Source organism: Python bivittatus, unplaced genomic scaffold (assembly GCF_059951505.1).
Source record: "Python bivittatus isolate LINGU-HERP-01145 unplaced genomic scaffold, Pbiv_v1 ctg000670_np1212, whole genome shotgun sequence".
Lineage (NCBI taxonomy): Eukaryota > Metazoa > Chordata > Lepidosauria > Squamata > Pythonidae > Python > Python bivittatus.
In genome coordinates this window covers 12,206,091-12,276,876 of record NW_028277094.1, presented here as the reverse complement: position 1 = coordinate 12,276,876, position 70,786 = coordinate 12,206,091, and the positions used below count along the sequence as shown (strand labels likewise).

The 70,786-nt window shown below is 48.3% G+C and overlaps 1 protein-coding gene across 1 annotated transcript; it reads left to right on the top strand.

Annotated features, from left to right (window-relative positions):
* The first annotated feature begins 42,991 nt into the window (after nt 1–42,991).
* On the top strand, nt 42,992–69,521 carry HTR2C (5-hydroxytryptamine receptor 2C). Its single transcript, XM_007434862.3, has 4 exons — nt 42,992–43,203; nt 55,551–56,202; nt 66,268–66,468; nt 68,385–69,521. The coding sequence occupies exons 2-4, from the start codon at nt 55,821–55,823 to the stop codon at nt 69,200–69,202; spliced, it is 1,401 nt and encodes a 466-aa protein (XP_007434924.1). The 5' UTR covers nt 42,992–43,203; nt 55,551–55,820; the 3' UTR covers nt 69,203–69,521.
* The last annotated feature ends 1,265 nt before the right edge of the window (nt 69,522–70,786 follow it).

Sequence of the window (70,786 nt, the reverse complement as noted above, 5' to 3'; positions counted from 1 at the left end):
AAGGGGAGGATTTCCACCCAACTGTGACCTTTCCAGATTAAGCAGTGGTGGAAAGAAAAACAGAAACACTTTCTGTTTTATACCAGGGATAGAAGGTCACGCTAAGCATCCCGACAGCCTGCCTACCAAAGAAGCAGATCAGCTTTGCTGATTGTGACTCTGAACAAGGAATGGCCTTATTAGAAGAGGAGAGCAGATTACATGCCCCGTGGGTCTCTGGTTCAGAGGGGAGATGTCCTTTGGGTTTCAAACTCTGTGGCTCATTAAAGTGTCTGGCAAGGAAATGTTGGGTCAAGTGGCTGTTCACGGTGATGATGCTCTCCAGCGGCCTCCCTAGCTGCAGCTGGCCCCGTGGGTCAGAGATGTGAGCGCCCTGCAAGCCTTTTTTCCCTTCCCTGCCTGTGGTGCTCATTCATTCACAACGGGGCTACCATCCGTATATCCTTGAAGTGGGAGGGGGAGTTGTCTTGTTAATTTGGTTTTTAACCTCCTTTCTCTCTACGCTCATCCTTTCTCATCATTCAACTTCTCCTGGCAGGTTGAACTGAACTCAGTTAGCAAACCCACACAAATCCAGGAACTTCTCCTGAGGATTTTTAATGATAGAAAAGCTAAGAAGCCATTGTGAAAGAATTCCAGCAACTGTTGTGTGTCCACCATGAGTGCCGTTTATAGTGGAATGGAGGTTGAATGTCTTGTGTCTTTTTCTCCCACCCGAGTCATGCCGTGTGCCTCCCTTCTCTTTGGGTCAGGAGTCCAGTTGTCATCCTGTTTAGGCATGAGGCGTGGTTCTAATGGATGTTTTCAAAGTTACAGCAGGGTCTAAGTACTGAGTAACCTACAATAGTTTTGGGCTGTAGCCAGATGCAGCTCATTGATAAACCACCCCATGCCAGTTTGGATGACCACGTTAAGCCAAGCTAAGCAAAGCCAGTGGGATCTAGCCTGCCCAATGACTTGTGCATGACTGGCTTAGGAGCTTTATAGTTCAGCACTCCGTTCTTTCTGGGCTTCCAGCTTCCAAACCTCTCCCGGTCTCGCACTTGGGGCCCAGCCGTGCCATAGCCTTGACCCGCTGAAGCAAGCGCAGCGTCAGCTCTCCTCTGCTAAAACACTGGCTCTGGGGTTCTGCTGCACATGGCTCAGATCTTGGCACCCCCTGGAAGAAGAAAGAGTCTTTTCTTCTAGACAAAGTGCTCAAGGAGGGAGGCAGAAAGATTGCTGCAGAAATTCATAACGTTTCTGGTGCGTTTTGGAAAAAAAGAAACCTCCGCTTATTTGTCAGAAGAAATATACTATTTCAAACAGCATCGATGAGTTGGGATTGTTCCACCTCGTAAGTCCCCCCCCCCCTTTTTTTTCCCAGCACATTCCAGGTTTGAAATTCTCAGCTCTGCTGGCAGCCTGTCTTAGACAAATTGTCTGGATAACTGGCTTACTGCATTCAGCCTCAAATGAATGGCTGACTTATGGCAAAGCTTTTTCCAAACCTCCATGGCATCTGTATCTTCCACTGAGTATGCTTCAGCAAACCGAGTGAGTTGCAGTGCCCGATTCCTCTTTTCAGAACGGAGAACATACAGCTGCTTTGCTGAACCATGGATCTGCACAAGATTGGGCTTGATTGCTGTGCCAGGTGCCCTCCTGAAAAAGAAAATGCTTCATAAAGGTTGGAAGTCCTCCGGAAGCTTAGGTGTGGGTTGGCTTTGCTTTTCTGCACACAGAACCACCAGTGTGGAGAGCATCTGCTCAGCGTATGATTAACAGCAGGACCGCATCCGAAGTGGCTAGGTCCTGTTTGTTCTGGTGAGCTCGATTTAGAAGGCAGTCTAAAGGTCCCAAGTAGAGCCATCTAGAAAATATCCTCTGCATTGCTTTCTGCCAGAGAAAAACCAGAGAACTTGGTTCTGACATCTTTCCAAGCAGGAGAGAATTTCTGTGAAACACTCCTGGGCAGATTAAGGTGGAAGGGGTGCGTGGACATGTCTGCCATACCTTGGACCACCCTCCCTCCGTGCTCCCCAGCTTCGCCGGCTTTCAAGGGGAGAGCTTGGGGGGGAGCACCTCCTTTATCAGACCAGAAGACTGGCCTGGGCTCGTAGATCAGCTTTGTCCAGAGCTCTGCCATCTGTAGTCCTGTAGATCACACTTCCCAGGCAGAACTGCTGTGCAACTTGGGGGTTCCCTTGGACTCACGGTTCTTGCTGGAAGAGCAGGTGGTAGCTGTGGCTAAGAGGGCTTTTGCACAAATCCATCATGGCCCCAAGTGCGCCCCTTTTTGGACCAGCAGAGCCTGTTCACAGTCACTCATGCCTTATTCACCTCTTGACTGGATTACTGTAATGCACTCTACGTGGGGCTGCTCTTGAAGACCACGCGGACACTACAGCTAGTCGAGAACTGGCTGCGTGAGCAGTTATGGGTGCAGCTCAGAGTGCCCGTGTAGCAACCAGTCTGGCTGTCACTTGTAAAGCCATATATGCTTGGAGTCGGGTTATTTAAGGGGGCACTTTTCTCCAATCATCTCTGCTCATCCTATAAGATCAGGACCCACTGAGTACACAGTGCCACCCTGTGGGATGCTGGAGCTCTGCCTTCTCTGTTGCCACCCCTGCCCATGGAGTGCCATCCCTTGGAGGCTGGTCTGTCCCTAACCACACCCTTTGGGAAAGCTCTAAAAACCCAGCTTTTCCAATGGCCAAAGGCCGGGTGATTTGTGATCCTGAGCAGCGGAGGATGCGTGATTGGTATTTATGTCCATTCTGCCCTCCCCCGACATGCTGGACTTGCCTATGTGGTTTTATATTGATTTGTTATGCTGGTTTTGTTCTCTGTGCCACCTAGAATCTTTGGATTCAGTGACCTGTAAACAAACAAATAAATCTCTTCAGGGTGAGAAAAAAGGGAAAGGCGCGTAACAGTAAACAGCAACTCTTACGTCAGTCCCCTCTTTGACATCTAGCATTAAACGAAGCTCAAAAATGTCAAGAGAAACTCCAAAGTTCTTAGGCCCAACACGGAGGCCTGTTTTGCAGGAAGAAAACTTTTGGGAAGCTTCAAAAGAGCTGCTGGCCCAGGAATCATGCCCAGGGCCCTGATCTGTGTAGGGCAGGAAAAAGAATTCAGCGGATCCTGCTGGCTTTTGACTTTTCCCTTCTGAATCTCTGCCTCCTGTCCTGCTCCTGATGCAGAGCAGCCCTCGCTGAAAATGTAGTGACCAGGGGAATGCAGGGAGTGGCAATGCCATGCTCCCAGAGGGCAGCAGGCTGGGGAAGGCTGAGAACATGGCTCCCACATCCTCCTCTGGCATCTACCTGCCAGATTCCCCTGGCCGTTTTGGGGGTGCACATCAGCTTCTGCATTCCCGGTACTCCCATTCATTGGATGCCTCACTTTTATAGGGGCCACATTGGATTGGCTTCTACAGCACCGGGCACCCCGCTGTGGGATGTATTCAGTTTGGCGCCAAGCCCACTCCGCTAAAAGGGACTAATGTCCTGGAATGGAGTGATCTCCACTTCCAGGGCTGCAATGCGAGTGATCAATCTCTGCCTGAGCTATTCCTCAGTAGCTTCCACCCTGCTCAGTATTCCAGCCATGTGCCGTGACATCAACAGTAAAATGAATCTTGGCGTGGCCCGCTGAATGCTGGGATATCCAGATCTTACAGATACAGATCTATTTTTTAAGGGGGACTCTGTATAATCAACCTGATCAATAGCTCTGTTCCACCCATCCATCCTTCTCCTTTCCACCCTAAATGTGAGGAAGCCTGCCCCAAGCCAAGGTCTATCCAGATGAGTTTATGGCTGGCAAAAGACACCTTGGAAAATCTGAATAAATCAGAAAAGGCCTCTTTGCTAAATGACCCCTCCCCAAACTCAAATTCTAGGACGTGGGCAAAATGTGTCTTTGATCCCACCTTCTTAACTTAAAAGGAAGCTGCCTTATACTAGCAGGTCACTACTGAGTCAAGATGTTGTGTTAACTGTTTGCTAGATGTCAGTCTGTAGTGTAAACCTAGCCATGGTAATTTGCAATCCAGGGATGGTAGCTTAGCATGATGGGTGAACCCAGCCAGTAGAAGATGACCCCTAAACCATCTGTCATTTGCATGCAAACTTTGCCCCTGAGTTATGGGCCTTCCTTTCTTGAACCTTGGACCTCATTGATTGGTAACTGGTTGAATGGACGATTTAAGACTAGAGGCACTTAAGCCCAAAGAGGGGATAGAGGTATAGAATGTGAGGACCTCTATTTTATCTTGTCCCTCTCTAGAACTCAGAGGAGCAACCTGTGTGAAGAACACCAGAAATACAGAGTGTCTGAATAGGAAGGGTGTGAATAGAAATGAATGCTTCTGTGTTCATTGAAGTCTCCCCCAAGCCTTCCAGGTGGGAGGGAGCCTAAACCTGGAAGATGGGTCGGTACAAACTACTTATGCACACCGCCAAGTCAGGGCGGTGGGAATGGGACCTCAACACAGAGAAGGAAGCAGATGCTGGGTCGGGTTTGACCCCTGCCCCCCAGCAGATAGGTTGCTTGGCCAGTATCTTGCATTTCGTCAGGGTGAAGACCTTTTTTTGAAATCTCAGTGTGTTTACGAGTTGCCCTCCTGCCAAAAATGGATGCAACGCTGAATTCAATGGTGCTCCCTTTCAAATGCGCACCGCAGGACTGCAGTTGGCTGACCCCTGCTGAGCCCTGCTACTCTTTGATGGGTATGGGTGTGTCCTGGCTTGTCCCAATGGGCTCCTGAGTGTCCCCTTTCCAATTTTTCCAGTAGTGTCCAGCCTTGCAAATGAGCGTAAGGTAAAGCTGACCACACGTTGATTGGGGTCTGACCTGGTTTGTACTTAGATGGGAGATGATCAGGAAATACCAGGATGGTCGGCCACATGGAGAAGTCAAAAGAAGATCTGGGAAGAAGACAAGGGCAAACCACTTCTATATTATGGCCACAAATATCACAGGGTTGTGTCTGTGAAATCTCCAGGAATTAGGCTTGGCTTGAAGGATATTTGACCTGATGTTAAATACTGAATAAGCTCTATTGTTTTCACCTTCCTTCCTTCCTTCCTTCCTTCCTTCCTTCCTTCCTTCCTTCCTTCCTTCCTTCCTTCCTTCCTTCCTTCCTTCCTTCCTTCCTTCCTTCCTTCCTTCCTCTTTCTCTCTCTCTCTCTCTCTCTTTCTCTTCTATATTTTTTCGTGTTTATCTTTTAACTTTGGAAAATGTCTTTAATAAAAATTATATATAAAAATATTGAATAAGCATAGCCATTACGAGTGAGTTCTAGATCTTTTTATAGAAGTTGGCACTGGGGGCATTAAAATCATGCTATTTATTGCGCCCTCCAACTTCTGCACATGCCTTTTATATCTTTCTATTTTGCAGCTGGGACTGAGTGGTTAGCCCATGGAACTGGGGATCAAATTCACTCGGAGGACATTTAGCAAATCCTGATTAGCATTTCAAGGGTTTCTCTCAGGTTTGATCTGCTTCGCTGGAGTTTTAGTCAACAGTCCTTTGCTTAAAACTGAGACAAGATGGGCTCAGAAGGGCCATTTGGATTGATAGGAAGACCCGTTGGCAGGGTGGTAAATTAAATATGTTCACTCAGTCCCCAGCTGGCTGTATGTTCACGCTTGGCTTCAGAGTTCCTACTGACAGAATTTGGTTTTAAACACTGCGTTCTGGGACTAATTGGTGGAATATTTAAAGTTATTTTGGGAGCAAATCTGAGGGCTTTTGGTGGTACTTTTTTGTACAGTCTTCTGAAAGGAAGAGATTGACTGTAGCTTTAAAAAGAGGCAGCAGCAGTAAATCCAACCCAGATTCAAGGCGGCATTTCCCTACATAACTTACGTTACATTACATTTTTATTTTAATCTTATCTTTCCCCTGGCCGTGGCCATTAAGTCAGTTAACAGTGCAACAAAATAAAGCAGGAGATGCTTAAAATGACGAACGCTCTGATATGAAAATCATAATGGAAACCGTTCAGAAGACTATTTAAAGAGGTGAAATCCTACATCTTTTCCTAAAATCTGGGGCAGTGAGGAATAAATGCAGCTCCCAAAGGTGTTCGCTTCAAAGCTAGATTTTTAAAAAATATATTATTCTCATAGGATGTAGTGCTAAACTACTAAATTCTTTTTGCTGTTGTGGGGATTGGCCAAAATAAGGGAAAGGGGCAGGAAAGGTGGATTTGTACGCTATCGTGAACCTTCATTTCAGTGGCAGAATATAGGCGTATGTATACAAGACTGAGCTCTTGCTTCCAGATTGGCTGCTTGATGGCTCCAATCAGTGATCGATCAATCAATGGGGAAAGGAAAGATGAGATCAATGAATCCAAGCTGGTCCATTCTAGAGCAACTGGCCTGGCATTCATAGCACCTTTTCCTGAGGGTGGTCTGAAAGGAAATGGGGTAGCTTTCTTTCATCTGAACGCTGTTGTTCTACCATGCATGGTGCCGATGGATAGCTCAAAGATGTTCAGGGGTGTATTAACTGCAAAACTTTATCAGAGAGGCCAGCGGACTCCCCAGTCCTTGAGAAGCTGTGACTTGGTAGCTTAAAATGCTCTGGTATGAAAATCATAATGGAAGCTGTTCAGAAGACTATTTAAAGAGGTGAAATCCTACATCTTTTCCTAAAATCTGGGGCAGTGAGGACCTGTTGTCAAGAATGGTCTAGTCATTACCTAGAACTTAGATGATAAGACCACTTTCATCTCTTCTTCGGCTTCCTGTGCTGTACCTCTGATTGTCTGTCTGATCTTTCTCATTGTACTGCTTAATTGCTGCTAATTAGGAACTGCCCGCATTTGCAGGGCTATCAAATGCTCTTTCATAATTTGGTGCTAATGAGAGGCCGGTGGGTGTTTGGCAACAACGATTCTACTTCTGCTGCATGGGACGATGGCGTAGAGAATTCTTGACTCCTTCCTACAAAATGGCTCACGCGTGCAGATCCTGGCCCAGTCAAGCCCCATTTTGTGGGTCTTTAACAGGAATCAGTAGAACAACAATGTAGGAGGAGAGCTGTGTTCATCGACGGTAGCAAACAACCAGGAGAAGTCTGGTAGCACCTTTTCCGACGAACACACTTGATAACTTGCATGAAAGCTGATGCCTTTGAATGAAATGTTTGTCAGAAAAGGGGCTACCAGGCTCCTTCTAAGTAGAAGAACAAGAGAATCGCTCTTGCGCTGGTGGAAGGGAACAAATCTGCTTTCCAAGATCTGCTTTCAGCTCATGGCAGCCTATGTTCCTCATGTTCAGTTTGACTCTGCAGTCATAAAATAAGCATTGAGAGAACTTTGTGTTTTCTAATTTGAAAAAAGTGAGCAAGGTTCTCCCAGCCCTTGGGATTCTGGAGGTAAATATGAAATCATGCAGGTGGGCTCATTTTCATGCATTGTCTCAATCCCCTAAAGCAGTGTTTCTCAACCTCGGCAACTTTAAGATGCGTGGACTTCAATGCCCAGAATTCCCCAGCCAGCAAGCTGGCTGGGGAATTCTGGGCATTGAAGTCCACGCATCTTAAAGTTGCCGAGGTTGAGAAACACTGCTCTACAGAATGTAGAGATCTTGATGATTCCTCATCAAAATTAGAGGAATACACTGAAACTATACAATATGTTTTACACTGTACTGCCTTGTGTGGAAATTTGGCCAGAATCTTCTAGTCAGTCTGGAGCATCATATTGTTTCTCAAAAGGTTAATCGTATTTTAATTCATGATGTTTCTCCTCTTCCTCCTCCTCCTCCTCCTCCTCTGAAAAGCTTTGCATGCAAAATGCTAGCACCTCAGGAATGACCTTGTCACCTCGTTTTCTATATTTGGGGAATATTCTTGTTTGATTATTACTTTCTTGAACTGATCTTTGGACCTTCTCTGGATTTTTCTCGTGCGTACTCTATGGGATGACCCAGGGGGAGCACTGTTCGGGGGGCTTCTGGGCCACTGGGCTGACTCTCAGCCTCTTTGCCTTGTCTGTTGGCCACAGACGTGATGCTGGAGCGCCCTGTCCTCTCCCAGACTGTCCAGCTAAGAATGAAAACTAGAGAGACGGGGTAGAAACCAGCCCCATTTTCACACGCCCTCTTTCTTCCTGGTTGTTAATCAATGTGCTGGTGAAGGAAGCCTAAAAGCTGGCAACTCTTTTATGAATATTCCTCTACTTAACTAAAGTTTTGCCTCAGTGCCTTTTGGGTGTTTCCCCCTTGTGGCCAATATTTCTTTGGGCCAATGTATCTCCTTCTGGACCATACCTGGTCCCCGTTTTTGCCTATGGGGCAGTGCCTTCTTTATAAGTAGGTGGGGATGGTAGACAGGTGGTTTTAGCACCTTCCTTTGCTTCTCGAGGAGTAAGGAATGCCCAAATTTTGTACGGTTGAAAGTTGGGTCAGGGAGTGATCCTGAGTGAGGGCATGGGTTCCTTTTGCAAGCACAACGGTATCACCTGTATCGTGCCATCACTTGCCGTCCTGCGGATCTCTACGTTTTGGGGTGTTTCTAAGCCAGCTTTTGTTTGCACGTGGGAGATTATGGGGCCCGTTAGTTTCTTAATGTGCTTTCTGCCATCCAGCTCTGTCTTTCTCTGCTGGAGAAGAAATGCAAATTCAGCTTGTGGGGAAGGGGAAGGGGAAGGGGAAGGGGGCCGGTTCACAGCTGGGGTGGGATCCGGCTAATGGGCTCTGAGGAGAGAGCTGAGCTGTCATGCCAAGATCAGATCTGACGGAGCCCTTGTGATCCTTGCCACTGATAGCTGGCTGTTGTGTGCATATCTGCATAGACAATTCCCAGCCGCCGAGGCTTGACTGTAGAAAAACTCTCTTCTTCCAACAAGTGCAGGCATTTCCATTTATGCTGCGGACACCAAAATATTGTTTGCAAGAATTTCAGAACCCTAAGACACTGCATTCTCCGCGGTTTATCATGTTGTGAGAAACTGCAAACTATGTTTTGTAAAAATCCTTTTCCAATATTAGGGTGCCTAGATTTTAACAGGGTTGAAGACCCTGCAGTTCGTTTTGTATCTTATGGCAGAAATATAGAAAAGTTTTTGGCAAGTTTTCCGAAACAAATACAGCAACAGCAGCATGTCATGTGACCCAACCCTGACTTAGCCAGCTCCCCTCCAGGTAGTCTCTGTGCTCCAAATCACGATGCACATAATTTCTATTTAATGTGCTTAGATTTACAGTTAGATGTTTTGTTGTGAATCCGGCCAGAACCCTTAGTTACTATTGTTCGTAATCTTCTTAAGGCCGAGAAAGAGAGTCTCCTCTTGAAAAACCAGCCGAATGAATGTTAGGCTTGTCCTGAGACACAGACACCAATTGTCCTCTGGCAGGTGGGGGGGGGGGGGCGTTGGGGGCAATGGAGGGTGCCTTTGGAAGGAGCATTTTCATCCCCTGAATGACTGGAGCAGTGAGAATCCAACTCTTCTCTTTTTGAGCCGAGCTGCATTCTCTCGCCTGATTTGGGAGGAATATCAATTAGAGCTGGGAGTGAGCCACTAACTCGAGGCCTGAATTAAGAAGGAGAAAGTTGTGGGACCCCTTGCGTCCAAGGTGCCGGTGACATTTGCACGCATGGCTTCCTTGAGAGAGCAGACGGCCGTTGTGATTTTCTTCCTGTCGTATTTTTAGTTAAACGTGCAATGCACGTGCACAAGTGGGGCAGAAAACCAGTGGGAGGATGGCCCTGTCCAGCCACTCTGTGCCTGGAGGGAATCTGCTGCCTGAGCAAATTGTTAATGGCAGCAAAAGCTTGTGCTCAAAAGCTCTGATTTAAATTTGTCTCCCCTGGCGAGGGTATCTTTCCGATGGCTCCGGGTGGTTGGCAAGATGCCAGCAGATGGTGCCAATCACTTTGCAGAGCACCGTGGCTGCATCTTGCCCGGACCGGGACACAGATAGGCTGTTGTCCCCTGCGGGCCCCTCGCTGCCCGGAGTCCTGCCCTGGGCAATGGCACCCTCCCACAGCTGGCAGCGTTGGAGAGACTTCCTGGCTGCCCCAAAGACCGTTTTCATTTGCGGTTTCGAAGCCGGAGGGAGTGGAAAGGCCCGAGCAGAGGGGGCATTCAAAGCCTTTCCACATGGGCGGGATTGTGCCAGAGAATGTCATAAAGCCAGAGTTAGGGTATCCGCATGGCAGATCTGCTCCCGGGAAAAAAAGAAAGACTCTGCTTAAGAGGCTTTGGCATGAGCTCAGATCAGAAAGGGGTCTCCTTCCTCCCAACAGCCACCCCGGTATCAACATTTTCATTCCGGCCCCCCATCCCCATTCTTAGTTCCTGCCAGTTCAGACCCAGCCTTTTATTTACTGATTTAGCCCCAAATGTGGATCGCCTGGCCCTTCTTTGACCTGAAGTGCATTTGAAGATCCTCTGGGGGTCTTTTGCAAAGAAGGAGAGGCTGTCCATCAAGATGGCCCCCTCCCCACAGCCCATCGCTGCTCCAGTGCTGCCCCATTTACGTTCTCTGAGAGGTGATGATGAAGGAGGCCTCGTGGGTCTACCCCCTTACTGGTCCACCAAGTGCCTAAATGCGCACCTTGAAGGTGAAGACAATTTAAAGCCCAGCAGGTTCTATTTTGCACAGCTGCTAAGTTATTATAGGACAATTCTGGGTTTTCCTGTTGTGACTCTAACCCAAAAAAAGAAACACCAGCTTGATAGTTTAAATTGGTGGCAGACAGAGTTGAGTAATCAGATGCTGCAGGCGGAGTGGAACTTCCTGCCTTAATGGGGGGGGGGGAGCACTCAGGCAGCAAAGCTTGTGATGGAAGTAGGAGAGATCCCCTTGGAAGCGGGGCCGTTTGCGTGCTTTGAGCGTGGGAGGGTTGGGGGCCCCTGAATGTTCTCGTTGGGGGTTCTCCTAGCACCTGTGTTGTGCGAGCGGAGAAGTCGACTGCCCCTTTGGTGGGCCATGAGGGTCCTGCTCCTCTGGTGAAGGCAGCAGGCTTGGGTGCTGGCCTCCTCTGGGCCGCTCAGCCCTCTCCTGGCCCAAATTCACACTGGGACAGGCAGCCTCAGGGCCCCGGAAGACGTTGACGAGCAGCGCCTAGCGGCCTCCCCTTCTCGGCATGCTTCTGATCTCCCGCTGCCTTTGCTTCTGGGCAGGGTGCCAGGCCTTGCCACTCTCTGAGAAGTCACGGCTGAGGGGTGGAAAGTCTGGAAATGGCCTTCGTATCCAAGGCTGATTCGGAGCAAGCGATGCCTTGATGGGAAATGGAATTAGGAAGCAGGGCAGGGCAGGTGGGAAATGTCTTGCTGGAAGAGCAGTGCAAAACATGGTGCCTTTCAGGGTTGAGGCAGAAGGAGGTGTCTGCGTGCTCTCAAGAGCCCTGCTGGGTTGGTTCACGTGCATCCACCTTCTCTCCAGTTTGAGGGCTTAATAGCCACATGCTGGGCCGGGAGCTTGTAAAAGTTCCAGCCTTTCAGTCCTTGCACACCCCAGTCCTTTTCCCATTAGTGCTCCATCGTGCACTTCAGCCCCCATGATCCCCCATGATCCTCCAGGCTGATGCATGGAGTTGTGGGAGCTGAGATCCAAAACTCCTGGAAGGCAGGAGGTTGGCTACCTCGCCCTAAGCTCTCTTCATTTCAGCTCCCTCATTTAGAAGCCAACAAACTCCAAGCATTTTGGGATGAAATTGCACTTGTTTGTAGATCTATGGGAAGCCACTGCAAGACCTGCTAGCAGTGCTCAACTTCTCTTCTGTCCAGATCTGCTGGAGTCGTTGTTTGTCTGTTCCCATCGATGCCCTCTAAGCTATTGCCTCCTCTTTATACTCAGAAGTGCCCACCACTTGCAACCCATGGTGTGTTCCTCAGCTTGCTTCGTCTCGTTCAGCAGAAAGAAGGTTCCTGGGGCTCGGAAGACGAAAGCCGGTGTGAGGCTAATGAGAAGAGACAGGGTGCAGTCCTCCCCCGTCCAGGACTGTGTGCCATGGCAGCGGCTTGCTCAGTGAAGAGCTTGCTATCGCACGCCCTGGATGCCAGCTTGGTGTATCAGCTCCTTCCCTCATGTCTGTTTGCCTTCGCTTAGTGCGGGGTCCCAGACCTCTCACCACCACCTCCCTTGCAGAGGACGTGTCACAGTTCATCTTGTCCGGCGTGGAAGGCCGTGGCTGTTCCTGCCTTGGAAGGCAACCACGTGGAGACCCCACTTCTTTGCAGGACTTGGTGGCTGACAAGATGAGATGTATCAAGGAGCCTTTAAATCTTTCATGCATTCAGACAGGGGAAGGGAGAGAACTTGGCTGGTGAGATAAAAATGTTTTCAGTGGGGAGGGCTGAGGGGGAAAGGAGAGATCCTGCCCAAGATGTGACTCACTTTGGCACACTGAGGTTTTGCACAGAGGGTCAGGTGATCCAGGGGGATCACCTGGTGATCCAGGGGGCTGGTTTTGCCACCTGCCCGCATTTCTACTTTGAAGTTAGAGGGTGGAGCTGGAAACCCGGCCTGGGAGAAGAAGCAGAGACCATCATTCAGTGAACTCATCCTCAGCTGGAAATGACCTGAGTGAGCCAGAGGTTTTTGAAAGTCTAGAGGGGCACCTCCGGACCTCCAACAGAGCCTCCCTCTCCTGGGCTGTTACCTGGAAATGGTGAAGGAGCTTGAGCACGCCAGTGACCCTGAGCTCTACCATTAAGAGCATCCACTCCCCAAAATCGCCCATGATGGGCAGATCACGGAGGAGGGGCAGGCTAAATGTGAGCCACTGGAGAAGGAAATGGCACCGTGACCAGAAAAGCAAATGGGCATTCACAAACAGGATAATATTAAAGTGATACTGGAAGATGACTCCCCAGGTGGAAAGTATCCCGGAGCTCCTGGGGAAGATCAGAGGGCAAGTACAAGTAGCATTGGAGGTGCTTATGATGCGGCTGGGTGAAATCCAAAAGGATGCCTAGCTGTGGATGTGCCCAGAGGCAAAAGCACAGTTTGATCCTGCCATTGATAAGTGGAAAGTCAGAACCACGAACCAAGGCAAACTTGATCTTGTCAGAGCAGGATGACGAACTGAACATTGACATTCTGGGAACCAGTGAACTAAAATGGGCTGGAATTAGTTGCCTCCTGTCAGAGGAGAATCAAAAATTGTGCTGTGGACAAGAACATCGTAGAGAAAACCAAGTACCACGCACTATTGGCCACAGGATGTCAAAGTCAAGGCTTGGACCCCCCCCCGTGACAGAATGACCTCAGCCTCAGTCCAAGGCAAGCCAGTTAGTATGATGGTGACGCAAGTCCAGCTCCCAACCCCAGCTGAAGAGGAAGCCAAAGCTGAGCAGCTCTATGGCAGACAGCAGCCCTGTTGACACAACACCGTAAATAAACAAACATGGACATAAATAAGCAAATATCATACTAATCACAGAAGGCTAGAGTTTAACGTTGGAAATAAATAGCATTTGGAATAATGAGAAAATGTGATGCGCAAAAGGAAGCAGGAGACAGACTAACAGAGTTCTGGCAAGAAAATAAATAGCAAAGCCCTTCTTCTGACAGCCTAAAGAAATTCTGCACATAGATTTCATTGGATGGATGACACCAAAATAAAATTGACTTTATTTAGCAGACAGAGATGGAGAAACTCTATTTAGTCATCAAAAGCAAGAACTTGGTACTCACTATGGCTCAGATCAGAAGCTCCTGTCCAAACCTGGAACGCGTAAGAGTTTAGACCTTGTTGGTTAGGATGTGCTTTTCAGCACCACTGAGTTGTCGAGGGTTTGGCGTAGAAGACCAGTGTCTGCTGGTCATTTCTCCTCCATCCTACAAGACTCATAACCAGCTAGATGGATGCAAGTTATTTTATTCTAAAAGTGTCCATATTTTTTGATGCTGAATGAGGATATCCTCAGCATGGGTTGTTCTAAGAATAACCCACTCGGGGTCTAAAACCCAGTGTCCAACCCATGGACTGGACAGCAAGGGCTAAATGTTTTTCTTGCACCTTTCCCAGGTCTTAAAAACGATAACCTTGCAACCCCAGCCTTAGGCTCAGGCCTTATTAACATCCCATTTTTCAGCTGCTTTATTTTTGTGTCTCGGTAACCAAGGAGATGGAGCATTCTTGGTTATTTTATAGTAAGCAATAAGGAGAGCTTTTAACTGTTCCTTACACTGGTAGAGTTCCTGGGCCTGCATTTGCTGAAAGAGAGTGTTAGTCTTTTTTTCCCTGGCAGTTTTATCAGAAGGGCATAATGCAAGTTGGTTAGGAAAAGACTTTCTGTTTTTGAAGGAATGCACAGTCTTGCTATTTTTAAAAAACTATTGTCTGTTAACTACCATTCTTAGTGTTTCCAAAACTTTGAAAGGTTAAGTCTGGAGGTGAAAAGAAAGCATTGATTTCTCAGACACTGGAGGGCTTCTCTGAGTTGCTCCTGCACGCTCACAATTCTTGTGTCAATTTGCAGTTCTCATACCTGGCACCCACATCAGCTGCCAAATTGCAAAGCTGGAGCAGCGTGTGGCAGTCCCGCTAACATTGCAAATCGCTCGCAGCAAGGGTTCCACCTGCCTGAATTTCAGTTGGCCTTTTCAGTGCTTTGCTATTCTTTCCACACGGCCTGTTTGCTTCCCACTTGCACGCCCAACAGCCTTGACGTCCTTCTGATTTCTGGCTGTTGGTGATTCACAGGGCTGGGAGGGGAGCAAGCTGCCTTCTGCGAGACATCGAACCTCTGTAGGTGCCAGAGAGGGAAGGATTTCAAGGATCCCACTGCTGGAGAGAAGGCTTCTGGCTTGAGCAAAGTGGGCAGACACATCTCAGTCCAGCCCACCCCAACCTAATCATGTTTTCATTTCATGCTCTGGATATTGTGATGGAAGATCATGCTTGGTGGTTCTCATCTGGTTTATCAAACCAGCAGTGCATGTTTTCTAAATATTTTTGTAGCTGCAGTTACTGAAACTACCTTCCTTCTTATCGCACCTGTGCTTTTGAGTTAGGCCAAGTTCTACCGAGTCACACAGGTTTGAAGCTGCGTTATATTATAAGACTCATCAGCAGGGAAAGAAATCTGGGGCACAATTGGCAGGTTCCAGTTTCAGCCCTAGAACTTGGTTTGGATCATAAAGGACCTGCCCCTAGTTAACTCGTATTCTGCTTCTTTGGAGCTCACCCAGGTTACCCTTTCAAGGCCAAATCAACATTTCTGCAGTGTTGAATGTTTATCCCAACTTACAGTCGTGCTGGGATAAAGTGTTGGACCTCATGACCTCCTTGCGCTCTGTCTGCCTATCTGTGTGATGGGTTAGGATATTTGTAGATACCGACCTTGCCCAATTGCACTCTACACGTCAAAAACAGTTCCTCTCAATTACTTTCATCGTTGTGTTTTACCGCCTTTAAAAATTATGCGTATTCTGAAGTTATAAAATGTCCTGACATTCTAGAGATTTTTCTCTCTGTGTGAGAGATGACATTATCAGCTTTAGTCAAAGGATACCATGCTGGTAGTTTCATTTCACAGTTGAATTTCTTTAATTATCTTTGAAGGTGGATGTTTTTCCAGTTCAGTTTTGACCATCAAGCAGCTGAAACTGCTTGGATGCAAAGAGCAAGACATTTTCTGTGACTGAAATCTTTTTTTTTAAAAGGGGCACTATTTTTGTCTGCAGAAATGATGATAAAAAAGGCACTCAGGAAAAGGGTAATGGAAGACCATCCATTTGGGGAGAATTCCTATTCTATTGCTCAAAATAATAGCTAAATATACAGTTGTAAATGTGTTATTTTGAAATGCAATTCCGGAGCATATAGATGGAACAGCAATAGAACATAACGTGCATTTAACTTCTCCACTGAGTAGTTAACAGGAAGTAAATATGATTCAAGTGGACGTTTAGATAAATATAGTTTTGCTTTCACCACAACTATTCTGTGGCTTGTTTTAACCTGAAACAGAATAATTTGGAGTGGATTAAGAATACTTTTCCATTTAATTAAATAGTTTTGTAGCTTGCTTCCAACTCTGTGATGGGCCAGGAAAAAGAGAGGTGAGAATCACGAAGCAAAAGCTGGCCCTAGAGCAGTGTCTTTCCACCTTGGCCACTTAGAGATGGGTGGACTTCCACTCCCAGAATTCCCCTGTCTGGAGAATTCTGGGAGTCCACCCATCTTCAAGTGGCCGAGTTGGAAAAACACTGCTCTAGGGCCACTGGGAGCGCACTTTCCAGCTGTGCTACCTGTCAGGTGTGTCAGTCCCTTTCCGACAGCAGCCACGGGCAGTTGGCTTGAAGAGAAGGAAATAGGGCTACATCTCTCAGCAATGATATGGCTCAGCTTCTCGTTTTGCAATCTTACAATTGATTCATCTCATTTTATTCAAATATTATCGTATTGTCAGATTGTGGTTTGGGAGTCTGAGGTACTGTGCAGAGCCATTTGATTGTGTTAAATAGAACAAATCAACAAAGGTTCACACCTGTGATAAATTTAAGAAACAAGTTTGTATGAAAATTCATTTGCAATTTTTTTTGCCCTTTTTCAGAATGTGCCGACTTGCACACACATTTTTGTCTAGTGTGACTTTTTTGCCAAAATTATCTCCTGATAAAATGCATTTAATACTTTCTTTTAATAAATATATGTATTCCAACAGAAGAGAATATAGGCACCTCAGGGCTGAACTGCGGAGTCCTCGGTGCTCTCTGAGCTTGTTTGTTTGACTGTAGACGTTTCATTACCCAACTAGGTGACATCATCGGCGTGAGGGGGTGTGGGGTTTGCTTCCTGCTTGCTTCCTGTAGCCTGCCTTGCCCTGCCTAACTGGGAGACTCTGACCATCCTAGACCAGTGTTTCTCAACCTTGGCAACTTTAAGATGTGTGGACTTCAACTCCCAGAATTCCCCAGCCAGCAGTCTTTACATCTTAAAGTTGCCAAGGTTGAGAAACACTGTCCTAGACCAACCCAAATCCAAAAAATGCCAGGAGATTCCTGGAAGCTGGGCACTTAGACGTATCAGCCATCAATAGACATATAGAGGTAAACCACATTTATGCACCATTCAGGAGAGACAATAAAAAGCTAAGAAGGAACCAAAAAGACCGGAACACATCCTCTCCAGCAGCCAACACCCCAATAAGCAGGGATTAACACCAATCCCAGATAAACGCCAGGCAAACAATCCGGCTGAAAACAATACCCTAATCAAGGAAAACCACAGCCCCACCCACACTGGCAGGACAGTGTTTATATAAACAGGGAGCGAACCCACACTCACCAGCACTGATGATGTTCCCTAGTAGGTAATGAGACGTCTGCAAGCAAACCACCCAGCTCAGAGCGCACCAACGATTCCACAAATATATGTATTTTTGTATGTACTTTTCCTGTGCACATTTTGGCCCATTTCAGAGAAAACTGCATTTCAGTTTATGAAAGTGCAAAATTAAATAGCTGGCATTCAGACGGTAACGAAATAGATTTCTTTCCCATTCTTAGGAGTGACATATTTTTCCCAGTATATTATCTCTTCTAAACTTTTTGTTTCTTCTACCTGATTTCCCTTTGTGCATTTTTGTGATGCCGATACAAGTCTCTCTTGATATAAGACGCTCCGTCCCACCAGTCTCTAATCAACCTGGGGTCCACTGACGAGCCGTTCAGACAACTGGCATCGTGGTCAAGCAGCCGCAACATGTTTCCCGAGCGGGCCTCTGCAGCTGCCCGTTATGTTCGACCTGCCTGGAGGGCTGGGCTGTAGGAGCTCACAGGGCGGTTTGGGAGCCAGAAAACTTCTCCGGCTCCCGCTCTGTCTCGGCCTTGCCGCTAGCTTGCCCGTGATGTGCCCTTATATTTGTGCCATCGGAGCAGAATGGAAGGGGCCAAACTACTGAAAGCTGTCGCAGGCCGCCGAATGAGGGCATGCTGGTCTGACAGAGGGATCTGCATGCCACACGGAATGCCAGTCCACCTGGACAACAGTGGCATGGCCATAAAGGAATAGCTGCCTATTCCTAGAAGACGGTTACCCATGAAAGGCTGGGTTTGATCCCTCAAAGCCAGGGCACACCCTTTCCCAACACAAACTCAACAAATACTCATCTTGCAGCAGAAAAATACTTTCCCAAAGCAAAATTAGTCAGGGCTGTCTTTCCTTCTCTAGTTGAGCATTCTCCTATTTTGTTAAGTGATCGGGTTTGACAATGTTCCTCTGGCTTTTGCTTTTTAATTTATATCTTCTTTGTGCCACCTGGAGCTTCTCCAAATGCTATGGTTGAGCATTCATTGTTTTGTTTTCTCCCCATTTTTCTTCCAGCCTTAGGAATGCAATTTCAGAAATTCATATGAGAGCGATAAGGCTTTGCATGCAGAACTTCCCCATTTTCTGGTACACAAAGTTCCAACCGGCTAATTTGTCAAATTTCAAGATTTACAACCTAATTTCAAAGAAGTTTCAAACTTAAGAAATAATTACAAAGCTGGGAAGCAATTTCCACCCTGATTTCTTAAAGTTTTATCTCTGCCAAAGTAGGCTTGCAAGTTCTGGTGTATTCAGAATGTTCCATTTGCTTTCCACATTTCATTCAAGGGGTGTTCTCCTTGGCTCAGGATAAGATCACCTAAATGCTGAATGTATATTATGCACAAAATGTCAGTTTCTAGGCAGTATAAAGGCCTAGAACGGCTGCCCCAGGAGACCCTCAGCATTAGAGACTTTGCCTTGGTACCCCTTGGCTTAATGCAGATGAGCAGACAGCTTCCCCAAAGGACAAACTATACACGGCTTGGATGGGCAACCTGCCAGCCTCCTTTGCATTCTTGTAACAAGGGCAGTTTGTAGAAATGATCGCATCTGATTGTTACTCTGGTGTAATTGTCCAAGCTGCAGTGGTGTCAGAGTCTGCACACTCAGTTCCCAAACTCAGTAAATCCTCCGGAGTCTATTTGTTTCCAGCAAAGATTTCTTTACTGAGAAGCAGCATACAGCACTCCATAGATTGCTGAGACTGGTCCCCCCGGCCTAAAGCTCTCCTTTTAACCCCCCTCTATTCTACTTTTCCTGCTTGAATTCTTCGCGCCTCTTCCCGGGTCTCTCGGCCACTCAACCTCGCTGGCGCCTCCAACCAAGATAACGGTTGCACCTGGCCCTTGTTGTTTTATTATCCTCCCTCCTTCTGACTTTTATGACAGGAGCCAGCAAGCGGGTATACAAATCATGGTTCCTGTCTTAACTAACATTTTAACCTACTAACTATTAATCACTATTCTACATTTTAAACAAGCTTTCTACTAGGCTTTGAATGATAGCTTGCACAGGTCCTGACAAGTGGTCTTCACTTCCAGTTTCTTCAAGGCACCACATGATTATCGTTATACATAAATCTTTACATTTTATCCCATTTTTGATCAAATATAAGATATTTAGCCTCAAGAGCAACAGCGGGGTTAATCTATCAGAACTCCTCTTGTCCTTTAGCTACACAGATCGACATTTGACATGATCGGAGTTTAGTGGTCCTTTTAGAACCACAGATCTGGAAGTCCACCTCCCAGAGTTGTGTATCTTCTGTAACACTGCCTTTCACCTCCCTTCTTAAGGCCTCCGTTGCCTGTAGATCTTTGCTGGGCAACGAGCTATCAGCGATCTTATATCATAGCTAGAAAGTCCTGTTGTATCCAAGATTTTGAGGATTGGACCCTCGGCCCCTTGCTTGCTGACTTGGGGTGGGAGCCTCTTGTCACTTTTAATTCCAGTGAGTTTCTTCCATTTCCAGTATTAAGTTCGTTGGCTCATTTCCACATTCACTGATTTTAAAAAGTACGTCCACATGACCATGTTGGCTGGGAATTCTGGATTAGCGCAATGTATCTGAAGGGAATCAGGTTTGGGGAAGTCTGTTATAAGGCACGTTGCTGCTTATTGGCCAGATTTAAAAGGACTTCTGTGATGGTTCCATCTGATGTCAACTTCAGGGATGATGGAGTGGGTCTCCGAAAGACCACCACTGGCAAAATCTTCCCACGTGGCTCTGTTTCAACCACTTTCTTGGATTTGTGCATTCCTTTAATGTGGCTGGGTTTCAGCCAGAGAAGCTATGCGATTGCCTGAAGGAACACCGAGGGCAAAGGTTATCCTTCTAAAGAAAGCCTTAAAAGAAGTTCTCCAGAGGACAAAACATAAAACACTGAGCGGAGTGTCAAGCGTTTCAGGCCAGAAGAATAACTTGCAAATCTTTCTTAAATAGGCTTTCTAGCCTCTTGGCTTTTAGGTCTCTCTCTTTTCGCATTAATTATAAAAAGCCGACATTTCCCCAGCTCTTGTGTTCACTGATTAGCAAGTGCTGGGCAGAAAATTTCTTGGCAGACAAGAAACATCACAGAGTAGCAGGAACAGACCAAGGGCAAGAGGAAGAGCTGAAGAAGCATAACTCAGGAATTGCACTTGCAGGCAGTTTTGATGCTGGCCCCACAGAAGGAGCAGATTGCTGAGATTTTTATATAAATGCACAATAGTGGGTGGCTCATGTTCCCTGAGCTTTCACTCCAGTATGGTCATCTGCTAGCTTCCTCAACTTGATGCCCCGTTCTGGACTGGCCTACAAGTCTGCAACTCCCAGCTAATAGGGCCGCTGGACCGGCAATTTGGGGGGCTGAGAACACATCTGCAGGGCACAGTTTGGGAAATACTGCTGCACCATGACTGGTGGCCACCTCCAAGGTCTCAGATTGATGCTTGAAGTCAAAAACTGAACACAGGTTCCTCTGTGTGCAAACTGATCCATTGGCTTTCCCAAATTATGATCTGTACAGCCTTCTTCAGACTGGAATTTTGGTCCATCTGGCACAGTTTTTTCCACCCTAACCAATGTCTTCAGTCTCAAGCCATCCCTTCCCCACAGTCAGCTAATATAATCCTTTAAGAAAACATTCTGGCCCACTTCTGTCCTGATGCGGTCAACCAGGGTCTCTCTTAGGAGTGAGTCCAGTTTTGTAGCTGCATGGATGAAAGCAAAGATCCTAAGAACCCCAGCAAACGTCTTTTGGAGATTGGGATGGGCTGTCTCAGAGCATGGGGACTAATCTAGCTTGGTTTTCCTGGGCATATATTGCCATCATTACTTACCCTGGAACTCCACCATGGGGTGAAGAAAATGGATATCACGGACAAGGGCTAGCAAGGGGATGGAAGATGCTTTGAGGTTGGAAGGTGCAAATGCAACTGCTTTAGTGCCTGTGCGCTTGAAAGAGCGAGAGAGGGAGACAAGAGTCTCCTCACTCAAAGAAGGAGTTGGGTCCCTTCTTGCCAGCTGGGCGGCACCTGGGAATTTGCAGCTTTGCTTGCCAAACAGCCGGGACTGCAACCTCCAAGACTAGGAGAGCTCATTAGTGCAACCTGTTGTCATCCCTCAGGTTAATTAACAGACGTGCCAAAGCCCAGCTTCTTAGCCCAGATCTTATCATGGCACAGTGAGAATGTGATCGGAGAGGTGATGCTACCACCATTCTTTTTCCTCGTTTCAAATTGGCACAATGTACCAGTGGGAAAAACATACCAAAAGGAATCTTTACTGAAATCATAACACTTGCTTCCAAGGGGATAAGTCGTCATTTTTGGTTTTCGGGCGTTCCTGATGGGCCTCCTAGAGCAATACCTCAGAGGCCTTGAGAAAGACTGCAAGTGCTGTTTGCAATAGCCGCTCCTGCTCCAATTCTCCTCTGGTCAGGGCTCTTTCTAGAACATTTTTTAAAACCTTCCTCTTCCCCCTGCCCATCCCCCTGTGACCAGAGGATCCCTCTTGAGTGGAGGTGCTGGGATTGAAGCTCTGGGACCTTCCCTCCATGGGCAAGTGAGCACTTGACCTCCGTGAGAAGCAACTTTGTGCCAGGGTTCCATTTGTGCCAACAAGTCCAGTGATTTCTCCAATGGGCAGCAGGACTCTTCCGGGATTTTGGGCAGAGAGAGGGAGGGAGAGAGGCTTTTTCCTGCCTGCCTACCTGAGATCCATTTCTTCAGAGAGACTCTACAACTGGACTTGAATCCTTCTCCATGCACATGCTGTTCCTTCTGAGATATTTCTCTTTGGCCACTTTTGGTGGTAAGGCAAGCTTAAAGCTCCATGTTTTTAAGTGCTGAAGAGGCCCCAAGAATCTATTCGGCAAGGATCAGGTTGCTCTCCGAGGTGGGCCAACAGGCTCTTCAGACCCATCCTGTTTATGTTCAATATATTGTGCAAAGAATATGTTGTTGGGTTAATCCAGTGGCCAGATTTTGCATGAACCTGATCTTAAATCTTGCAGGGGGCAAGTCTCCTAATCGGTAAACTTCTCCATTCTTGGAGTTTTCCTGATGGCTGAAAGCTCCCACCTCCTTTGCAGCAAGGGTTGTGTTGACATTTCCTACCAGAAGATGAGAGGGACAGGAGCCTCATAATTCACTCTGATTCTCCCTTCACTCTGTTGATTTCCATTAGCCACTTTTATATTTACTGCCTCACATTATCACTGTAGCTGCTTCCTTAATCTTAATAGTGTACACCATAATTTTCTTTAGGGCTGTTTTTGAAATTGGTAGCTCTCCAGAAGTGTCTTCAAAGGTCTCATATTTCTTCCATTCCCTTGTGCTTGGGGAATTCGCAGGGCACCTCCACTGGGCTTGGGGCAAAAGGGGGCAATGGAATAGTAATTGAATAAGGTAGTGCCTGACACCCCCACCCCCCCAGGTCCAGATCTGCCCCAGAATCATGCTCTTCCCCATGGCTTCTCTCTCACAAGCGCTTCTGCACCCAACCAAACCAGGTGGTCAAGATCTGAGGTAGAACCAGAAACGCTGCCCTTCGATAGTTGATGGGGCAGGTCTGGGATTCTGCCCCACCTGACTGTGGAAAATAACATGTCGTTAGTTGGAACCCGAGCCCTGCTAGTGTTAGGGACATATCCATCCGTGTAGTTTTCTTGGCAGTAATGCTGTACAGGTTTCCCACGGCTTTCTTCCAGGAAGTTTTTCAACTTCCCAATCTAGCCAATGGTCATGGGATTTCCTCAGGGTCTCCTATCCAAGTACAAAGTGCAATTATCCCCCTCTTTCCTGCACTGCTTTTCTAGTGGCTGGCTGGGGAATTCTGGATGTTGACGTCCACACCTCTTAAAGGTGCCAAGTTTGAAAAGCACCGGCCTCTATCAATGGAGCAGAGTTCTAGTACTTCTGGGGCAGCTTCTGGTTTCCTACGTCAAAGGGCGGACAGTTGGGTGCTTTCTTCCGGGTGATCAAGGCTCCCCGTTGGATCCTAAAAACGGGGCCATGTTTGTTTCACAGAAGCTGCCCCCTTCTCCCCAGCCCTTTCCCACCCCCTAAATGTTCTGCAAGACACATGGCATCTTTGTTGCCTTGCTCAACTGGGCTGCAATGCGTGCGTGTGCGTCTGACTGCCAAATATAAGCTCCTCTCCAAAACGGGCTGGGTGTGAAGGCCAGGTGGCTGCGCATAATTTTTCTCATGTTTCAGAAAAGGTGACGATTTGTACAGCAGCCTTAAAGCCAACTCCTCTGACTTCCTTTGTGGGAGGAGGCAGTGAAGCACGCAGTGCCCCTTCTCAGCCCAGCTGGACGTGGCCTGCAGAATCTTCGCACCTTCTCCTTCCCCTTGCAATGCTCCTTTTGGAGCTGCAGCAGGGAGCGTTTTCTCTGGTGGCATTATTTCATCCGGAGCAGGGAAGGGGACGTTATTTTCTCTCGACTCTCCCCGTGCTCAACTGCCAGAGCCTCCCTCCCTAACGTTGAAACCGGCTGGTGATTGTAGGGAGACACGGTGGGGGGTAGAATGCCTCCTCCAGGTTCTGCCTTGCAAAAGTCTTCGTATGCCCACATTTGTGAAGGAAACAGAGTCTGGGTTCACTGGTCTGTAATCCTTAGCAAGGCAAATGGAAGTGGGGGCAGGGGGGAGGAAACAGGCAGAGGTTGGGGGACAATATTTTAGGCAATGCTCTCCTGTTATAAAATATGTCATCTAATTTCCATCCTACCTCTGGTGCAGTCTTCTGCAACCCAGGTCTGTCCCGATGCAATGAGTTACAAGGCCCATCATCCTTAGTGCTAGCTCTAGGTTAGTGGTATTCTGGGTGCCGGCCTGGGGAAGATGGGTCTCCTGGAAAGCTGGATGCAGAAACGTGTTCTCATTTCTCCCAATCCTCCTCTCTCCACTTAAATTCTTAAATTGTGTTTCTTTGGGAAGGGAAGGGAAGGGAAGGGAAGGGAAGGGAAGGGAAGGGAAGGGAAGGGAAGGGAAGGGAGATGGGTTTAATTTATGCAGATGTTTGCACTTGGAAGAGAATTGCCCTGTCATAGCAGACAGGAGATGCGAGCCCATTTGTTCTATCAGGGATGTGAATTATTTACTGTCCATGAATTGAAACGGCCGTGCCAGAATGCGCTTCCTCGCAGGAGCAAAATGGATGCATGTCTGTCTGGAAATCAGAATGTGGCTGTTGTGTCTATTTTGATTGTGCCTTCTCTGAATCAGGGGACCTCTCGCGCTCTCTCGCTTCGTCAATGGGAGAGGAAGAGGGTCGTTAATTACATGTGGCATCTGCAGCCATCGTTGCCTGGGGGGCGTCCCCAGCATAAGCCAGGGTATGTGGGGCTTGGTGAAGGAGGTCTTCTGCTTCTTAGGGCTGGCTGCTTTTCCAGCAACTGCCTCCTGTGAAAGGATCGCTGGAACGATTCCAGCCAATCAAGGTTACTGCAGAAGATCAAGATCTGTCCAGAAGAGGCCTCAAAGCCACGTTGGAGTTTTCCATCCTCCACTGTCAAGGTACAACTGCTTTGCATCTTCCCAAAGAGCGGAAGGGGTTTTTCAGCTGAGGAAGGGTTTTGCAAAAAACATCTCTCCCCCCCAGTGAACTCCCATGAGGTTAGGGGCAGGTGGGCAGAATCCATCTTGAGGACTGCTCGGTGGGGCAGGAGGGCAGGCATGGCGGCCAGTTCTCTGCGAGGGAGCCCAATTCGAGGCCCACCAGCCTCACCCTCTCCCCTTACAGGGAGGTTCCAGAAGTCCATGGTTAAGGATCTAAAACTGAAGTGTTGGCTGCTGTGCAAAGCTTAAACTGCTCTTTTAGGTAGGAAACCAAACCTCCTTGATATTCTGTTCAGATCCTGCCTGACCTACGGGTGTTAATTTTAACTGCTTGATCTACTATAAAAGTCATCCTTAATTATGACTTGCTTAGAAAATAAATGCGGGGTGTTTGTGTGTGTGAGATGAAGCAAAGCAGTCATCGGGAAAGTTATTGATTTCCCTTAAAAAAAACTGCATCTAGAAGCTGTTTCTAGACTTCAGAATCCTGTTCTGCTGTCCAGATGTGGAGACACCAGTAACCCGACAGCTGTGCTGACCGCACAGTGGACTTCTAAACTGGCTGCCAGGAAGCCATTCCTCAATGAGTTTGTTTCCTAAGCCCAACCTTTCGAGCAAATTCTCTTCTGTATACTTTTCCCTGCCATATTACTCCCACTCTTACAATTATCTCTGCTTAAATATCTGTGCCTGGTTTTCTGGTTAATTAATGGAGCCTTTTGTTCAAGGGTTCAGAGATTTTCTCCGTGTAAAAAAACCAGTTGGGGCTTTCGGCAAAGCTCGGATTGCATCTCATTTTGGGCAGCAGGTTCTGGAGGCACTTGGACACATCTATCTTTAATGGGCCTGAACAGCTGGTTTGGGAATTGTGCAGGGCATGCAGAGCGCCCAGCGACTGAGCAAGAGAGGTGCAGACTGGGCTCAGTGCCGGCGTCCACCGCCTCTTTGCTGGCTGAAGACGCGATAGAAAGGAGACAGTGGCAAAGTGGGCACAACCCACTCTGGTGCGTCAGGTGAAGCACTGGAGGGCACTTGCTCCGCCTTAGGGAGTGGAGAAGTGGACTGCGTGGCTGCTCGCTTGGAGCCAAGTAGTTCTGTGCCAGGGCTGAAGGACACCAAAGGGCCGAAACATGGCATGGGGCAGGTCTTCTCTGGTCCAGCCCGCAGAAGTGCCAACTGCTTCATGCGATGATTTGACTGTATCAGCCCCAAAGTGAGCCACCCCCTCTGAATCTCGCTAGCCCAAGACTAAGCCCTTTGGGGTCTTCGGGAACTCTGCCCCCTTGGTCTGTTGGCCCCTCGGGTTCCTTCAGTCCCGCCTCCCTCCGTGTCAGACCTCCTGTCCTTCAGCCTTTCCAGCAGAACACAAGGCCAGTTTGAAAGTAGCGCGTTGATCTTTTCCCTGCATTTTTGTAGCTTGGTTTGGAAAAACCAGCAGCCAACGGGTGGCTGCAGCCCTTGGCAATGAGGCAGTGCTGTTCTTTCATGGCTCTTGAATGTCCTTTTCTCTGGATGGTGGAGAGGCAATTTATGAGGACTCTGAGGAGGGAAAGGGCCTGAGAAATCCAGCCAAAGGATATGGGGAGGCGGGGGAACCGCTGAACGCCTCTCTCTGCCAAGAGCAGCAAAGGCCAGGAAGCCTCATCCAGAGCTACCACGAGCCTTCAAGGATTCAAGGGCTCCTTCCTTCCTTCCCTCCTCCATCCTGGGAGTGGGTGCCGGTGGGCAGGTCTCTGGGAGGCGCACCGGTGGGTGAGGGACCAGAAGGTGAGTGTGTGTGGCCTCTGCAGGGCAGAGACCAGCCAGTGCAAGAGAAGGCGCCCAGGCAGACCAGGGCCATTTGGGAAGGTGCTCTGCCCTTGGGATGTATGTGTGTGGGGGTCTCTCTCTGCAGAGAGGGACGGAAACAACCCCGCAGGGCAGGCCGGCTAAGGGAGGGCCCCCTTTCTGGCTGGCATTAAAGGGCGAAGCCCCAAACTTGGCGAAAGAACCGGAATTCAGCTGGAGAGAAGAAAGCGATTCTGCTTCCTTCCCCGGCTGGAGGCTGAATCCTTTAACCCACCGTGGAAGCTGAGGGCGATTCTTTCAGCCCATGAACCGGTTTCCACCATGGACTAATCCAGGTTTACGCTCTTCTTCCTCCCTCGTTGGCTGCTTCTGCAGCCGAGCGATCCAGGTGGCTGCTGAGCGCAGAGCAGGCCGCGCCTCATGCCACCCCACGGCGTCCTGTCTCCGCTGCCTCGTGGAGACCCTCAGCCAGCAACGCGGGGGCTGGGGCTGTTTCCCAGCTGCCTCGCCTCTGTCACAGGGGGAGTCTGACCCCTTCTGCCCGCGGATTTTCCGCTCCGTGTGGGCCTGCCAGAAGGTCTGCATCTCGTGGCTGTATCGAAACAGAGGCCTGGGCAAACGAGTCATGGCCATTTGCGCTGCGTCTTCCGAAGTCAAGTGAAATTCATGTTCAAGCGATTTCTTTAAATTGAACTGAAGTGCGAATTCAGATGCTAAAGGGAAAACAGACCCTCAAAGGGCTGCCATTTGTGGTCCGGGAAATAACGGGGTTGCTGAAATGAAAGGTTGCTTTGCGGGCACTCTTCGTCTTTAGCCTCTGTGAATTTCCCAGACCCTCATATTCACAGCCCGAGCGGTGGGACTTAATTAAGGAAGTTGCCTCTTTCATCTGTGCACTCACGTGCCTGGTCCGCAAGGGCTACCGGCATCCGCTGAACTCAGTCCATGGCAGCAGCGGTCCTGAAAGAGCCAAGAGCGCCCCGTCACTGGGCTCCCCTGGGCCGCTGGCAACAGTCGGGCTGGGTATGTGAGTGTGCGAATGCTCCCCTGGCGTAGAAAGTGGGGCAGGCGGTGGAATAATCCCGGCTCGGCCAGAGTTCCCCTCGGGCTGGAGGAGACAGCCCTGCGTCCAGCTTTGGGCGCAGCAGAAGAACGTCCTGGAGCTTTTCCAGGATCCGCATCCAGACGGGAGAAGCAAGTTGCCGGAACCGCAGACCGTGCGGTCTTCCCCGAGGCCTGTCCGCAGACTTTGCTGAAACAATAGATCCAGCGTAGGATGCGTGCATCGCCCCAGGCCGTAAGATGGTTGGTTTTGATTAGCAAGCAGGGTTTACATGCAGAAGGGTGGGCCCAGCCGCTTTTCCTTAGTGAGCAAACCACAGGTTAGCAAATAATGGTTTTGTGCGATGTGTGATTTGCCTGTTAGGGAGAGTGTCCCCTGGCCTGCAGGGCTAGGCATATACGGATCAGCTCTGATCCAGTTCAAGCTGTTGATCTGACCTGGTTTGACAGTTCAGACTTCATCCAGAAAATCGAGCTTGATTTGACGCTTTGGTTCAAAGTGTCAAGCCGGGTTGATTCAATTTTCCCAATTGATTCAAAAACAGTGGATTTGATTATTGTTTAAACAGTCAATCCTGTTCAGAGATTCAGTCAGCGCGACCACATCGGATCCCCAGACTGAATCTCTGCTGGCCCCCAGGAGACCTGCTTGGCCACCCCAGACCCAGGGGGCTCCTTGGCTGGGGAGACCCAGGCCCCGCGTGTGGCTCCTTGGGGCGGGGGCTCACGTTTTCTGGGAGTGCAGGGGCTCCAGCAGCAGCAGCAGCAGCAGGCCGGTGGGTCTGTTGCAGCCTCCCGGGCAGTGGGGCTGGTTTGCGAGGATAAAGCAGAGGGGGAACAGGCTCGCCCCCTCCTTCCTTAGCCCCTTGCCCTCCACCAGTGAAGGAAATGCGGAAATGGACACACGCGTTGGTGAGTCTGGTTTGCCCTGCACCGAGGCTCCGGGCAGGAAGCAGAAGTGCTGCTCCCAGCCCGGTTTTGCCTTCCTCGGGGCCAGAAGGAGCCCCTCCCTGTGCTTCATGCACCAGAGCCACTGTCCCCTTCCCCTCCTCTTGCCTCGTTCTCTCTACACCCACTTAATTTTTCAGGGCTAACAGTGAGTCCCAGAATTGGCTTTCACAGTTAGCAGGAGAGGTGATTTTTTTTCCTGTCACTTCTTTCCCCCTCTTGTAGCACTTTCTCTCTTCCTAAACCCTTGCTGGTGTGTGTTTGTGTGTGTGTGTGTGGGGGGGGTGCTCTGCCCAAGTGGTGTGATGGTGCAGCTGAAAAGCAGCAGCAGCAGCAGCAACCCGGGGCAGCCTGGCCTGAGGATCCATTTATTGACTTACGTATTTACGGGTCACATGGATTCATCGTATTTGGGTAGCCCCCCGCCTCACAACCCCGGCGTGCAAGCCAGCAGAGCAGGATGGGGAGAGGGGAAGCCTTGTGGGGCTGGGATGAATTCGAACCAGCCAGTGGGGTGGGAGGAGGACCTGGGAGGGCAGACCGGGATCTGTTCGTGCAGAAAACTATTCGGTTGATTAATCATTTGCTGTAACTTGTAACTGTAGAAACCAAAGCAGCCAGCGAGATGTGAAAGAATCACCGAAGAAAGAAAGACGTTAGAATAAAATCTTTGTTTAGATAGCGGAGGAAGGATAATTTTCAAACCCTTCTCTTTATTGGTCTGTTTTTTCATCTTGTTACTGGGACGCCGTCAAATAAATGGGCTTTTTTAGCACAGGGCTACTACACTGTTGTGAGGCTGCTATGCAGGAAATACAGTATCGCCCAGTCATTTGCACCCAAGTTATGCATATGGAGGCTGCGTATGGCACTGTGTAGCTGGAGTGATTGTTACTGTGACACCTCAAGAAATGTACACGTTCTTCATCCATTTGGATTTCTTTCCCCCCAGATGTATAGGCCCAGGTCGGCTCTGGGAATCTCAGGCGTAGATTTCACTGAAGTGCGTCTAATACAATGGATAAATGAATGGGGGGCGTTGAGCTTCACCATTCGGTCTGCGAAAGGGACTAGCAAGACCCACAATATTTTCAAACAGTCCTTTGCAATATTGTGGGCCTTGCTAGTCCCACAATAGTTTACTGGAACGTAACCTGGAGCTGAAAATGTGTATTGTTGGATTGTAGGGCTGAAATACTTGCTGAAGCCTCCCCTGTAGGAATGTAGAATGATGCCCAAGTATCACAGAACCCTCACATGGGCGTGAGTTGGAGGTCATGTAGTCCAACTGTCTGCTCTCTGCAGGAAGGCGTTAAATTATCCCTGGCAAGGGGCCCTGGAAGGCCCATCTGAAAAGCTCCAGCAAGGTGGAGACCCCCCTTCCCCCTACTCTTAGCAGGCTCTTCCACTGTTCCTCAACTCTTACTGTTTGGAAGTTCTTCTTCACACTCTTCCTGCATCCCTTTTCATTTCAACAGGGATGGGGTCCTTGCGCTGCTCTTGGTTTCGGCCGAGAAGAGGTCCATCGTGTCTTGCCTGTGGTGGTCTTTTAGATATCTGTAGACCCAGGGCTCGTCTCCATCTTCTCCTTTGCAGGCCAAACACACACCGCTCTTCCAGCCGTTCCTCAGATGACTTGATTTCCAGATCCTTGACCATTCAGGGAGCTCTTCTCTCAACCCAGCCAGCCCTCCGTGCCCAGAACAAGGCACAGTATTCCAAGAGAGGTTCAACAGGGCAGAACACAATGGAATGATTCATGGAGATTTGTGCAAGGGGCATGGAATCTGAGGAATAGCCTACGATAGCATTCCCAACCTGACACCCTCCAAACATGATGGGACTGCAATTTCCCAGGCAGCGTGGGAGTTGCAGTCCCAACACAGCTGGAGGGCGCCAGGTTAGGGAAGGATGTCAGCCACGTGGGTTTCTACGGCCTCTAAGAAAGATGAACATTCATAGTAAAAGGTATACCTAACGGCACAATTGTTCAGAGCCTACGCAATTATGAATTGCATATATCGTTTGCATTTCAATCCCTCTTTAACCTAGGTGTCTTGAGCGCAGGGTATGTGCTGTTAGAAGATACAGTGATGGCCAAGAACTTAGAGGGATCAGTATGGCTCTCAGAGACTGATCGTTGGTGCTCCCCAACAGGAGAGGGATCTTGCCCAATTGACCTGCTTATGAATTGCTCTGCTGGTCACAGGACTCTCCACTTTGGTCTGATCTAGCACTGGGGTTTGCTTTCTGCTCTTATATCATGCATGAAGAATAAAGATCTTCGTCTTCCAGTAGTAGAAGATTTAGGAAAAATATATGATGAGAGGAGAGACAATGTTTGAAAGTTTTTTATGGAGTCAGTGGCAAGGTTGGCTCTAGAATATTACTGGGGGGGGACAAGATGGAAGGGTTATCCCAGTAGGGCTGGGAGGGGAGTCTTACTTTGATTCCAGGGTATCATCACATGAAAGTGGCAGATCCACCAAGCTCTGGTCAATGTGTGCTGCTCATGGACTGAATGCCTCTTTCTATGTGCTGCATTCTGGATGGTGCATTCATATGCAGCTCCCGTCTTCTAGCAGAATGCAATTGTCTCTTTGCTTGTCAGCCTCATGACAGCACTGACTCATTTTGGTACCATCTGGGCATTGAGGCTCCTCTCAATTCTCATCCTGCCTTATCTTCCCCTTCTTTCTAGAGACAGAGAGAGTTCTGTTGTCCCACTGTAGACATTGCAAAGCTGTTGTGATGCTACGAATTCCTAGCGGGGAGGGCAGGATTCTGGCAGTTGATGCTGCCTAGTGTCCACTCTCCCAGAGACACAACGCAGAGTCTTTTGGGCCTGAATAATTACTGTGATTCCCCCCACCTTCAGTTACAAAGCATGAAAGAGAGTAAGAACCATCAGGACTACCGCAGGAAAAGGAGAGCGAGTCTGGATCTATTCCCAAGATCTATGCACTCTATGGCCATTTCATTTTCCTCTTCCCATCTTTTGGCTGTCTTGGCTCTGACTTGGGGTTCTCCTCCATTTTTGGCAAAAAGCATGCATGGTCAGCCTGCTTTGTTTTTTGTCACAAGTCTTTAAAGATGGAATCCTGGTCCTTAGTTTTCCATGAAGAGCTTCCTGGAATGGGGAGGAAAGAGGTCATCTCTCTTTGTCTGAGAGCTCTCTAGATTCTGCATTAAGAGCATTGTTCTTCCTCACTGCTATACTAAGCTGGGAAAAGAGTAGGAGGGGCAGAAATATGCCTCTTGGAATGGACCATGGAGCCTCCTTAAGCCTCCAAAGCTTTGGACCAAATGCCTTTTCCTGGCCAGGCAATGTCCTCCTCTTTGCCACTTAGGCTGACCCATAATTTTACTGCCACCATCAGTTATGGGGCATGCCCTCTAAACTACAGGTTGGGTGGAGGTACATGCTGTAGGGCTTCAAGGCAAGGCCCTTGATGGGATCTTTCTTTGCCCAGGAGATCACGAGAGCCATCCAGGTGGTCAAAAGCATCATGAGAAATGTAAGAAGTGTCTGGGCTCAACAAGGACTCGCCACCCATGTCTACTTGAGAAAGAGATTGCACACCTTATTTATTTATTTATTTATTTATTTTATTTATATTCAAATTTAGATACCGCCCATCTCACAAAAAGTGACTCTGGGCGGTTATGCATGTCACGTTGCATCTCCCTGGCTGCAGATACACCATCCTGGAGTCTTCCAAACCAATGAAGCTCCCTAAGACTTCTTTTAGAGGAAGATGATTAAAAAGATGGCAAGGCAAAGCCCTTTTTGGAAGGATATTGCAACACCTGTTGAGTTCCTAACCTGCCCCAAGCTCCTTCTTCCCAACCAGGCATCATTTGATGCACGTTGCCTACTAGGAATAAGTGGTCTCCATATGCTTCTCTCCATGTCACTTAGCCCCCAAAGGACAGCTTTGTGGCTGAGGTCCTGTGTGCAGAACCATGAGTGGCAGGGGCTGGGGCTGGGGCTGGGGCTGGGGCTGGGGCTGGGGCTGGGGCTGGGGCTGGGGCTGGGGCTGGGGCTGGGGCTGGGGCACTCAAAATTCATGAGACTCAGTTCCTGGCTTGGAGACATTTCAGGCTGCAGGATAGGGTGATGCTTGTGGGAATGATCACAAACTATGAGTACCAACCAGATTAGATGAATGTTAGGCAAGGTGGACTGGCTTAGGATAACATTGTTTTTTTCTGGGAAGGTGGCCACAGAGGTATTCTGCATTCAGACATTCCCAGGTTCAATCTTGCAATTTTCCTAGAAATACCAGGGATCAAAAAATGTTTTTCCTGCCCCTTGTATGAGGCAGCTGGCCAGGATGGCCTCCTCTGAAAGAAAGTGGGGTGGCTGACTCAGGTAGCGGATGGAGGGGTGCGATGGTGATGAGAGATCAGAGCTTGGCGATTCTGCCACCTTCATGCATGCTGGAGGATGATATCCTGGAATCAAAGCAAGATTCCCCTCCCAGCCCTACTGAGATAACCCCTCCATCTTGTCCCCCCCCCCCCCGTAATATTCTAGAGCCAACCTTGGCACTGACTCTGTAAGAAACCTTCAAACATTGTCTCTCTTTCCATTATATATTTTTCCTAAATCTTCCAGTAGTGGATGATGAAGATCTGTATTCTTCATGCATGATTAATAACTGGGAGCAGAGAACATCTAGTTTTATACAGACGCTCCTTATCTGAATTCATGTAGAAACTCTCTTGAGGCCAGAGAGGTTAATTTTTAGCAGCAGGATGCCATAATGGTAGAAATTTATTAAGAGAGGGAATGGAGCAAGCAGACGGAACAGGCAATTTCTTCTGAAGGAAAGGATAAACTCTGCAGTGATTGGGTAAGCAAATTCAGAAGGTGAAGAACAGGCCCAGTGGAGCAGGGATCTATCTTCTTTCCTTGGTCTGTAAGAAAAAGAGATGAGGATCTAGAAGATCATACAGTCTCTCCCATTCCCACAGACCCTTGCTGGCCAGGGAGAAATGCCTCTGGAATGGCTTAGAAATACTTTATTCTCCAAATGGCCAGCATGTTAGTGTCTGAACTTGGGCCTGGCTGCTCCCCTTGGTTCTCTCTGCCCTGGAGCGCCTGGCAGTGGAAGCTAAGCTGAGAGACAGTGTTGGGGAAGCTGCACAACTGGGTCACAAGCTTCACTTCCCAGCTCCCTGGATGTTTCCCTGCACAAAGTACCCTGCATGCCATGGCACCATGATAGGCAAGATTTAAACTGAGATTGGCGAGATCTGTTTGATGTATTTGAAAAGTTCATTACTGAATGTTTAGTAGTGCGCATCTAGCTGGGTATTTTATTCATAAGAGTATGTTCGAATGCACAAATGGAGATGGAGGATGGGATAACTATGGCCCTGGGAATCCTGAATTATTGTCTTCCAGATGCACTGGGACTACTGTTCCCCGGAATGTCAATCAACAATGCCAGTGAGAATGTTGGCATTGTAGTTCCAACACATCAGAAGGTACCAGGCTGGGGAAGTCTGTCTTAGAACCTTTTGGCTGGAGGCTGGGGGTTTAATTCCAGCAACCCTTCTAAGATGGATTTGCATCATGTTTCCAGTTACTGGAAGGATGTGATAAGTGAAGCAGCATGAATTTGTACATAAGCATGAACAGCAAAGAAGAATTCTCTAAGATTTAGTTTCCAGATCTTTTTTTTTTTAAGCATGGAAGAGAATGCCTTCTTCAGCCTGAGAGAACCCAGTCAGGGAAGCCCACCAGGTCCCATTAACTGAGGTGAGAAGATCCATGGAGGAGAGCTTCCTCTGTAGATCCTAAAGAGATCTACATTTTCCATCAGCACGATCCTTTCTAAATGCTGTGTCACAAATGCACAGATGTTTTTATAAATGCATATTTGAGAAGAAGTATGTTACAAATCCACATTTAAATGGAAGAGATGGACTTACATGTGAACCTCTGTGAACATGACACAGCATAAGAAACTGGCTACTTGATGGATCACACAGTGACCCATTTTCTCAGCTTAAGAGACTTAAGTACTTGGTCCATCAAATAAGACTGTATCAGGAAGCATCAAATTTTTACCAAGGTTTCCAGTGGTGAGATTAACAATTAAAGCAGCTCCAAGTCCTTGACTTTGTGGTTGACAAAGTCAAGAATGATGACAACTGGCTGAGCTGGATAGAGTTTTGCAAGATAGAGCTCGGATGGGTCTTTGGTGAATTCAAGAAATTACGCTGTACTTTTTCAGTAGCAAGAGCACTCTCCCACGTGAGTTTCAACTCAGGACTTGGGAGGAATTAGCATGCAGCTTGCCACTGCAGCATGCCGGCAGCAGAAGACAGAAATGGAGATTAATTATCAAAAAGTGAGGGTTGCAAAAGCAATATTGTCATGAAACCTTGAGGGAGAACCTCTATCGATGATGCTTTATGGGCTGTCAAAGGGGAAAGCATGTGATCAGTCAGGAGACTGTTTGTTAATCTTGGAAAGAGTAGTAGGAATATATTGGGAATTTTGGAAATAAATGTACTCGGTACAAGAATATCAGTTCTTGGCTGATGTTGCTTTTGTTGATTTCAGAACATTCTTCGCTTATCTTTTTTTTTTTCCTGGCCCGAGAGCTCATGGTGCTGCTGAAGTAGGCTTAGAGCTAGCTTCTCATTGGCAGCGGATAATAAATCACAATTCTTCAAATGTCAAATTAGTCTCTTGGTTATATGCTGCATCATTTGGGTTTTGTAAGAGTAGTGTTTTCTGGATAGTCTAATATGGTGTTTCTCAACCTTGGCAGCTTGAAGATGTGTGGACTTCAACTCCCAGAATCCCCCAGTTTGAAGATGTGTGCATTGTCTTTCCCTTTACACCAGTGTTTCTCAACCTTGGCTACTTTAAGATGGGTGGACTTCAACTCCCAGAATTTTGGGAATTGGAGTCCATTCATCTTCAAGTTGCCAAGTTTGAGAAACACTGGTCTAATGAATATATCAGTTCTAATGTGTGGATGGCGCTGTGGGGCAATTATGTCAGACTTTCCTCTTAAAGAACTGAAAGAATACAAGAACAGAAATCCAGTGGTCCTTTTTTATACTTGTACAATAGAAGCTTCTAAGTTGTAAAAGAAAGGCCTTTAGATCGCTACTAAGAGAATGGTGTCTTCCTATTCTTCCAGGGAGAGATCAAGTCCTCAACTATTCCACCTTCTCTGTGTTCATTGTTTCTGGCTGATCGGCAGGTGTAGAGAGATGTGCGGGATCTCAGGTTGCTTGGAAGGGTTCAGTATCTCAGAGGGAATACCTGGAGGGGGAACATCTCTGAAGATCCCATGACAGGACTTCTCTCTCAAGAAGTTGCTGGCTGATGGGTAAGCTGAGAACGTTAGCTGCCAGAGCGTTCTCTTTTTGGACTACTAACTAGCTGGTGCTAGTTCTCTGTTGGCCTTGATTTCTGCAGAGAAGGCAACTTATGTCCAGAAAACAGTAGAACCCTCCTCGTTCAAAGTCAGTAGGGGAAGATGTGCCAGAGAACCCCAGTTTGCCACACCTACATTCTGCTGGAATTAACAGAACATTTGGCTTGTTCCTGGACGTGGGCGCTCCCTCTCTCTGCCCTCTTTTAGGTAAGATCTGGTGTAATGTCCTCTCTGATACCACAAAGACCTCTCCATTGCTCCTGGTCCCTCTCCTGCCTCTTCCCACCTGCTCAGACCTCCTGGCAAAGAAAAGGCTGTGAATTCACTGCGGACGTTAAGCCATTTGCTTAGTTCAGCTCGGACATAAATTAGGCGGATTCCCGCCCTGCCAAAACTGTTGCAAAAGTGCAGCTGTGGGGATGCCTTGTGAGGACTGGGGAATGCGCATAGGCCCTTGTGGTAATCCAGAGGTGGAACGGTGCCCAGGCTGTCCAGAAGCTGCAGCTGTGCTTAAGCCCCCAGCCCATCTTAAGCAATGACAGCGCCTCTCTTTGCTTTTTGGGGTGGCGCTAGGGGGGCCATCAGAGAAAAGGAACAGTAAACCCATGCATTAGCCCTGCCAGCCAGGAGTTATGGGAGTTTTGATCCAGCACTTCTGGGTTCAGAGGAAGGCAGCAAACTAGTCTGTGGCATTTGGAGCAAGTCTTGCAAAGAGAGCTGCCTCAAAGACCGTGCAAACGCTCAGTTTGGAGATTTGATTCAAAGAGAAATTGATGGAATCGTCCCAGGCAGCTTTCCAGATTAAATTAGAAAATTGATTGGGGTCCTCGGATTGAATGCCTCCAGATGGGTTCAGCCTGAGCAGAAACAGCTTCTTCTGAAGTGATTGGGAAAAACCGAACTGACCCAAATTCCTCTGGAATGCCCAAACCTAACCAGAATCATTTTCCAAATTACTGAATGGATTTTCCAAATGGAATTGACACTTGGATCACAGTTTGCCTGGTTTGCACAGGTTACAGGGGATATTTAGGTGGCGAAGAATTTTGGGATTGTGGGGGATGATAGCAGTCTTCACATTTGGAAGAGTGATGCAGAAAAGAGAATGAAAGTCTGCCCTTTGCTATCTCCGAGAATGAGGATAGATCTCAGTCCCCCTCTCAAAGTCTTCGAGCCGAGGCAGGACAGCTGTCTCTTGGACATGGGGTCAAGTTGGACTTCCTCCATCAAGTGTGTGTGTGTGTGTGTGTGTGTGTGTCCTACAGGCTCACATCCAGCTGTAGGATATTGCATCTGCATAGGATTCCAACCAACAACTCTTGAGTGGAGAACGGAGGCCTCATGATTCTGTACCACAAATAGATATGCAAACCAACTGCTGCTCTAAAGATTGTCCCCAAAGTTTTATTTATTGCATTTTGCTCTGCTCAGGTAGCAATGTCCCTTTTCCGTTAATTTTACCCTCAGAACTGCCTTGTGTCGTAGGTCCCCCAAGATCACCTGGTGAGCCGGACTCAAACTTGGATTTTTGTGATCTCTTTCTGGCTCAGTAACCACCTAGATCATAGCTAAATTGCTCAGTTGCTTCTGAGCTGTATCCACGCAGATTCCCAACCAGATTCAGCATGAACAGAAGCCTTCAAAAACAGTTAATTATGTTTATTTTTAAAAGAGAGGCAGCTGGAGAGAATGTTTGTTACCACTACCTAGGATATCCCTCTTTCAACTGTGAAATATTGGAAGTCGGTAATAGTAATAATACAGAAATATTTCTATTCCCACTTTTCTATTTAAAACACCAGACTGGTGTACCACAAATAAAGCTCCATCCAAGGATATTAAAATAGCGCAGGATCCTAAACTGCCATTTAGGTACCATCAAAACCCAATATGTATTTGCTAACACTGGCTTACCAGCCGGAGAGACTTTGGTCCTCTCCAAAATGTTGCGGGGGAATTCCTGGACCATTTTCATGCAATGCAGCCCAGCTGGGAGAGCTAAATTAGCTTGAACTTGAGGCTGACCCATTGTAAATTTGGGATGTAGACTGTCCTTTAAGCCAGTAAAAGCAGCTGCCTGCAATGGTAGGGGCCACCACTTGGTACATGAACTACATGTAATTTTAGAAAAGCTGGTTTTTATGTTTAATCTTTTTTTTTTTTAGCCCTCACAGTTGGATTGAAGATTGAAAATCATCTTAGGTAAATTGCTTTCGGGAGCACTTTAAAGCTGTGCTGCTTCCCAGCAAATTCATTTAGTGGAAAATTATTTGTAGGAATCGTTTTCAGGAGGAGAGCTAAAAGAGAGTTAGCAGGTGGGTGGGGGGCAGGAGGAGTGGGGGTTTGAAGCTGGCAGCCTCTTCAAAATTACATCATCGCATCATTTGTGCAGTGATATCATGACACGCATGATGTCACTGTGGCTTCTTCTGGACCCCGGGCTCCAGCCAGTCCGAAAATCAATGCTTCTCTGCAAGGGGTGAGCCATGTTTCAATCTGCATGCCTTCTGCCCAGAAGAGCCTGGGCAGCAATAAATTAATCAGTCTCTTGAGTATTTAGGGCTCTTTGGAGGCCAGAATTCTCTCAGAAAAAGGGAAAATAAAGAAAAATCATCTCCCTAGCCAGAATATATCTCAGCTTAGTTTTAATCAGTACCCAACATCCTTCAAGGGAGGTGGGGGGGGGAACCTTTCCGGTGTTTTCTGCTGTTATATTTAATTGCATGTCTAGCAAGAGTCAAAGGTGGGCTTTCCAAGAATTAAAAAAAATTTTTTTAGAGAGAGTTATAGATAATTCTGAATATTTAAAACAGGAATCTGGACTCTCTACGGTTCAGGTTCCACTTTATAAACATTAGCTAAATGAAAATATGAGGATAGATGATGCTAAAGATGGTAGCAATGGTTGTTCAGTCAGAAGGACCATTGATGAAATTATTTTATTGCCCAAATGGTAACCTTTAGATTATAATTCCCATAATTCTCGGCGGATTATGGGAAGTGCATTCCAACAGATCTGAAAGGCGGCAGGTTGGAGAACGTGGTTGCATTATGTGGGCCAAACGTGTCCGTGAAAGGCCCAGTCTTGTGGGGTGAGATACCTGTCATGCCCTTCCTTTCCCTTTGAGCCAACTGGATGCCTCCCTGCTTTCTTAAGACCATTGCATTGCTATGCGCTGCAGTGTAAAGCCAGAGACTCCTTCATTAACCTTCCCTTTTGTTGGAGTGAGAAATAGATGGCAGGGCTAAAAATTACTGGGAGAGATGTGTGAAGGAACAGTCCAGAATGCTAATTAACACCCAGGCAATGTCAGAGTCACTGGCTATGGAGCCCGGGCGAGGGTGCCTTCAGTTGCCCTGTTTGTGTTGACAGAGAAGGGGCACAAGAGTCTCCATGGTGGAAGGAGGGAGTGGAATCTGACTGTACAGAAGATTGATTTCAGCCTGGAATCATTCCAGAAAGAGTGGCGTGCCCTAACCCTGTGGGAATAAACAGATGCCATTTGTTCATCGTCTCTGGATGCTGCTTGTTTAGAAGGGATCTGGAGATTGAAGATTAAAGAGGAATATAAATAAACTTCCTGTTTCACCCTTCCTCTCTGAAAAAGGCAAGTGAAGGGCCCATGGCATGGAATGTTGCTCCATCTCCAGCCATGATAAAAAAAAAAAGAGAGAGAATTATGCCTGATTGTGTGTATCACAATATGATGGGAGTGAACCACCAGAAGGTCAAATTCAGGTTGTAGAAAAGCATCTTTTTCTGAGGTAGAATCCACCCTGGATGTCTAAATGCAAAACTTTAAAGAGTTTTAAAAGCAATGGTAATCATGTGGTCCATGGAGAAGAAAGAATTCCTAACCTATCATTGGAAATGCCTTGATTCGGTCCCATAAAACTGGAGCAATCAAGTGTGCAAGTTTTGGAGTTCTTCTGGCATAAGCAAGGGAAGAGGAGGAAGCAAGATGATTCAGCCATGAGATCGTAGCCTGAATGCCTTTGGGGGAGAGAGGAGCAGATTCTCCAATTATTTTTGAGGAGCTGTCCGGTGGTTCAGGACCTAGGTGGTCAAAGGAGCAGAGGAACTGTCCAGCAAGAGATTTGCTAAAAGCCTAACCAGGATGACATTATCCACCACTGTGGGAGCTTAGTGTAGGGCTTTGGCTGTCCTGGTCTGGCCTTTTTAGACTGTCAGCAGAACCTTGATCTAGAACAGTGTTCAGGCATAGCTTCACTCAAGGAAGACGCTGTACAGCCAGACAGGCAGCGAAACATTGACTAATACATTGCCTCTGCTCCAAGACCTCAGGGGTGATCTTTGATGTCCTGGAGGTGAAAGACAAGAACCAGTAAAGGTATCCTAGTCCAGACACTCCAATTTGATCAACTCCAGATGTGTGGACATCAGCTACCAGAATTTCCAAGCCAGTATGGTCCTTTTGGAGAATTCTAGGAATAGAGTCTTCCTTTTCCTAAGGAGATCCCACTGGATCTGATATGGCCTGGGTGAATAATAATAGAGCCTGGTGGAGTCTCCATCTGCAGCCTGCCTTGTATCCTAGTCTTCAGTTGGTTAAAGGGAGATTTTGTGAGCAATCTTTCTGAGTTGACTCTCTTATCTATTCCTGGGCCAATTCTTGTTTTCAGACAAGAGCCATCCTTCTTAAAGATGAATGTCAACTGCTTATTAGATGTTCTTTGGACAAGTGAGAGTTACTCCCTTATTTCCAGGTCCACCAAATACCAAGAAGGCCTTTTATTTTGCACAAAACAAGATTATATGACATGCACCATTGCTTATTTTGTGAACTGTCACTGTGCTATTTTCCCCCTAGTTAAATCCTTTCTGAGATCCTAGATATTCTATATTCTCTTTCCTGGAGTTCAGCCAGGAGTTACATTAGCTTATTAAGTGCTGAATTAAAGAGGTGCAATCTGCCTTAATAGAAGTTGTGCTCATTAAAGAATGTATATTGTTCTGATTTTCATTCCTGAGTTTGGGACACTTAATTTGTCTGCCTCGTTCCCCAACCATGCATGGGCTAAATTGTAATTATCCAGATCCAGCATGGCCCTAGTTGGCGAGAATTAGGATTCAACATGCTTGATGTCTGATTGGAAAATGTCCCTCAAACCACTAAAAGAAGAACTGGGGATACTGGGAATGGGTGAGTGAGCCTCTTTGTCTGTATTTATTCCTCCCTTACCAAGTCCTGCATAGTTTCCTAACTGCTCTAGAGCAAAATTTAGCTGCCTAAAGAGACAGCGATGGAGCATCACTTCAAGGTGTTTGGGCACAGAGGGAAAGCCAAAAGCACGAGGACATAAAGGTGGGCACCAGCAAACACAGCGCCTTGTTCATTTTGCAAAGCCAGGCCAGTCACGCCTATCTTTCCTCAAATGCTTTCTTTATGCCCCGCTCCTTTGGCAGCCTGTTTTGAGGGCTATGCACGCAGGGCCTCTGGAGACTTGAAAATCAAACAGAAGGCTTAACCTCTGCCAGCAACAGTAGATTAAAACTGTTATAAGCAATCAATATCCCCTCATCTGTGATTCTGTGGCTCTTTTGCTATTCAGCCCATTTGGAATACCCCCCTCCCCACACACACATTTTCATCTGAACATCTCCTTAATTCTTAATTAAGATCATGGAACAGATGCAGTTGATATTTAATTTAAATATTTATGGAATTTGCTTAAGCTTCTGAAAATGGATTAGAGCTGGAGTGGGGACGCTGATATCACTGGGCTCATTGTTTTTCCTGTTGAGTCCAATTAAGAAACCAATCAGGAATTACACAAGAGACTCTCTGTTGAGGAGTGAAGTCTAGAGCTGTGCACACGACTCCCCTTTTCCATTAAGGAAGCCTTGATGGAGAGTCCCTTGGGAAGGGGAGTTTGCCTGCTGGTCACAGTCACAGCTAGGAGTCCCTCTGGTCAAATCCGAGATGCTCGAAGGCGCTTGTCATTGCGAGGTCTGCTGCGAATTCCTTTGCTCTGCCTTCTGTAAATTGTGGAATGGCACGTGATCATCCTCTGGATTTTGTGATATCGTTCTGGACTTCAGAAGAATTGTACAACCCCCCATTAAAGTGGGTATGTTTAAATACGATGCGTGTACAGATGGCGTTTGAAACATGATATTTAAACTTGTCTTTTAATGACAATGCAGGTTTTTGGAATGGATTAATGGATGAACATGGGCAAAATTGACAGGGCTAAAAACAGATCAAATGGATCAACCTGCTTTGTCTTTATTTAAAAGAGACTGGCATATTTTATATAGTGGCTGATACAATCACAGACACGATGCATATGAAGCTTCTTTGATTTAACGTTGTCATCATGGAGACTATTTACCGCAATTCAGTATGTTCCTTTTTACCCTGCTTCCTGTTCCATAAAAAGCATCCACAGTCAAAATGCATAGCCAATTTTTTAAAGCTAAAACAATCAGTAATTATCAAAGAAAGAATAAAAGTATACTGAACAAAGGATTAAAGTGATTAAAGTGAACAACCATTTTTTTAAAAAACCAGAGGTACCCATGTAAAATCAAAATCCTTCCTCAGACAAACAAAGAGGAAAAAGAGCTCTGCTAGCCCGCGTCCCTCTGGATCACAATTTTATCACTGTAATGGCCATGTTTATCATGGATGATGGGAGTTGTAGTCCATTACATCTGGAAAGCCTGAGTGGAGAAATGCTATGTCTGAAAATAGGACAAGTCATGTCTGCTTGGGGTCTCTCTCTTCTCATTGGAAAGTAGTTTTCCAACAGCTGTCAGTGGTGGGAACAGGCTGAAAACTCTGAATTGCAACCGGTCAGTAATAATATGGTTTCCATTCTTCTGCAGAGCTGAGAGCTACTGTTTTGGAAGTAGGGGCTCTACCTAATAGCTGAACATTCAACATCTCATTCTCTCCCCTCTCCCAGAATCCTTTGCTGGCCTCTTAAGTCATGCCAACTTCTGGAGATATTCACCATGCCGGATTCCAGTGGGAAGGAAGAGCTGAGTTTCAGCTAGCCAGACGGTGAAGCAGGATTTTCTTGGACTATCTTTGGGCATCTTGACCAGCTTAGGTGGGCCCAGAGAATTTACAAGCAGTCTACCCACTAACTACCTTGGACTCATGCTGGTTTGAAGGGCAACGGGTGAACATTGCCTAGGTAAGACACAACAGATGTTGTTTTGTTCTTTATCTCAGAGGGCTCTTCAACAGGGTGGTAAATTCCAAAGAGTAGTACATGGTGAGCTTCCCTTTCCTGGGCTTGGTCATACATTCATTTTCATAATCCATACGCCTATGTAAATGACCCCCCCCTCTTTTTTTTGATCTAGTCCTACAAATCAGTAAATCCTTTGTGTCTTGTATTGCATGATGAGAACATGAGATGCTGATATGGTCCCACATCTATCAACTCTCAAGTTTTTCCTGCACCCTCACCCTGTAAATCAGCAAAATTTACCTGAAATTGGTTGAAGAGTAAGAGACCTTCATGCAAGGCCTCATTCCCACCTAATCCCCAGAAGCTAGGATCATGAGAAAGGTAGTCTTCCAGAAGTTCCAATTACTTGGTGGAGACCTGTTCCCCCACAAATGACATATCGGAGGATATCATATTGGAGCACCTGTGTAATATTTTCCCAAGTGCAAGGAGTCTCAAGAGACATAATTTCTTGGACACCTGGAATCTCAGGTACCCTGGGAAATTACACACCCATTTTGAACTCTGTCTATTCAGAAATGTAGTTTATCTTTCAAGCCAGAAAACTTTTTGGGAGAGAGGTGATTCAATCCGTAAGGTAGGTGAGCATTCCAGGGTGAAGCCATTGCTCTTCTGAACCAGATCGATAGCCTCCTCACCCCTAAAGTTCCGTCATAGCTGTCTTAAAAAGGTTGGGCTGTCCCACCTTTTTTTCACGCACCTCTCTGAGTCAATTTTCTCAGGAAGGAATTCAGCTAAGTAGCAATTGCAGCAACGTTTATCTGATTAAAGACTTCATTCGTCTTAATTGCTTTGGATTCTGCACATCTTTTAATTACCCTCCCTGCCTTTTCCTAACATACAAGATTTATGATTTATAGTTGGCTTGGCTTGGCTTGCATCATCTGTTTAAAGTTTAAATAGGAATCTCTGTTATTCTTTTGCTGAAAATACCCCATGTTCTCCTGTGGACGTTTGCTGTTCTGACTTCGCCACAGCGCTTCATTAGACAGTTGCAGTCAGATTAGGAGCCGAGACGCAGGAAGAACCCCAGGATGAGTTGCATCATGTGTTGTGCAATTGGGGAAATTGGGAGCAAAGATAAAAATCTCATCTTACGCTCAATTTTCTTTTGTGGCCCTTCCAAAATTTAAACATAATTTAATCTAATTGTTGCTACTAAAGGAGAGAGGTGTTAGTTCCAGTACACTGCACTGAACACCTCCTTCTCTTGTGGTAGATTGCTACCAATAAACAAATTAACTGACTTAATTAGGTGCAGGAAAACATACAGGAGCAGTTGGAGCGGAATTCGGGGGCAAAGCAATACGTTTCTGTGATTGGAAACCTGGAGACGTCTTTACATTTCCTCCAAGGGAAGGGTTGCTCACGCTCAGTTGTGCTGAGTTTGTCATAAGCATGGTTTATTGCTTAATTCATGATTCGCTGGAAGCTTTCCCCATATGCTAAACCAGTGCTTCTCAATCTTGGGAACTTTAAGCTACGGGGACTTCAACTCCCAGAATTCCCCAGCCAGCTGGGGAATTCTGGGAATTGAAGTCCACGTAGCTTAACGTTCCCAAGGTTGAGAAACATTGTGCTAAACTATAAACCATGGTTCACAGAACCACAAAATCAAAGTCAGACCAAACATATTATAGCTTTGCATATTGTGTAAAGCCGGCGTCTGTGGGAGCACAAAAGGCTTAGGTCTGTGTTGCTGGCAGGACCACCTCCTCCGGTCTGGTTAAGCCTCACGTTAACCACAAACGTGGCTTCCACTGTGCTGTGATGTTTGTGGAATAAACTGCTGTTGCAGCTGAGCAGGGTTCCCTGCCTTGTTACACGGGGGTTAGGGTTAGGGTTAAAAACTTGTTTATTTTCCCAGGCCTTTAAAAAGCTTTAGTTTTATTGTTCGTGGTGGTTTTTATTTGCTGCCCTTTCCTGATGTTTTTTATGGAGGATTTCATAAAATTTTTGTAAGCCGCCCAAACCTATAAAGGGACCAGGCAGGAAATAAATGTCCTAAATAAAAGAGCTCCCCGAATCCCCAGGGAGGTAATAAATTCTTTGCGAACGGCGACCCTGAATTACAAGTTGTTCATTCAGCAGATTGTCACCTTCAGAGAGACTGGGCAGCTCCGGAGCCAGGTTGATTCCACCGGGCCATCCAGGCAGCCCTGGTTTGCAGGCCAGTGGTCTGATTTTCGCACTGCTCCGGGGTATCCCTGTTTGGCTGCAAGGGGCATTGGCGAGGGTGCCCGTTCCAGCCATCGGCCTTCTGGTGCTCCGCATCTCCTGGAGCGGCAAAGCTTTTAACGCTCTGCAGTGTTTATCTCAGCTTGCCCAGGAAGATTTTTGCCATAGGTCAGGGCTTCTCAACCTTGCCAACTTTAAGCTGGGTAGACTTCAACACCCAGAATTCCCCAGGCCGTTGCATGGCTCTGCCTGTTGGCTTTGCTGAAACTTAAGGATGCATATCTCTGCGTTGCATGGGAGCCAAGGTCTCTGTTCGCTCCCTGCTCTCACTTAGCCAGCATATATTATCTGCAAGATCAGTTTTTCTGCCAGTTTGGAACGGGCATCCGCGTTGTTGGTCATCTGTCAAAAACAAACACAAAAGCTCAACGGCCCCGGTGCCGACATTGTCAAGAGGAGGTTCCAGCACCGGAGCTTAATTTCCCCAAAGTCATTTTCCTTTTTCTCCCTGATAATACAATTTGTCATTTTTAAAGAAAATAATAAAATAATGCTTTGTTTAATTCATGCCTGAATTAAAAGGAAATGACTACATGAATGCACTTCCCTGCCAATTTGTGTTTCCCCTGCTAATAATATGTCGTTCCTTGAATCGATTAAAATTTGGGGGAATTAGTCACCAATTGAACTTGCTTAATGGTTTAATAAAGAGGGAGACTTGCTTTCATAATTGGGTGAATGGTTCTCAACCAACCGATTTCCCTGCTTCCAAGGCTGGCTGGCACAACAGGGTTATGGAGCCTGGAAGCCGAGGAGCGGGGGCCGGACAGGCCTTTGGGGATGGGGATGGGGATGGGGATGGGGAGATGGAGAAGGGGGTGGGTCGTGGGGCCAGGCTGGCGGAGGGGATTTTCTCCTCGGCAGGCTGCTCCCCCCCGCCCAGGAAGACCCACGCTCAATGCAGCAGGAAGGAGAGCAGGCTGTACCGAGACCGCTCTGCAGTTTGCAGCTTGACTGGGCTAAGACAGGTCGAGATGAATGGAGGCCGTGATGGGAACTGAAGTCCAACCCACCTGGGCTGAGAGCAAGAATGGCGGCAACCACAGCTGGCTGAAGCTGCTTTCCTGCCTGAGACAAAGCAACGTAGCATCTCCCTTCAAGCCGCCTTGTATGAAAAGCAGGCAGGCTGGTAGGGCAGTAGTCCACCCCACTCCGGGCAACGGGGCATGTGCTACTGGGGCACCCACCTCCTTCTGCCAGGCGGTATTGCCAGTTCTGTAACAAGTAAATGATGGACTGAGAGGCAACACTGGCAGGCAAGGAGGTGGTGCTTGACAGAACGGGCACTTTGAATTTGGGGGAGAATGTGGATCTGGGGTTTGGCCTGGAATTACCATCTTGCCTGGGGTGTGGTTTGCCCCCGTGCTCTTAAGCTCCTGGGGGAGCCTTCGTTCCAACTGCCCTCCAGTTGCTTGACCCTCTCTGTTTGGAAAAGATGATGGAGCACAGTTTAAAAAACACGTTGTCCTGCCAAAATAGCCTTGCATTTTCTGGTTCCCAGAGACAACTGGGGGAAAAGCTGGAAGGGGATGGTAAAAGCAAGAATCCCCCCTCCCCCAGCTCCTTGAAAACTTCCCTATTTACTCCCCCAGCTTTCAAAAATATTTGTATGTCTGCATGTGGAAAGATACTGCCCTAAGCATGGGCTTCGTCATAATCCTTGCACCCCAAATCCAGCTCTGGCAGAGTTTCCAGGGGTATCTCAATTCCATCTGCGTCTTTACTGCCTAACAGAAGTTAACTCTCCCAACTCCTTCCAAAGGGACTCCTAAGAGACATCTGCCTGACAAGCACTCCCCCTAATCAAGGGAAGTGAGTCCCCCAACGCCTTGCAGCCTGGTGCATCTAAAGATGGGAAATGAAAGCAGAGAGGCCAAGGGACTCCCCCAAGCCACCCTCAGACCTGGAAGGAGCTCAGTCCAAGCAGTTCAGATCTTCACCCGGCTGCTTTCCTTTGCTTCCCTCTGTTTTACATCTGAATGGGCTTCACAGACCCAAAGCTTTGGCATCTATTGTGGAGGAGAGATGAGGTGGTTATAATTGACAAGCTTACTGAGCTGGAACTGAAACGCATAATTCTGCAAGAGGAGGAACTAACTGGTCAGAGCAAACAGCTCATGCATTTTTGCAGACTGCTGTGCCCAGATGTGTGCAAGAGAGAGGAATGGGGTGTTATTGGGACCAGTCTTGTCCTCTTCCTTCAAAAGGTGTATCAGGTGGAGGGAATGGCCTTGAGGGGCAGGAGGAAGATCTGCAACCAAGACAAGAGTCTGAGGCAGGACTGTAATCTGAGAAAATGTCTCAGACCAGACTCTCCCCACTTCTCACAAAGGTAAAGGGAGGGAGGGAGGGAGGGCATTCAGACTTGCAAGATTAATGTCAGCCTTTCAGAATAGACCAGACTAGGAAACCAAAGTCATGCAGCCAATATGACTTTTATTATACAGATAATAGTAACAGAATCCAGTCTCAGGTTTCTTTTATCTGCCTGTTGTCTTGGTAGCAGTTCTTCCTCCTGTTCCTCAAGGCCATTCCCTCTGTCCATTCCGTCAGGCCACTTCCCATGGAAGTGGAAGGTGGGAGTCACTGACAGAAGGCAAATGAGAAGGATGTGGCTGACCATGCAGCAGGAGGCTGACCATGCCGAGCGTGTCCACTGAAGCTTGCTTCATTGCCTTGATGAGAAATCATTTGAGGACAAAAAGAACAACAGACCTGTAAGACTTTGGCAGAAAGGAAACTTTGTTGAGCTAGCAGGCAAGATGATGGCTGTTCTTTTTGGTGTCAACAAAGACCATTCTGGGAAAAAGAGGAGAACGGTCTCCAAGGTCCTTGACGGTGATGGCTGGTTGCCCTTTTTGCGATCAACTGTTATAGGGGAAGCTATAATGCAGAAAGCAAGCAAACTTCCATGTTTGGTGACATCTCATGTTTCTGGATAGCAGTTTCTGAGGAGCAGCTGTTTGTCTTCCTCCTGACTGATCGTGTTCTCAGTTGGCTTAGAGTGGGACGCAGGATACTGGTTTTAGCCCAATCCAGCAAGGATCTTCTTGCATGCTTCTAAATCCAAGGAGGTTGAGGGGCTCTGAAAAGCATTTCTGGGATTCATCAAAGACTCGAGCAATAAAGGGGCACGATTTCCCACGTGAGTTATGGAGGCCGTGTCTGTGGGCCTGGCTGGAAATTCTCAAAATGAAACGGTTGAGGCCATTTGGTTCATCTGTAACTGGGCTTTTTTGCTTCATTCGTTCTTTGACAAAACAAATGTTGATGTCATGTGAAAACCCAAATATGCTTTATTCAAACGACCTTGGCCATACTTGGAGCTGAGAGATCTTGAGTAAACATGCAGGTCTGTACGGGATTAATAAAAAATAAGCTTCACAGAGCTAAGCTGGATTGACTTCCAACTGCAACACGCAAATATGAATCACAGAGTTGGAAGGTCCATCCTTCGGGTGGCTGGAGAAGTCAGGCTCCTTTTCTTCACATTAATGGGCTCCTTGTACATACATATTTTGCTGTTTCTTGCTTGTGTTCTCTCCACGACTGCCTCCCTCACCCTGGGCAGATAGTTTGAACAACCTTTCCCAGGGTCCACAGCCAGCACTGCTCTGGCTAAGAATGATGGAAGTTGTAGTTACCCAACTGGGGAAACCAGTTTGAGATCTGCTTTTAAATCACCAGCCATAAGCTTCATTTGGGGTGGGGTGTGTGTGTGTGTGTGCGTGCGCGTGCACGTGTGCGGAACTATTTTCAGCCTAAAGACGTGTGTGCATTTTCTTTCTCTTTATGCCAGTGTTTCTCGGTCTTGGCAACTTTAAGATGGGTGGACTTCAACTCCCAGAATTCCCCAGGCAGCATTAATTAATTAATTCCCGTAAGCTGCCACGGTTGAGAAACACTGCTTCACGGGGTCAGCGCCCCCTCCTCCGTGGAACTGTGAGCACATGTGCTTATGCACCACTGAACTGTGGCGAGGCTTTGGTGGTGGAATCCCTTTATCTCGGCTGCCTCCCCACTCCTTGAGGGACTGTGCTCCCCCAGGGGAAGAGGTTTCATAAAGCCTGGGGCGGGGGGGCAGTTTTCCTCTAAGCTGTGGGGGAACAGCCCCTTGAGTTGGGCAGAATCCGAAAAGAGCAAAAGGGGGCCGGACTGTAGCGAGGCAGACCTTGTGCTTCCTAGGGCCCCTTCCCCAAAGGCCACTGCTGCCGCCTTGGGAACCCCCTGTGCTCCCGAACAGACCGATGCAGGGTTAAGTCAGTGACCGTGCATTTGCCCTCGCCTCTTTCAGGCGGGCCCCTGGTCGGAGCCTGGCATCGGGCCCTTGGACACCCCGTTCCACACCATGATGCGGGATGGGCTCTCCCGGCTGATGGTTCAGGGCCTCTCCCGGGAGTGGGAAGCGGAGAAGCTCCGCGCCGATTTCTGGGGAAATATGAATGTAATTCAGCCGTCAAGTTCTCCAGAAGAGCCGTGTGGGCGGACAGGCATGATTCCAGCGTCGAGAGGAGGAGCGGCGGCAGGTGCGGGAAAAGCGGCTTCATTGAGGACTCACAGGGCCTCGCGGCACCGAGGGGGGGCCCAACAGCCGCCGGATCGTTGCAGGGTTGCAGTTTGGACGGGGAAGGGAAGGGAGGCAGCCATCGGGAGCCAGCGTGGCTTTCCAGCTCCACGGAGCGGCAGTCGGTGGGGAATGAGCCCTGCCGGAGCCGCTGAGGGGAAGGGAGGAAGAACGCCAGCCCTTGAGTCATCGCAACTTGTGGAGCGCTGATTCATGCCACAACTGGGACCACCATGTTCCAAGTTTGGCTCTTCTGTATTGACTGTCGTCAGAGGCAGCCAGCAATAGCTCAGACGGGAGAGGGAGCACCTGCGGCTGAGGAGAACGGGAGGGAGAGCAGATTTAGCTAAGCTCTCTTGGACCAGAGATGGTGCCTTGACCCAGATACGTGGACATCCTTCTGGGAGACTAAGAATTGCCTATCGGGGGCAGATCTGGGCAGGGGTAGCCTAAGGGGGTTCAGGCTGCAATCCTGACAGTTTGAAACTAGCATTTGTGGGTGGCTCGCTGCTTGTGGCTGCAGTTTAGCATCATGGGAGTGCAAGGGCCTGGCTTGTCTGTGGTTTGCTTTGGAGCCCAAGCCAAGCTCTTAATCAACCCACAGAGAGAGAACCTAAGAGCATCTCAAGAAGCGAATGGACCAACAAAGACATGGGCGCTATGTTCTTCTGGAAGATTGGCTGACTTATTAAACCATGGATGAAACAAGCCATGGCTTGATGTGATGGATGAATGAAGTCTGTCCATTCTCTAGGCCAAGATTAGACCACTAGCAGCAGCAACGGGTGGCACTGTAAGCTTTGCTTGATGGCAACTGTTGGCATCCCTCACCATTGACCACACTGAAGGTTGGACTTCAGTCACACCAGGTTCCCCTGCTGTGCCCTGGTGGTTGAGAAGAACTTCTTTCCATCGCCTGCAAACTGTTCCTCTTGGAGCCGGAGGCATGCAGAGGCTGAACGATAAAGGCAAAGGGCTTCATCTGATCAAAAAGAAACACAGCCCATCCAGGTCCAGAAGGGTGGAACCTGATGGTCATTTGTCTTCTGTCCTGCAGACCCAAGAGAGGTGGGAAGAGGGCAAGGCACTGATTTCTCAGTCTCTTCCTCCTAGTTCTTCCTGAGAATGTCAGATCAGATAGGAGGAGACTTGAGGAAAGCCAACATATCTAGAGGGCACAAGAGTAGGTATCCAGTACATGCCACGTGATCATCATGGTGCAAATGATGAAAATGAAGTAATTTGCTGCCATGTATGATCTAATTCATGTCATTTGCACCATGATGTCACTTGCCAATTTGCTTGAGTTTAGGGAAGCTGCCATGGAAGGCATAAATTGAAGACTTATCCTGGTTTAAGGTAGCTTCTCACTTATATATTGGGCAAGTCCTGATCTTTCTTGGTGGAACATGGGCTGCCTTAACTGCCACCAGGTCCTGCTCTAGGCCCAGCCTGGAGAACTCATCTTTGCTTGGGCTGGAGAAGCTTCCTACGTGAGGACAGTTGGAGACAAAAACATCCCAGGTGTGCTGAACACCTCGGAGAGCAAGGTTTTTGGGACACCTAAATGCACCTATGTACATGGATTTGTCTAATTTTGGGGAAGTCAACTGCGAGTGATTAAACTCTGTTTACAGGCTATTTTGTGTATTTGCGATGGGAAGAGACAGGCTGAGATCTGAACTGTGCCAAAAAGGGGAATGAAAATGTGGTGGTTCAGTGGTGATTTCCAGGGCAGAGACCAGTTCTCCCAGCCAAAAAAAAAAAAGGAAGGAAACTGCATTCACTACAATACCGCCTCACCTTTTCCCTCTGCGGATCAAAGTTATTTTTTAAAAGTTGATCGAAGCGTTTCCTGATAACAATAGTTCTTTGAGACTCAGCTGTGAGAAACCCATCGCACCTGGGGAATGAGCTAACACTGACTCCAAAATCTCAACAGTTTCTGGAAGTTCTTTTTAGGCAGGACTTTGGGGGATGGGTGGGGCTACGTTTGATGCAGTGGCCTTGTACTGCCCCCCCCCTTTTAAAGGCACTCTTTCCTCCTAAAAATCAGCACATATGTGCACTGCAGCAGGTCAAGGAAGATCAAGGCTGGATCATTCTGACATAATAACCAGGGTTCTATTAAATATAAGTCAAAATGAATTAGAAGTCATTAGGATGAATATTAGCTAAGGAAAGGGAGAGAAGGTCAAGAGGGTGAAAAGGAGGCTCGAAAACTTCACAACTAATGTTGGCAAGGGATGCATAATTCATGCTTTTATTACAAGAATCATTACATTCTTTTATTCCTTTAATTTAATGAATTCAGCCCGCTTTAATGAGCTAAGAACAGAGCTTTGCATTCACAGATGTGAAGGTCAAGTGAGATGGTGGCGTTGGACATCCCCATCTTAAATGTTCAACCTATTACTGAACAAGATTTCAGGAATATGCTGACCTGAAATGAGTATACTTTAAGAGATTTGAGTTTGCTTGCTCTTGTATCCATCTGTTCTAGTGACTAAGGAGTCTTTGCATCTTGAGATTATGACTGAAAGTATTTGAGGGGGCAGGATCTCATCCAGGCAATTTTCAAATGGTACTTAGCCCGGTTGGGCCAATGGTCGAAAGAAGCTTGGTGCAAACGATCAAAAGCAGAATGAAAAAGGGGCTGTTGGGATAAACAGCTTGGAAAGTTGAAAGTGGCCCATGATCCATGACTTTCTCTGGGTGCAGATGGGGCATTGCTCATCCCCCGAGCATGTCCACAGAAGAGTCCTTTAGAGGAGGTCCTTCTTTCCCAGGCTGACTTCCAAAAGTCAGCTAAATCCATTAAGCCATTTTTAGAATGCAGATAAAACGATCCAGTTATGGATAAAAGCCTTCAGGCAAGCTAAATATAGCAGCAGGAGAGAGCTGGCAAGCCAGTCAGAGAACACAGCTGAGGCAGAAGAAAGCCCTTTTGAAAAGACAGGGCTGAGCCGCCTCCTTTTGGAAGAGCATTCCCAAGATATGGAGTCACCACCAAAAAGGTTTGCCAGTGGGAAAGTCCAAGCATTATAGCTGCTTCTTTCCTTCTCCAGTAAGCGCTGATTTCCTCCTAGGCTACCATGAAGAGATTCCCGTAGGGTCAGAAAAGAACATGGCACCCAACACTGACCTTGGCCCTTTCCTCCCATGGGTAGGAAGAACACGGTCCAAAGCCAGGAGACAAGGTCGGAGGACAAAAGCCGATTGTGCGGCCTGCTCACGGAGGACCTGTATTGTCTCCAACTAAACATGCATAGAAGATCTGCCCCTTTGTCAGATCTTAAAAGGGCCCCTGTTTAGGATTTTCTTAGTGTGGGGTTGGGTTGGTAAGGATGAAAATGAGCGGGCCTCCATGCATACATTTTTGGGTTAAGCTTCCCAAAGTGATTGATTTCTGTATTGTTCTTCCAAATGTTGGGAGCTGTTCAACAGCACAGGAGCAAACGGGGATGCTGAAAAGAAAGCCCCTGCAGGATTCTCAGAATCAAATGGGGGTGTGGGGGGGGGGAGGGTTCCTGTATAACATGCACCAGATGCTCTGTGGCTTGCTGTATTATGAGGATGAAAACCTCTTCTGGGGCCTGCCCCCACCCCGCTTTAATTTTGGTTTTTTGTTTGCCTTGAAAAAGGCATCGCCTTGTTGAGAATGCTCTTTCTCTATCTTACTCTCTTCCTCCAACAATCCTAGGAATTGTAAGAATACAACTAGGTTTGCTAGTGCCTCTGTAACTGGTTTTAATAGACCTTCATCAGCCTCTTTGGCTCCATGGTGTTGAATGCATCAGAGAGTCCCCCTGGGCTTAGCTGGCATGGCTGGCAGTAAGGATGGTTCCTCTCCTACCTTCCTCTCTGCTGGGAACAAGTGGCAGTGCCCCCTTGGCTCCATCAAGCTGGAAGCAGGCACGGGGTTAAAGGTTTAATGTTCCTGCCCTCGTTCTGACACTGATTTAGCCTCTGGCCTTTGCTGCCAGACCCGGCTCTTGCTGCAGTTATGCAGGTGCTCCCACCGTCAAGAGAAATATAGAAGCAAGGAGGCAATGGGGATGAGGTGGGGGGGCGAAAAGAGAATGGAACAGCCACCCCTCCTGCGGCCTTCCCAAAGCCAGCACCTTCCAGATGTGCTGGACCACAACTTCCATTGTGCCAGCTGGGGATGAGGGGCTTGTGTGTCCAGAGTGTGCTAGCTTGCGCAAGGCCGTTCTGGCCCCAGGGCCCAGGAGGGGCCTCTCTGAAGCACCTTGCTTTCTGGGTGGACTGAACGGCAGTTCCCCCCTCTCCAGGAGAAGCTCTCCCGTTGGTCTCCGTTTTCTCTGCCGCTTGCTTACGGACTTGTGGAGGAGATGTGATTAGCCGGCCTCCCCCGCATCTTAAGCGCATTTCCTTCTCCCTTTCTCCTCCAGACTTCCTACCACAGTAGCATTTCTCAGGCCGAGAGAACTGAACGTGCTTCCCCGTTCAGGTGGATGCGCTGCAAGGACCGCCTTGGGTGACCAGCGGCCCTGGAAGGGAGGCAACTTTGCTTGCCCGGACCCCAAAGAGGACAGCCCACTCTCGGTTGCCTTCACAGCAGCTCTGGCTGCAGCCATTAGCAGGAGGTCCAGCAGATTCCCGGACGAAAGCAATTCCGGTTGGGATCCAGAACAGCTTTTCTCCTCCTCCTCAGTGAGGGAGCTCCGCTGAGGACAGAGGCCCTGGAGCCACGGGCTGGCTGGCGTTTGAGCTCTGCTGTGCCTGTCCAGCCTCCGGCCAGTTCAACCCCTTCTACACGCTCTTTGCCCTGGGAACGTCTCTTGTTTCTCTGGGCGGTGGTGGCAAAGGGAACCCGTCTATTGTTCGGAAAAGCGTGATGCACCCAGGGTCTAGTTGTCTTGCCTTTGCTCCTTCGTTTGTCTTGCGGGATTGCCAACCCCTCTCTGGAATTAGACTCACAGCTGAAATTTATTAGCCAAAATGCGATTCTGGGAGAGGCTCGTGCCTCGGAATTTCCCCTTCTTTAATGGCTGTGCTGCTTCTCCTCAGGATGCTTCCAGAGGTCCCAAATGTTTCCATTTAGGGCAATGACTTATTTCTGGCTTTCCTCGGTCTCTTGGAACTGGCCGGGCTGAGAATTCCACTGGGGCAAGAGCCACATTCAGTCTGCTGCAGGAAAGACGCAGGAAGTTTTGGGGCATCTTCAGAGGTTGCGTGGCAAAGCTTTCCTGGGCCAGACGGGAACTCTGCTGACGGAGAGACCCTTCTCTGGAACGCTTAGTTCTTCTTCTGTGGGGCACTGTTCATGAGCCAGACAGAGCCAAGGCTTGGAGACCCAACAGGGGGTTCTTCTAGCAGACTTGGAGCTGCAGGAGGAGAGAAGTGAGGCTTCTGAGGGTTGGGGGAACAGAGCTGGTGGGAAGACCACGCATCTGTGCTCCAGTCCTGGCCTTGCCCCAGTGGCTGTATAAATGAAGGTGTCTCTTTCTTTCCTCTGCAGAATGCTGGCCTTGAGGACATGCTGGACATTGCTGCCAAGGTCACGTCACTTCTCGCCAGTTGCCCTTTCCAAGCTCTGGGACCCGGCCTTCACGGCAGCCTGGAAGAACGTCGCTCTGGCTTCCACAAGCCTTCATCCACTATGGAAGGTCAAGCATCTTTGTTGGGCCAGTGCCGTGCCATCCAATTGTCCCCTTCGGTCTTCTCCCCTCTGAAAAAGGGGTTGCTCTGGAGGTGCTCCTGAGGAGAGGAAGGCTCCTGTGTGCAAAGGATGAGTGCCCACAGCGGGGGAGGGATTCTTGGCCTGACCACAGTATCCATCACTCTGGACTTCAGCCTGCACAGCAGCTTGATGGCTTGGCCACTGAGTCACAACTTGACTGGGAATCACAGTTTGCCAACATCTGATCCCCTGAATTCCTCCATGGGGGCAGACATCTCTCGAAAGTCCATCACGGAGAAGAACTGGCCAGCCCTCCTGATTCTGGTCATCATCCTCTTGACCATTGGTGGGAACATTTTGGTTATCCTGGCTGTCTCCTTGGAGAAGAAGCTCCAAAATGCCACCAACTACTTCCTGATGTCCTTGGCTGTGGCGGACATGTTGGTGGGCATTCTGGTGATGCCCGTGTCTCTGATCACTATTCTCTATGGTAAGTCTGCCATTGTTAGTGTCAGATAAGAGGGCTGCAGCATCTCTGGAGAAGTTGCTTTCAGTGGACGCATGGGCAGGGTTGCGTTCTTCTTCCACTGCTGTTCCCACTGTCCCTCTGGGTCAACCTGGCCCAGAAGAGGAGTAAGTCTGAGGTGGAACCTGCTCTCTACCTCCCCCTTCGGGGCATTGTTTTGCACGCACAGAAGCCACTGGCTGCGGCAGTGAGGAGGAACTCCAGAGCCAGGAGTTTCAGGGGGTGGGGGTCTGTAGATCTGTGGGTCTTGTCAGAGGCCAGTGATTGTCTTCTCTGACACATCTCTAAACCCTCGTCACAGTGATCCTTCCAGCCAGAATCCAACACCCCGTTACAAATGATAGGAAAGTGCCACAGAAAATTGCTTCCTCCTTGATGGAGACCCCTTCCCCCCTCCAGTACCTGGTTCTCAAATGAGTGGGCGGAGGAGTCCAAAGGCATCTTGCAAGATCTTCTTGGCACTTGCTGTCCAAAGAGAATAGGTTTTAGTTCCAGGGTCTTCTCTGTGCATCTGAGGATGCAGATGGGTTGCTGCTTAAGTGCCTGCTTGGATCCCAGCCTTTCCTGCAAAAATAGACCCCTTACTCCTTCTGGAGTGGGGGGCAGCTGTTGGCACTGCTTTATCCCCGTGTCTTGAGAGGGCTGCTCTGGAAGGGGGCAGCTGCCCTGCCCACGTGGACTTTCCATTGTTCCTAGAGCGCTCCTTGGAGATGTTTCCCGGGACACAGCCTTGCAAAAGCCGCTCTTCCTTGGCTGAACTGCCCTCGTTCCCAAGTGCGTGCCGAGGGCGAGGGCCAAGAGAAGGCTGAGGGGATGGTCGGAACAGGGTCCTGACAGAGACCTAGACTCCTGCCCTCCCTATTCCACTTCCAATCTGTGGGCCCGATTCTTTGGGCAGGCATTTCAGAGGAGGAAAAGCTGCTTGGAGCGCTTGGCCTTGCTTTGCCCAGCCTGTCAGGTGCCCTTCAGGTGGGGGGGGGGGTAATTCTGCTGTCCTGCACAGAGGCAGGGGGAGGGAAATGGAGTCCTGTGGAACATGTGGGCCAGCTGCAGGTCCTGGGCGTGGAAGGTGAGCACATCTGGAGAGCACCCGGTTGGGGAGGAGGCTCAGTTCCAGCTTGGAAAGGGGGGTTGGCAAAGGGGCCCAGCGAACTGGGGGGCAGCGCTGCCCTTGCTGGTTGGGCAACTGCACGCCTCTCTCTCTGCAAAGGGCTTGAGAGCTGCTTTCATAGTTTCCCTCGATTCTGCAAACTGCTGCCGTTCATTCCTTAAAAGCCAGACGTGTCCTCCCCCCCCCCCCGTGGGTCTTCCCTGCCGCCCTTCGTGCCTCCCTCTGCCTCGCTGCAGAGCCGCGACAGAGGCAGCCGGTCCGTCTGCTGCTGGGAGAGCTTGGGGCAAAAGTTTGAAGTGCGATGAAAGAAAAAAAGGGGGGGGGCTGCTCTGCACTGCTCAGGCAGAAGGAGCTGTGTAGGGGGCGGGGGGGGGCTGTTGCTTTGAAACAGCAGGGCCTGGATGGGAACCAGGGAATTTCTCCAAGATTGTCCTTCTGCCCTCAAGCAATGAGAAGAATGAGCGGAACCCTTTGGCTGTCTGCGTCGGGCATTTTAACTCCTGTCCCATTTTAGCAAGCGCGGTAGATTTCAGCTGCGTTAAGTGCAGAGTTGGGGCTGAGGGGGGGACTTTGATCCCATGGTCGGGGCTGCCGTCTTGACTGTTTGGACTGCCTCTGCCCCGGACACCCCTGGCTGAGCGCATTCTCCACCGTCCCTGATGAATTCAAAAGAGGCGGAAGTCAAGGGTAGGACGTATATTTGCTGCAGGAAGCCCCAGGTCCCCCCTCCAGCATCTTGGGGTTGGGGAGAGCTGGGAAAGGCCTCAAAGAGCTTGCAAACTTGGGGCCCTCAAGACACAATGTTCCTAGCCAGGATTTTATATATATATATATATAATATATATAAAATTATTAAAGAAAGTTTTAAAAGAATAAAAACAATACAGAGTTTGGAAGAGAAAAGTAAGGAAAGGAAAGTAATAAGTAAGTGAAAAAAAAAGTACAAAGAAGTAGAGAAGAGAAAGAAAAGAAGAAAAGAAAATGTTATAAAGAAGCAGCTTCTGGTCTTCTTAACAGCAGTTGCAAGTACATTTATTTTTCACCCTCTCCCTCTGAGGTTACAACATAATTTCTTCCTTTCCGTAGTCTACCCTTTCTAATCGTCAAACCCATAAATCGCAGGTTCATTTTTTTTCTTTTTTCAGCCAAAAGTCCATAAGGGGTTTCCAGTCAGCAATAAACGTAGATATTGTCCTTCTCTAACCCAATAGGTTAATTTTGCCATCTCGGCTAATTCTGTCATCGTCACCATCCATTCCTCCGCTGTGGGTATTTCAGAGCCTTTGTGCACGTAATAACCTTGCATCAGTTGTCATATATAAAGACGATCTTGCATAGCAATTTTCCAGTAGTCTATCCATTAGTCCCAACAAGAAGAGTTCTGGTCTTGCAACTTCTGATGCTCCTGATGTGGATGAACTACAATTCCCAGCGTCCCTCGCGCTTGAGCATGCTCCCTAGGGACCTGAGTATTGAAGTAACATCTGGAAGGTCATCATCTGCCTGCCAGACATGTCTGAGCTCACCAGAGCCTCCCTCTCGTTTGGTAGATGAGCTATTCCTACGCTGGTTTACCTTCTTGCCATTCTTCTTCTGTTTTGGCCCCCGTGCTGACCAAGAGGATAAAAGTTCGTTCCCCTTCTCTTGCGTGCCCCCTTAAATTAAAGCCCGGCCAGGAATTAGGATGGAACTGAGTGCCAGTGACACCGACTCTGCTTTTCGACTTACCACCCAGGTCCGAGCAGCGTCTACTCCAGACCTCCCTCCTTCCCCACATTCACAGTGAGGAGGCAGTTGTGGGGCCGTTGCAACGGGCTGCAAAACTATCACTGATCAATCCTGGTTAACTTGGAAGATCTGCTCTCAGATTTTTTTGCAGGGGGGAGGGAGGCATCTTTCAATTTGAAAAGTCATCATTCTAGATAACTTCTTACATGCTTTGCGAGGAAAATCCAGTTTTCTTAGTCTAATTATTTAAGCATTTTTCACAGGAAATACTGTTGGAACTCACTGTCTTCCTCTCCTTCTGTTTTGCAGCCTGTTGTCGAATTGTGTCCCTCAGTGCCACAGGTCCACTGTGACACCACAGATCTTGTCCTGTCCTTGCAATTAAGTCATTCCCCTCTGAAACTTTCATTAATCTTTCTCTTGTGTCTTACTAACGGTCAACTTTTACACTTGATGTCTTAAATGTTTTCTGCAACATGCAGATCCTGAAGGACTAATTAAAAATCTGTGTTAATTGATAGAGGCCAAGATAGAGTAACATGATAAAAACTGTTGATTTTGAACTCCTGGAAAGCAGGATTGGAGTGTGAAATCTCAGGAAGGAGAAGGCAGACCAAAACCCTTAAGGAAGGAACAACGTGTTTTCTTGGCAAGCCATTCTTCGGTCTTTCTCACATATTAGGGCAGAATGTTCTTCAATCTTCAGATGATCTTGATTTTCTGGAAGACTATGCAGGAATATGGATAATATCAACAGGAAGTTGAAATATCTCTATTTAGACATGTAAAAAAGTTGGCAGTCCTCATCTGGTCTCAGAAGTTAAGTAGAGTTTAGCCTTAACCCTAACCCTAACCTGGATGAGAGACCACAGGAAATCTCAGGACTGAAGGTTATCCTGGGAAGTTGAAAAAAACGCCCTGGAAGAAGAGGAGGACCAACTACTTCCGTGAGGTTGCCAAGAGAATGTCACGGATGTGTCCGGGGAGTTCCCAGGAATGGAGTTTGACCCCAGGGGTCTTCCTGTGCCTTGTAAATAACTGGGCTATCTTTAAAATGTAGACGCCAGTTTTTCATTTGACTGAAGACCTGCCTTCCTGCCTTTCTTCCACACCCAACACGAGCCAGCCTGAGTCTGCACAGCGCAGAAGACCAGATTGCGGCTGGCTAAACGTTGGGGTCAAGAAGTAAATCCAGCCACGTTGGTTAGAGTACGGTCCAGTGCGTTGTGTTAACCTTGTTGCCTGGCGTAATTATTAGCTTTGTATCTTACCTTTCCTGCAGGAGCTCAAGGCAGTATCCATAGCTCCTCCCCACATCCCTCCCCCCATGACAGCCTTGGGAGGGAGGCTGGGCTGGAGGAAGAGTGGGCTTCCGTGGCTGAAGACGGACTCGAACCCAGTCCCAGCCCAACAGCAGGAATGAGGGAAATGCCCCCGGGGCCCTCCAGCCTCACACTTCGCAGCCGTTTGCGTTTAGCTGCTTCACCCGATCTTTCCTTTTTTCACTGCTCAGCTGCGCTTATTGATCGCTGTTTCGTTTTCAAACGCCGAAGCACTGAGATTCCCACAAGTGGAAGGGCCCGCTAGCAGCCGCTCCAGACGTGCGCAGTGACCTCCTCGGCTCGGCAGCCAGAATTTCTGCGGCGGACGTTTCCGGCCTTCGAGGCAAACCCGGCGCGCGTCGCGTCGCCCGGGGGCTGCTCGTGCTGAAGGCGAGCGCCGCTGCGGGCTGACGCCGCAGAAGAGGGCTGCTTGGCGCGCTGAGTTGGGGTTGCTGGCCGCTCTTCCTTTCCGCCTAGCTTCTCCCCACTTTCCTCTTGAGAATGGATGCAAGCCTTTAAATGCCAGCTATCCCCAGACACTTTGCCAATAAACCGCCCCCCTCACCTGTGGCTTTTGCAGCTTCCTCCTAAGATTATCGGCTGCAACGTCTTATCCCCGCTTTCGGACTGGGGCTAACAGGCCGCCCCAGCTCAAGCAAGGACCGGCCTGGGGGCAGCTCGGTTGAAGCGGAGGGGTATTTCCAGGCCAGGCGGCTCTTTCAGACAGACTCCCTTGCTTCTCCCCCAGCGGAACAAGCTCAGCTTCTTTCTCCGCCTCTCAGAGGGAGCGAAATGACACCTTAATTGAGAGCAAGGGGGATTTGAAACACTGGAAAGCTAAGTCACACCTGCTTTTCAGTTCCTCAAGGTTTTTCACGCCACGTGTAGAGCAAGCCCAGTTTTGTCACTGACAAGGGAGCCCCATCCCTGTGAAATAGGTTGCTCCGTAGCTGCGCTTGCCTTCGCTTCTAGCAAGGAGAACTTTTCTTCACATACCTTACACATATTGCCTTCTCACATTTATGTGTTGAAAAGACCTCACACATCTGGTTTAAGAAGCAAAGAAGACCTCTGTGCCTCTGAAGGAGACATCTCGGCTCCCTTGCCTAATGCTGTGTTTCAGTGCTGGCTGGGGGATTCTGGGAGTTGAAGCCCACACATCCTAAAATGGCAGAGGTTGAGAAGCATAGGTCTCCCTGTGCAAAAATACCAAGGAACCCAACTCCTACCAACCACATTCCCACAGCATCCACATTTTGCTTTCTCTCTTTTCTTCTGAAGAAAAAACCCCACCCAAGCACTTTGCTTTGAGGGATGAAAGATGGCCTCGGTGGTAGAACATCGGTTCGTTCCCCAGGATCTCCCGGCAGGCCCACTCAGCTGCTTCACTTGAAACCCTGCAGAGCAGCTGCCAGGCTGAGCTTGGTGGACTGACCATCTGACTCAGGAGAAGACAGTTCCCTGGGGCGCCTATAAACCCATTGTTATTCAGAAGCACAAGGACTGGAATCTTGGTTTAGGGAACTTGCTCTGAGAGCAGAAGATTTACTCAGCAACAGATGTGTTCAGGCTGAGGCTGGATGGTCATCAGCCAGGGATGCTGAGTGTGGATTCCTGCACTGAGCAGAGAGCCGAACTCCATGGTAGAAATGACCCTTTCCAACACCTGCATTTTATGATCTCCTGGTGGCAAGTGGTGGAAAAACCCTCTGGAGATGACCTGAAGAGCTGCAGCAATGTATTCCCCCTGACACCAGAAGGGCCCTCTTCTCTTGGATTACGTAGGGCATTATCTTGGATTCAGTCCCTGCCTGCAGATGAAACAGGACCTTGGATCTCATTTGGGCAGGGAAACGTCCACAGCCTTGGAGAACCACCAACCACCGGAGAAAACAATCCAGGGCGGAAGGGAGAAAGAAGCATCTTGGCCAATTTCTGAAGGAGACCCTGTCGTTCATGGGTGAGGCTATCCTTTAGTCAGAAGGGAGAGATCCGATCCAGCAGATGAGCATCTTCTCTGATTTGTAGCAGAGCCCATATCTGAGCTGGATCTGCTGGAATCCTCTGACCGCCGCTGACCAACTCCTGGCAGCACGAATCCTCTCTCCGGTGCCTCCATGTGATGCCTGGAGCCTTCTGTTGGGCCAGTCCTTCCATCGGCCACTCTCAAGAGCTTCCACGTGGAATTGCTTACTTTGTCCACGTGGTTGCACTCTTGTCGTTTTTGTCTTGGCATGCGCCCAAACCAGTTACGGGCCAGAGCAAATCCAAGGGAAAGAAAACTAATGATAAAGACAATCAATATCCCAGGAGGAGTTAGGTAATACGCTAAAAGGGAACGAGGGAGACCTGGCACACGCGTGCGACCCTAAGTGCGTCACGCTTCGGGGAGTAGCGATGCAAATTGCGCTGAGGCTCCCTGCCTGTAGACTGCACGGCAGCGCCCATTTGCCTTCGTAGCGGCCGCCGCTTGCCCTCTTCCCGCTGGGAGGACCCATCAGCCCCTCCGCAGGACCTCTTCTGGAGAGAGGCAGCTGGCTTTTCAACCGTGTCAGGCGAGCGAAAAGCCATTAACGTGGCAAAGCTCGGAGGTCAGCTGGAAAATTAATCCATTATTTCAGGGAGCCTCTTGAGGGGTTCAGGAGGGCACTTTGGATGCCCACTTGCTATATCAGGGCCTTTGAAAAGGAGGGGGACCCCCCCACAAGCAGGTGCTTAATTTTCCATAGACTTAAACGTTTTCCTGGTGCCTTGATTGATGGCGACAGGTTCCTCTCTTGCCTTTAGCACTTTGGAGGGCCCCGAAGGGCTGAGGCTATTGCTTCTGCGTCTCAAAGGTGACCGTGTTTTACAGAGATTGATAGTGTTCGGGACATGGTTCATCATTCTACATTTATGTCTTTAATTCATTCATCTCTCTTTTGTTTGAAAAACCAAATCCAGGCTGCTTTTAAAAGCACCTAGAACTGAGAATGCGCATTCCGGCTTGTCTCCTTATGCCCAGGCATTCGAAACAGCCTTTGTGCATGTTCTTGTTTTCATAGGTACCTGGAGAATGAAAACGGCTTCTTTGTGGGATGCCGAAAGTAGGACGGTAGCCCCCGTGAACAGATTTGGAAAAGGTGTCTTGGGCCGTGCATAGATGCGGCCCCTCTCTGCAAATTCAACCAAGCAGCTGTACTTTTCTAAAAAGCATCTCTGGGAGGCCGAAAATGGGATGCTGTTTTTTTACTGGGCAGTATTTAAGGTGCTCCATCAGTTAAGCGGATTATAAAGTATGGGACTGAAATAAATATATTTGTCTGGGGTGAATTAACTTTTAAAATAAAATTGAACAGGGATGGAGTGGAGGTTTGTCAATTAACAGGGGGCCCCAAACCCCACTTTTCCCAAACCATGATAGATTAAGTACCGTTCCCCTGCTGCTTCGCTTCTTTCTTCTTCTTGTCCCTTTCTCCTTTTGTCTCAATTTTCTTCCCTCCCTGATTCCCCAAACAAGTTTTCTGCCTCACCCTTTGCCAGTGGCATTGTTGATATACTAAAGTTATTCTTCCAAAGATGAGGAAGTCACATCTGAGCTTCAGAAGAACAATGGTTTCCGGGCTCCCAGGAAAGATAAACCCTCCCAGTGTATTCAGTTTTGTTCAGTTGTTTTGGCAGGGACGCATGGACGCCTCCCTGCAAAGGCTGGCTGCTTTGGGGAAGGCCTCTCCTTTGGGCGTCTGGCGCAGGCGGCTAGTCCTCAGGTAGGTCGGGAGCCCGCGTGCTGGGATCCTCGCTCGAGTCAAAAGGGTCCGTCCCTCTGCACAGAGAGGAGTCCAAATTAAAGCATCACCAACTGCTGGCTCTTAATCTCTGCTTGAGCACATAGACCTCTTGGGCTACTGACCCCGCTGCCAAACTGCTGTTCTTCTTCTTCTACTGTTCAGCTGGAATCTCTCTTCCTGTAATTTAAACCTGCTCTTCTGCTTCTTGCCCTTAGCAAGGACAAAGAGCTGTGATATTTTTCCATATAACACGCTTGCAGAAAGCCCGGAAGAGTGTGTTCCTCTCCTTCCTCAGTCTTCTCAAGGCTTCCTTTAATCCTCCTTCATAAAATTGAGCATCCTCATGACTCTTCTTGGAACCTGTTCTAGTTTCTCTGAAATTAAGCTGAACTGGACATGATACTCAATAAAGCAGAACTTGCACTTCCCATGATCTAGAAGCTATACTTCTTTTAAAAAGCTTATTTAAGACTTTTAACAGATTTTTAGAAAGTGAAAGACCCAAAACATAGAATAAGAGAAAACAACTACTGATAAAGCAGGAGTGAAGAGCGATAATTCTTGATGCATCCTGAAACTTCCTTTATTTTTGATACAGCCACATCACATTGCCAACTCATTCGGTTTGTAACTAACCACTCCCTAACAATGTTTCTATCAACCTCAAGTTACTTAGTGGAGCGCACATTTGCTGCAAACACACGCTAGGTTGTTTTCACACAGGAAGACAAATAGTTTTGTCTGTTAATTTTCTCATGAGTTTCTTAAGGCACCACAGTTAAAAAAATGTTGATTCCTTCACATTCTCTTCTCAGGCTGCCAAGGAAATGCTGCTGACTTAGTGGAAATTTTGTTAGGGACACCCTTTGAATTCCTTTGAACTTCATTGGCAAGCTCCTGTTTGCTCTGTTTATTGACTGACATTCCTCCTGCAGCCTCTGCTTACTCAGCAGGAAGCAGTCACCAAATCGCCCACAGTGGGAATGAGGAACTATTCAGGACGTGACCTTTTTACCCTTGCAGCTCAGCACACAATCCAGGTCAGGGTCTTCTCTTGTCCCCAAACTGTACAGACCAACAAAATCAATGACACAAAGGGTGGCAATTTCCACACCAAGTTCACTGATGGGCCATAGAAAGTAGGGCTGTACCATGCTTGAGATTCAAAGCCATAAAGATGCTTTGGAGCATGAAAGTAGCACTTATCTGCAGCTCCTTAAACCAGATGCATCTCTTCCCAGGATTGTGCAGCATTTCGAAGCACTGCCCCAACAGAAAGCTAAAAAGCAGTGATGCCCTTGAATCTTTTGGCACCACCGTTGAAGGGCTCCCCTGTTTTTAAAGACCAGCCAAGTTGTCTAAGGCCCCACGGCAAGAAAGGAATGGAGGCCTTTGCTGGATGGCTGATGAAGACGATGGGACATCTTGCAGGTCACTTGTTTGGGCATGGAACAGGGATGGCAAGGGAGCATTTCCCGTTCGGTCCCTGGTGCTGCCTTTTAGCTGGAGAAATGCTTCATTTCTGTATTCATAAAAGGTGGGAGTACATAGCAAAACGCCTCTGGGTCTCCCTGAGAAAAATAAAGCGCCGGGAAATTAAAACTCTATGTAGTTGCTTGCTATTTCTATCAAGCAGTGGTTAGGCTGAAAAAAAAAGAGGCCAAGTCAGAGGGCAGTAAATCATGCAGAGAAGCAATGGGAAGACTTGGTTTCCCTGACTGAGCACTTGGTCCTCCCACGTGCATCTTTATGCAGAACTGACTCCCTCAGTGCTGATTTTCTAGGAAATGCATTTAGAGTCTGGAATATGGTTTTTCTCCTGGGTGAGTTTTATTCCCCTTGGCCTGTCTAGGCAGTGACTCTCGCGGGAGGGGTCCCTTCTCCCATCTCTGCTCCTGGATCCTTTAGCTGGGAGCGGCACCTCCTGCCTGCCAAGAGCTTTGCCCCTGGCATCACCCAAGAGCAGCTCCTGCGTGGCACCCAGGTTGCGGTTGATTGGCCGGGCAGCCCTCTCCTCTCCCTGTTCTGGGCTGGTGGTCCATCAGGCACAAGCCACCTTCATCTCATGTTTCTTTCCTTGCCTCTCCTTTCTCTCTTCCAGACTATGCCTGGCCCTTGCCTAAACATCTGTGTCCCATCTGGATTTCCCTAGATGTGCTCTTTTCTACGGCCTCCATCATGCACCTCTGCGCCATCTCCCTCGACCGGTACGTCGCCATCCGCAACCCCATTGAGCACAGCCGGTTTAACTCCCGCACCAAGGCCATCATGAAAATTGCTGCTGTTTGGACCATTTCTATGGGTAAGCTGTCCCTCTTGGAGACCTGTTCTTGTCTGGCAGCCTTTGTTTAAAAGAATACTCATGCCCACAATAAAACAGTAACTTCTGGACCTTTGCATTATCTGGGCTGAAGGACTGCAGACAATCAACTGGCGCTGAGAACCAAAAGTATTTTCGTCCAATTGCTTGGAAGAGTTTATTCAGGAGGCATCTTTGGACTCCTGGCTGGGGAATTCTGGGAGTTGAAGTCCACACATCTCAAAGTTGACAAGGTTGAGAAACCCTGCTCTAGAGTGACACGTGGCAGCTTCTCACCCCTTTCCTTCCCCGCTTACAAGCAGGAGCCACTCTGCTACGGGTAGCCCAAGTGCCCTGGGGCAACGAGGGTGACCCACCCCCTCGGGGCCTGCCCTGCTGAGAGAGACCCTTGCAACTGAAACACAGATGCTTCTGCAGGATGGGGGAAGCAAGTGAGGAAGGGAGATACGGGGTCGGCTCCTGGGCTCTGTAGAGAAAGTTAGGCGAAAGCCTTTGGCTCCAGCAGCGTTTCTGTCCAAGATGGCCGCCTGCCTTCCCGTCAGGGTCATGGGCACCACCTAGTGGAGCCAAGGAGGATGGCACCCTGTTCCTTGGTGTCACGTTCCCGGCACACTTTGCAGGAGAAGGCACCCACACACTTATCTGGGTTTTGGGGACTCTCCTGCAAGCTAACTCCACCTCTATAGTCAAAGTCATGTGCACGGGGCAAGTTTATAGTGTATTTTTTGGCACTGAATATTGACTGATATTTAGACAGCAACTGGATTTACTCTTGGTGTAAATCAGTTTGCTTAAACAGTTGGACTAAGTCTTCACAGGTTGCCCCAGGCCAAAACCAACCGCACCCTGGTTTAATACCCAGAAGCAACATGGGAGATGCGTGTGCCCACCAGCACCCCTGTGGGGGGCCCTGGGATCTCCCTTAGAGTGGATGAGACGAGGCCTTTTGTCCGCCCCCCTTTTTTGTATTTTCCGAGTTTAGGAGGGAAATAGCTGCCTTGAACCTTAAAGGTGCTCCAGGAGCTTATTTCTCCCCTGGAAACTGCCCCCCAAACGCCCTCGGTGCTCCCCACTTTGTGACTCGGGCCCTTCGGAATACCTGAGCAGACACCGCCTGCCTCGTTGTCCTCAGCCAGCCTGTCCTTGCCTGGAATGTAAGCCGCAGAGGGAGGACATCTTCTCATAAAGGGGACATGCGGCAATATGCATCGCACAGGGCTCGACTGCTGCTTCAGCTGGCCTTCCTCAGCCTGGTGTTCTCCAGACAAGCTGGTGCAGAGAGGAAGGAAGATGGCCCTGATGGAGATAGGCAAGAATTGTCACCTAGGCCAAAGGGGCTGAAGCATTTTTTAAGTCCAGAACTTCCAGACAACATCTGGAAGTGGCTCCCTAATTCACAGGAGCACAAGCAGGGGAAGGAGGTTCAGCACAATCAGACTTGCCAGATTCTGTTACTTAGAGTCCGTCTCAATCAAAGTAGATTTAGCCTTCCTGGGGAGTTGATTTCCGGTCTGGTCTACCGGGTGGGCTGACTGTTGGACTCCAGTTCCCATCGTGACTGTTCATTTGCCTGGAAGCCAGCAGATTGAAGAACATAATTCTAAGGAAGCAGAGAGGGATCTTGGAGAGTTAATACCAAGGACAGTGGGAAGATGCAGAAGTTTCTTGGTCACTTCATTAAGCATCTCTAAACTGATACCAAAGTCACTCTTTCCCCAGTTCCCCCTTGACACCTTCACTTCCTTTAACTGAAGACGTTCTGGTGGGACTGTTTATTCTGACAATACCCAAATCAAGGGTCGTTAAGGCCAGGTGACCAATCCAATTAAAGTAACAGCCCTTTTCTCCATGTCTGCTTCTCTTGATGGTCTTTCTTTTTGGAATATCTCCTCCTCCAGGCATTTCGCTGCCCATCCCTGTCATTGGCTTGCAAGATGACTCTCGGGTCTTTGTGAATGGAAGCTGTGTCCTGAACGACGAAAACTTTGTCCTCATTGGCTCATTTGTGGCTTTCTTCATCCCGCTGATGATCATGGTGTTCACCTACTGCCTGACCATCCAGGTCCTGCAGAAGCAGGCATCTATTTTCCTCTATGGGGAGCCCCTCAAGCAGAGGAGGAACAGCATGAGCTGTCTCAGGAAAGAGAACAATGCAGAGAACCTTTCTATGCTGCAGAACCACGAGGCAGCTTCCCACTTAAATTCTCCGGTCAACAAGGAAGGGGTCCTTTTTCGGAAAGGCACCATGCAGTCCATCAACAATGAACGCAGAGCCTCCAAAGTCTTGGGGATTGTCTTCTTTTTGTTCCTGATCATGTGGTGCCCATTTTTTATCACCAACATAATGTCTGTCCTCTGCAAGGACGCCTGCGACAAGGCTCTTCTCAGAGAGCTTTTGGATGTCTTCGTTTGGGTAGGCTACATCTGCTCAGGGGTCAACCCCCTTGTCTACACACTCTTCAACAAAATCTACCGCAGGGCTTTCTCTAACTATATCCGATGCCACTATGAGAGTGGCAAAAAGGCCTCACAGCTGCACAACCAGTGCCCCAATGTCTCTACAGCTTTCTATGGGAAGGACCTCAACTTGAACAGTTACCGCAACGAACTCAACAGCATGGAGCTGGACGAGTCAGAGGATGCTTTGGAAATGCATGTGGGGACTCTGGAGCTCTCGATAAACAGCTGCAGTGGTGAAAAAACAAGTAGCGTGTAAACTACATGCATATACTCACGTTTGAATTTCACTGTGGCACAGCTACAGTGTTCACGTTAGTCAAAGAACGATGTAAATAAGGCATTATGAACAAAATCTTTTTTTTTTTCATTTCAACTTTCATACCTGTAGCTCATTGTTTTGCACCATTCTTAAAATTAGGAACTGTATTGGTTGTTGGAAACAGAGCAGGAGGGTCCCTGGTGGGTACGGGGCGGGGGGTGGAAGCGCTGCAAAACGGCATCCCTGATTTTGCTTATAAAAATGTTGGTTATTTTCATTCTGGTGCATGAACAAAATACTATTAATCTCAGGTGTTCCCCCCCCCCCCATTTCTTTCTCTTTTCTGTTGGGTCTCAGTGGTCAGTTATGAGTAAGTCACATATCCAATAAAGGGATTTGGGCTTGGAGATGTCAACATTTCTTATTCTGATACCCAAAGGAAACACTGGATAAATGTCCGTCCATCTTCTTCGCTATGTATGTCTTGATCTTGGCCATGAAAGGCAGTGAAAATGGCCACCTGGTTTGCCAAAGCTGGACAGGTGATGGTTGGGAAGATTTCAGGTGTAAACCTGCCAACTCCCAATATCCTATTGCTGCTGGAGGACCTTTGGTGATTCAAGCACTGGAGGATGGGGCTACCTCAGGAGGTGCTCCACCCCCAGGCCAAGACACCATGCAGAACCCCCCCCCCCCACCGGGAGTCTTTTGCGTAGCTTGTACACATGTGAACACACTCGGTATGTTCATAATGCAGGAAAAAGGGCAAAGAGGGAAAACTGTAATGACTGCACACAGTTACAACATTGGGGGGCTTTTCAACTTTTCATTTTGAAGACCAATAATAGGGGATATGATGCAAGGTTTATGTATGATGGAATGCAAGTGGACAGAGAGAACGTTTCCAGCTCTCTTAAAATACCAGAAGGCGGTGAGATCATCCAATGCAGCCGAGACTCAGGACTTTTTCACCCAGCACCTGGTTAACGTCTGGAATTCTCCAGTACAGCACGTGGGAACGATCATCAGCTTGGAGCACTTGAAGAGAGGATTAACCAAACTGGAGGAGGGGAAGGTCACCTCTGCCTTCTACTCAAGATGGTCCTGGGCCTGCTGGTCTTGGAGACACCACCGTGCAGGACATTGTGGTTTGCATGCTTTTCCCCCAGAGGATTTGGCCATCGTGGGACCAGAAACTTGGGCTACCTGGACAGATCCTCTAGTTCAGTGTTTCTCAACCTCAGCAACTTCAAAATGTGTGGACCTCAACCCCCAGAATTCCCGTCAGCATGGGGAATTCTGGGAGTTGAAGTCCACGTGTCTTACAAGTTGCCATTGTTGAGAAACCCTGGCTCAGACAAGACTTAGGCATATCGTCAGTCGAACACCTGTAACCGCAGCGCTCCTTCGTGTGCATAGAAAGAGGCTCGTTTCCTCCAGAGGAAGCCTGCTAACTGAATCTCCTGCCCAGGTAGGAATGGCTTGCTTCCTTTGGTGGCAAAACGTGGCACCTCTGCCACAGCTGTCTTGGATGGCCTGCCCATGCAAATTATGCAAATGGCTGTTCATCAGAGGCAGTCT

Coding starts and splice junctions, on each gene's coding strand:
- HTR2C (XM_007434862.3), top strand. CDS start 55,821: ATGAGTGCCCACAGCGGGGGAGGGATTCTTGGCCTGACCACAGTATCC. Junction 56,203..66,267: donor TCTGATCACTATTCTCTATG/GTAAGTCTGCCA, acceptor TCTCTCTTCCAG/ACTATGCCTGGCCCTTGCCT. Junction 66,469..68,384: donor TGTTTGGACCATTTCTATGG/GTAAGCTGTCCC, acceptor CTCCTCCTCCAG/GCATTTCGCTGCCCATCCCT.